Raw genomic sequence first — 66,134 nt, forward strand, 5'->3', positions numbered from 1 at the left:
CGAAAAGAAAAGCCAAGTGTGCAGGCCAAGACTACTCTTGAGGGCATACTATCACAGCTTGTTAGCCCCTCCTTCCCAGCCAGGGGCATGGTGGGGGACCCAGGATAGTAGGGTTGGGGGTGGAGGAGGCCTCTGCCCCATGAGGTCATTTCTACTTTCTAGCCCTTGGCTGTTTAAGTGAAAATGATGAGCTGAGAAACCACATGCAATAAACAAGAAGGAGCAGCCAACAAAATCTCTTAAAATCTCAGAAATGTTCAATAAACATTTGCAGAACGAGAAAATAAATAACAACGAAAAGGAGCCAGCAGCTCTCTTTTTCCCCTCATGTTAGTCAGGTTCAGGGTGTGTGTGTCTCCAGACAAGTCACATGTCTTGAAGGCAGGCCAGTCCCAGCAGCTGTGCACTTCACCCTCCCCCAACGAGTCCCCCACACCCTCACTGGACAGCTCCTGCCCTCAGAGAGCCCTTCAGGCCTCAATCACTTCTCAATCCTGGCTCCCTTCCCAGACCAGCTGCCCAGAGTCCTGGTTCCTCTCCTCAGCTCACAGGAGCCGCTTCACCAGCTGGCCAGAGCATCCACACCAGCCATGCCATCGAGCGCCAACAGCTGGGAACTTGGGCTCATCCCCAGAAAGGTCTGGTGGGCTTGGTGGCCAACAGGAAAACCCAGGGCTTCCAGGGGCTTTTGGCGGAGGTGGCTCGATCCCAGCCCTGGCTGCCAGACAGACAATGCCAGCCTGTCCACTCGACAGAAAAACACACGCTGGCTGCCTGCCCTGGGGTGTTTCCAGAAGAGAAATTTAATCTAATTTACATACTTCTAGGTACATCGATAACCAAAATGTGGCCACTGAAAAAAGTTAAAAGGTCAATCAGCTCCCGGTTTCTAGCTGGCCCAGGACTGCAAAATAAAAAGATCCACGTTCCTTATTCTCTACACAAAATGCGGTTTTAAAAAAGTGGAAAGGTCTAGGGAGCTATACATAGAAAGCAACAGTGAAAAGAGGGAGGGGAGTGAGGGTGGGGAAGGAGAGTCCCACCCCCACCCCCTCCCAGGCCCTGGAGCCCCCAAGGCTCTGGGGGCCTTGACATGGCAGGAGGCAGCTGTCAGCTCTGAGCTCTTCCCAGCTGGGAAGGCCCCTCTTGTGGGGGTGGCCAACAAGGATTTCCGTGGCATTGTGGGCTCAGTGGGGGGGCTCCCAGGCCCCAGCAGCGGGCCACAGAGGGAGTGTGGCTTCCCCTGAGCAAGCACCGTGGCATGATGTGGTTGTCGTTCGACCCGGGAACTGGAGGGCTGGGGCAGATTCCCGGGTCTCACGAGGTACGTTGAGTGCGTGCGTGCGTGCGTGCGTGCGTGTGTGAGAGGATATTCATAGGGGCAAGACGGAACCAGGACAGGGGTCCTTGGGGTCTTTGCAAGTGGCCACGGATGGCAAACATAGCCTGCCTGGCTGTTAGACGTGGGAGAACGCTGGCCTTCCTTCCTTGTGAACAGAATGGCTGCCACCAGAGACCTGGCCGCTGCCCCTGCTGAACTGGGTGGGCAGGTGGGTGTGGGCTGAAGGAAGATGCCCTGTGTGTGGCCCCAGAGTCCTCAGGCTGGGGGAAGCATGGCTAGCTGGCTTCCAGTGCCCCGGATGTAGTGTGCCCGGCTCCTGAAAGGTGCCGGTTTGAGGTTTTGGCTTGCTCCTTTGGAAACGGAAAAGAAAGAGGGAGGAGAGGGAGGAGGAGACTGCGGAGGAAGAGGAGATAGAGGTGGCACGAGAGGGGATCTGGAATGCTTTTGTGTTAGGGCGCCTCTGCTGCCGCTGTCTGTGCCTGTGGGGCCTGGGGCTCCTCGGGCGGAGGGTCCGCTTTGGAGAAATTCATCTCCAGGATGTGCCGCTGTAAGTGCCGCACCCACTCCTCCTGGATGGAGAGGGGCCCCTGGAATTCCACTTCACAGAACCTGTAGGGGGGGAACAGAGAGAAGGAGAAGTGGCCACTGCAGTGAGGAGAGGTGGAAGCATAGCCCTGGCCACACCCTGAGCATCAGGCACACCTACTGCTACTCAGAGTCAACAAAGTAAGCCCAGGATTTGACAGAAGGGGGACCCAGAAGCTAGATGTTCTCCCATGTACAGCTACCTCTACCCATCATGGGGTCACGGTAGGGTCCCCTGGAGACCCCTGTCTCTATGCTCAGGGCAGTCTGCTGGCTCAGGGACTGGGTATGGGCCATCCAGCTTCCCAAGCACCTTTGCCAGCTGACTGAAGCATGTGCTCTGAAATGGGAGAGGACATAGAGAAGCAGATCCGACCCCACCAGGCCCCAGGAGAGAATGATGGGAGCCAGGGAAAGGGGGTTGGGCACTAACTCCTACCCATCCAACTCACTAGCTCCTCATCCTCTCGGCCCCAAGGGAGGCCTCACAGCATAGGGGCCCAGAACCCAAGCTCATGGCTCCGAGACTTAGGTTCCAATCCTACCTCTGACTTGGCCTGTGTGGCCTGAGGCAGGCACATCACATCTCAGACTCTGTTTCCTGGCCTCTGATGTACACATGGACTTTGGTAAGAATGAACTGAGACCTATTTTTTTCTTAATCCGGCAAATACTTGCCAAGTGCTTACCATGCGCCAGGCACAGTTCGAATGCTTTATACTCAACTCTTTTAATCCTCATAACAAATCTATTAGGTAGGTCTGTTATCAACCCCATTTTATAGGTGGGAATATTGAGGCACGCAGCAGGAAATCCTTGCTCACGGTCACTAAGCTGGGGTCAGAGCTGGCAACTGAACTCAGGTCTTGTTGACTATAAAGCTCAGGGTCTCAGCCTGATGCTCTGTGGTGCTGCTGTCTGTGAGGAGCCCTTAACCTGGGTCCAGCCACAGCCCAGGGCAGTCCTTGAGGCTACATCTCCTGCCTCCACCAGCCCAAGTCCTGTTCAGAGGCTCTGGAAGGCCAAGCCCCGGGCGGGTAGTCTCTCTCCCTCCCTCCCCTGCGGGCTGCATACCTGCACTTGAGGGTGTAGATGTTGCCAACGAACTTGACGAGTGATGTCTGGGGGGGCCGGGGCACCAGGGAGGGGACTGGCCGGACCCGGGGCGGAGGCTGCCGCACCTCCTCCAGCTTCTGGTGCAGGTCATTGGCCTCCTCACCACCCCGGGCCGCAGAGGAATCTGGAGGGCGGGCTTGTCGGCGCTCAAATTCTGAGTCGGGGAAAGGTGGGGAGAGGGACAGGAGATGAGCCAGAGGGCAAGTCCCCTGAGGAAGTTCCTGCCTTCAGCGAGCAAGGGGCAAATGCTGTGGGGAATTTTAAGTCAGGACAACAGATGACTGGACACCTCCTGGACCTCGGGACAGGTGGGATGAAGGATGGATGACTGAACGGGAGGGCAAACTGGGAAAGCGACTTAAGGGCAGATGCACAGCAGAGAACCCAAGGGGCATCCAGGGGAACCCCAGTAGGTGGCAGCACATGACCCTCCTCCACCAGCACTCACTGTTGATGTTCTGCCGTTGGTGCTCCTCAGCCTTCATAGTGCCTGGCGGGCTGGCTGCCAGAGGCCGCTCACCACTGTCAGCTGCCCGGCCAGCCTCGAGCCCTGGCTCACACCCGGCACTGCGGCCCACCACGGCCAGGCCCCCGGGTGCCAGCCCCAGGGGCGGCCGCTTGTCGCCATCGCGGCCATGGCCGGCACTGCGAAACTTCTTGGTGAAGGGACGGCCGCCCTGGATGTAGCTGCGGTAGGCGCCCACCTTCTGGGGCCGGTGCTTGATCCACTCACTCAGTGTCTCGATGGGTGAGCCGTTCACACACCACTCGGTCACGCCGAACTGCCGCAGGTGCGCCCGTGCATGACTGGCCAGGGCCTTGCGGTTTTCGAAGTAAAGGCCACACAGCTCGCAGCAGGCCTCAGTGGCTGCAGGCAGAGGGGGTGCTGCTGAGCCCCAGCCCAAAGGGAGCAAGGGTACCCAGAAGGCGCTGCCCAGGTCGGGAGCCAGTCCCGCCTCCCACTGGGGCCTTGACCCCCACTGGGGATAAGTGTGTGCACGGCATTGCCCAGCCCTACAGGCCCTGGCAGATGCCCTCCCAGGACCCTGCCAACCACTGCTTACAGGAGTGGGAGGTCTTCTCATGGAGGGTCTTTGCCTTGAAGGGCAGTTCAGTCTGGATGTAGGTCTTGGCCTTAACCTCTGCTGGGAGGAGGCGGTCCTCCTGCAGGGGCCGCTTGGCTGCCACTGAGCCCAGGTAGCTGGTGGCTGAAGGCTTGGCACCAGTGATGGGTGCCAGGCTGAGCTCGCGGGGAACCTGGGCTGGCCCAGCTCCTGGTTTGCCTGGCCGGCCAGCCATTGGCGCCAGCGGCAAAGGGGCCTGCATGGGCCCAGGGGCCACCGTGAGGGGCCCGTCCTCAGCCAAGGCAGGGGCCAGGTCTCCGGCCGGCGGCTCCTTCTTGATGAGGCATGGTTTGGATTTCTTCTTGAGGATCTCCCGCAGCGTGTCGATGGGTGAGCCGTTGACAGACCACTCGGTCACACCCATCTGCCGCAGGTGCGAGCGTGCATGGCTCGACAGGCCCTTTCGGTTCTCGAAGAACTCGCCACAGAACTCACAGCGGATGTCACGTACTGGCTCTGCCCGGGACGCTGCAGGGGGTCGGGGCAGGGGGAGGAGAAGGAGGTGGTGGCTGTTGGCAGGAAGCCTCCAAGCTCAAGGTCAGTGTTAAGTGCCCTGCTGTCCCATCCATGCAGCCCCAGACCTGAATGACCCGCTCCTTCATCTGCCTCCAGAGGCCCTTGTGTACATCATCCAGCCCTTCTGCTTGTTCTGTAACCTCAAATTCTAGCTGCCTTCATGATGACTCCCTATGACATTGTGAAGTATCAAGGAACGAGCACTCCCTGGATCCTGGGCTCAGACGCAAGCTTGGCTGTGACCCCCTGTGCGATGCTGGGCAAGCCACTTGCCCTGAGTCTCAGTTTCCTCCTCTGCAAAATGGAGATGGAAACCACCTCCCTGTGTTACTGGGGCGGTGGGACCCTAAAGCGGGAGCAATTCAAAGCACGTGGTATAAAGCAGACGTGAAATGCATGTGAGCACTAAGGCAGAGGCCTGGGCCATCCTCACCTGCTCGGCACACAGCAGCTAAGTGACAGTTTGAGGGAAGTGCACTTGCTTGTTATAATAGGGATGTTACAGCTACTGCATACAGAGCTTTAAGCGTTAAAGCTAAGTGCTTTACACCACTTAAAAAAACCCTGTTACAGAGTTGGGACCATGCTGATCTCCATCTTCCAAAAGAGGCAACTGCCCAAGGTCATATACTGCTAGACTCTGGAGCAGCCGAGACCTTAACTTGAACTCCAAATGTCAAGCACTTAGTGACCAGGAATATGAGAAAGACACCCATTTCCAATACTCATATACTCTTGCCCATGGCAGACATCACCAATTGATCCCTAGGAATCTGGATGGTAGCCACTACCAATGGATTAAAGATGGTACAGAGATAAAATCTTTTTGCCATTGCCTAATGACACAATTCTGCCGCCCTCACAGGAATGAAGAATAATCAAGAAGCAGCTCAGTTGGGGGTCTGCATAGCAGGAACACACAGCTAGCCCCTTGTCCTTTGGACCTGCGTACTTCCCTTCCATTGCAACCTTGGGTGTTCTGGGTATCCCCGAGGGAAGTGTGGGGGAAGACTGTTCTCCCTGTCCTGCCCCAGGGTCACACTTACACAGGTTCAAGGGGGTCATGTCTTCCCGAGGTGCCACCCAGGGACCCTCGGATGGGTGCGGCTCCCCATGAAGGGCCCCCGGCAGCATCTCCCGCTTGATCTCCACCCGCATTTGTTCAGGCTTCAGCTTCTTGGGCAGGGAGGGTGAGGAGAGGCCTGGGAACATCTTCCGGGCCGTGGGAGGAGAAGAGGCAGTCGGTGAGTGGCCCAGGGGGCTGCCTGGTGGCGGTGGCAACTTCTTGGCCAGGGGTGAGAGATGAAGGTCCGCGGGGCTGCGGGCTTCCAGTGAGCTGCCAGGACCTCCGCTGCCCACCACCTTGGCCAGGGCTTTTGGGCTAGGCCCTGACGGGTTGGGGTGTCCACCAGGCCGGGACTGGGTCCGTCTCTTGAGGATCTCCCGCAGCGTGTCGATGGGTGAGCCGTTGACGTACCACTCGGTCACGCCCATCTGCCGCAGGTGCGAGCGTGCATGGCTCGACAGGCCCTTTCGGTTCTCGAAGAACTCGCCACAGAACTCGCAGCGGATGTCACGTGCCGGCTCTGGGCCTGAAGCTGCAGCAGGAGAAAGGGGCAGTTAGCACCGTGGGCACTGTTAGCACAGTCACCTGTGGGTCTCCTGGTCGGCTGGGCGTGGACAGCAGCACGTCCAGGGGCTGGGGTGGTGGTGGAGGGCAAGTGCAAGTGAGGGAACTGAGGAGCAGGGCGGGGGGGCCAGACACCCGGCAGGAGCACAGGGAGGCTCTAGAGAGCGCATGGGCCCTTGGTCCTGGCAGAAAAGGACAGAACCAAGACTCGACGGCTCTGCGGGTCCTAACGAGGATGGGGGCAGGAAGTGGTAGCCCTGCCATCCAGACCAGGGGCAACCATGGACACCTTCCACACCAAAAGGCAGCACCCCACCCTTGGCCTTCATTCTCAGGGAAAGTCTCAGTCATGGAGGTCAAAGGCCAAGAGAGAAGGCCTAGCAGCCGACTGCCGACAAGATCTCTGGGCAGAACCGGTCCACTGCTAAGGGCCCCTGTCCACTCCCTGCCCCAGCGGGGAGGGAGTAGGGATGGGGCTGTGACCCCCACCCTGGGAGGGGCTCCAGGGCCCGCAGGGAGGAGGGGGCGGCTGAAGCGAGAACCTACAGAGGTTGAGAGGAGACGGCTCCACATCAGAGGCCCAGAAAATGCCAGCGGCTGCGGCGGCTGAGAGGTCCTGCTTCCCCCAGGGGCTGGCCATACCCTCGGCCTTCAGCTTGGCCTTCGTGGCCGGCGGTGGGGGGGGGAGCAAGGAGAGGGCCGCAGAGGCGGGAGGAGGCCGCCCCAGCAGGGCCAGGGTGCCACGCCCGGGTGGGAGGCGGATCTGGACGCCGTCCCTCCTGATGAGCCCGTGGAGCACGTCTATGGGGGATCCCTTGGCGTCCGGGTCGCTGACGCCCAGGTGGCGCAGGTGGGCGCGGGCGTGGCTGGACAGGCCCTTGCGGGTCTCAAACCAGGCACCGCACAGCTGGCAGTCCAGCTCTCTGCCCCCGTCACTATCTAAAGCTGCGGAGACAAAACACAGGGGGGTTCACGGCCGCCACCTTGGCCGGCCCTGGGGGACTGAGGCGGGAGGGCCTGGTGTGATTCTCGGCTGCCCAGGCTGCTGGAGGTCCAAGACTCGTGCCACAGATTTAAGAGGTTTTGGGAAGCAGAAAGTCCTGTTCTGTGCCTAGCCCTCTGGCATCAAGGTGAGTGTAGAGAGCGTAAGGATGTGCAGTACAGAGGCAGTGGCCAAATTCCAATGGCACAGTCTGATGTTTCCAAGCCTTCTTCCCAGGGACCTCAGCTATGGAGCTGTGCAGGGTGTGGGGCGGGTCCAAAGCAGGGGCCCACAGGCTGCTGGGCATCATACAGCCAAGGGCACACCTGCTCAGAACGCTGCTCCTGGAAGCACAGCAGACAGTGGAAGCAGCTTCATCGGAATGTGAGGTGCAACTGGGGTGCCCTGTTGGGCAGGGTGCCAGACCCTAGGCTCACCCCCAGACTCTAATGACCACAAATGTGTGGGAAGGCCTAACTTCCTAAGGGATGCCCTTGTTAAACCTGCTCACGCCTGGGAGTTTCTTTGCCATGCCCACAGGCAGCCCAGGAGGCACAGCTCCATCCCTGGGCACAGAGGTACCTCTGCAAAGCACACCAGGAGCAGGAGGATGTGAAGGCAGGGCCAACCATGGGACCTCCTGTCAGGTGGACCACTTGTCTACCTGCAGGACCCAAGGTGCCCCACGGGAGCCCTGGTTACCTTCACTGCCCCAACCCTCAGGCCCAGAGAAAGCCAAAAGCTGCCCCTAAGTGGTGAGGATGACCCTGGCAGACTCAGTAGCCACAGCCAGGCTTCCAGGGGTTAGAAAATCGAAGTGAAATGGGAGACAGATAATATGCAGCATGGCTGGCCCAACAGGAGACGCAGCACCTTGATTAACACACTCTGGCCCAGTCGACTCAGGACACAGGCGCTGCAGTCCCCATTGCCCCCACCCTAAGCCCTGCAGCCCAACCTGAGGCCCTGCCCCTCCCAGCGCCAGGACCTCCCTCGGCTCCCAGGACCCGCACTCACTGAGGTTCAGGGGCCCCTCGTCCTCAGACTGGGGCCACTGTGCCTTTGGGGAGGCCGGCCGGGGGCTCAGGGACAGCTGGGGGCTCTTGTCCTCAGGATTCTTGGGGGTAGGGGAGCCCGCCAGGGCCAGTGATGCCTTCTTGAGCAGTGGGGAGCTGGGCGGGTGGGCCAGGCCCTTGGCCGAGAAGCCGGGAGGTGACTTGATGGCCTTGTTGACAGCAGGGGCATCGAGGGGCTTGGCCAGGGCGAGCAGGCCGGGTCGTGGGGCTCCAGCAACCATTTCCTTCGGCGAGCTGGACTTCTTAGTCAGGCCCGGGGGCAGCCCAAGGGGTGTGTCGGGCAGGCCCTTCTGCTTCACGAGCTCGTAGAGGAGGTCGATGGGGGCACCGCTGCTCTCCGACTCAGCCACCCCAAGCTGCCGCAGGTGGGAGCGCGCGTGGCTGGACAGGCCCTTGCGTGTCTCAAAGCAGGCACCACAGACCTCGCAGGTGGTCAGGCTCTGGGCTGGAAGGTGAGATGGAGGCCAGGAGAGCTAGCTGTGAGGCTGCACAATCTCTGTTCTCCCACTTCTCCTCCCCTTGGGGCCCCACTCACCCAGGCTCTTGCAAGTGTTTTGCTTCTGTCAACACCTCCCACCCTTAAAATGACCCTAATGAGGCAGGAATTAGCCTGTTCAGTTTGCAAATAAGGAAACTGAGTCTCAGAGAGGGGAAGAGTTGTGCCCAAAGGCACACAGCAGGAGCTGAGCGCTTCTGTGGTTCAGCCAGTGGAACGCCTTTCGGATCTCTAACGTACCAGGGTGCCCTGGCAGCAGGTTTTCACACAGATGCTGACCTGCCAGACGAAAGCTAAGGCCTAGCCACCATCTGCAGCTTAATTCATGCCCCAAACGCTAGGCTGGAGGCCTCAGCCGTGGTCTCTGTGGTGCCCTGCCTGCACCCTCTTCTGCAGAGCCCTTATCTCTGCCTATCTGCTTCTCTGCCTCCCTGCTCCCCAACTTCAGTGACTCCCAAGGACAAGAGCCAGGTCTGTTTTGCATCTCTCACATCCCTAGGGTCCAGCACAGTGCCTGTCATTACTCAATAATGACCTGAGAATCAATGGACAAACAAGGCAGTTTCATGCAGAAAATCACATAGCTATCAGCAATCAAAGTCAGCAAACGAACTGGGTCTGGGTGTGAGCTCTGGATGAACATGCCCACTGCTTCTCCGGATGCCCCTCCCTTGACCAGGGCTCAAGGCCATGCATGCCTGTGACAGCAAAAGCTCAAGAGAGAAGATAGCTGGGTGTCTCCTTGGTGCCATGAGAGGCCAGAGAGAAAGCTGTGGCCAACCTGGGGCCCCACATTAACTACCAGGCCCAAGAGCTCCCTGTGAGTGTGACCAGCCTGGCCGGCACCCTTGCCTCCTGCGCCACTCACCCTTAAGGTCTGGCAGCTCCTGCTTACTGCCATGAGGAACCTCTGCAGCCACTTTGCTGCTCAGCCGATTGGCCACCTGCTCCAGGGGCCCAGGGACAGGCAGGCTCTTCTTGGGGAGCAGGGGGGAGCCCAAGTCCATGGCCACCACTGCGTTTTCCTCAGAACCCAAGCCTGTGAGGTTGGGAAGACAGGCTCAGCCCAGGCAAGGTGTGGGCTGTCTACCCCTGTAAGGACTGAGGGCCAGGGGTACATTGGTGGTGGTGGTGGGAGCCTTCTTCCTCATCTTTGGTGCCTGCTCTCACTTTGGAATGCAGCTCACCCCATGAAAGCTGAGGCTCCGTCCATAACCCCGAGCACCAATATGACGCAGGGATGTCAAGGCTGCCAACTGACAGCAGAGACTAGGAATGGCTTCCACCTACCAGAACACGGACAGGTCAGGGGACGCAGTGCTAGTCTGAGCCAAGACTCCCACCTTAGCAGATCTCAGAGAAAATATCTCTCTGGGCAGAGAGATCTCTCTGGGCTCCTCTCTGTGGAGGGAAGCATCTATCAGTCTTGGGGGCGGGTAGGTGGCAGTCAGAAGGGGAATTCAGTAAGACAAGGCCAGGGTCAGAGGCCAGAGAGGCAATGCAGAGGCAGGGAGCTCAGGACATGAAGAAGGCTCCAGGGAACTTGTGGGGAATCTCCACCAGACAAGACAGCTGGGGCTGGGGTTGCAGAGACAACTGGGGATCCTGGGGTGGTCTTATCACAAGCTAAGCCCTAGGTGGGGTAAGGTAAGAACTAGGATCCTGGACCAGCAGGGGACCTTACTGGGGACAGAGAGAATAGGAATCACAGAACTTTATAGGAAGTCTCTGAGGCATCCATCAGGCCAGGAAGCTTCTCCGGGTGAGGCGTATAGGAGGACAGACAGTCAAAGGTGAGTTTTCAGGGTCTAATTTTGCAGAAAAAGGGACTTGAGAAGCCTCCTGAGCCCCGGGTTTAGCATTCAGAGCATGGAGAGAGCGCTGAGAATGAAGGAACTGTGTGTCAGACGGGACCCTGAAGGTGCTCAGTGTTGTTAATAGGAGGGCAGGCAGGCAGGTCCCTGACTCAGTTTGACTCCTACAGAGGCAAGGAGACGTAGGTGGTCGGGGGATGCACCGGGGCACGGGACGCCGAGGACTTTGTCAAAGCCTCCGGGTGGAGTGGGCGCGTCTGTCAGATGGGGCAGGGCCCTTGTCAAGGCTGAAGTGACTTGGAGTGGGTTTCCGCGCGGGAGGTACAGGGACTGTGTTAAGAGACGATCCAGAGGCTCCAAAGGGTTCAGGGGGCATCTGTCAGATGGGGTGAGGGTTCCGCGAAGTGACGGCAGAGAGTGTTTCTGAAGCCCGGGACCCTGCGAGCCGCGACGGGAGGCCCGGGGTCCCCGCGACTGGAGGGCCTGGGGGGAGGGGAAGTCCCGGAGACTGGATGGCGGGCGTCGGGGCGGCGGCGGCGGCGGCAGGGGGCGAGCGGGGCGCCAACTCTGCCCTCCCCGCACCCTCCCCGGCGCGGGCTCTTACCCGGCGCGGGCGCGGGCCCGGGCCCCGGCTCCGGCTCGGCCTTGGGCCCGTCCCGCGGCGGCAGCGGCGGCGGCGGGGGTGGGGGCGGCGGCGGCGGCGGCGCGGGGAGAGCCGCGGGGCCCGGGCTCTGGGGGCCCAGCGGGGGCGCCCCCGCGGGCGCGCGCTCCCGGGCGCCCCCCGCGCGCGGCCCCGCCGCCGCCTTGCTCTCCGCTTTTGTCACTCGGCACTGGGCGGTGGAGGCGGCCATCTTGGCTCCGGCGCACGCGGAGCGGCCGCCCCAGGCGGGAGCAGCCGAGCGCCGAGCGCCGCCGCCGCAGAGTCCGCTCCGCTCCGCCCCGTCCCTAGGGGCGCGCCCAGGGCGGCCGGCCGAGCGTCGAGCACAGCGAACGAAACCCTTGTCCCCGCCAGGCTGGAGGGGAGCTTGCGGACACACGCACGCATTGCTACGAGCGGCTGCCAACTGCTGCCCCAGCCCAGGTCTCGGCGGACCGGGACACTCTTTCCCCACCCCGGACATCCCTAAAACTACTATAGGAATCCTCCGGCCACACGCATCCTCCTGAACAGCATCCAGGCTCCTAGAGCCCGACGGGCGGAGCTAGGACCTGCCCCGGGACCCTGTTCTATTCCCTTCCTTGCAAGTCTCCCCTCTGGCTCGGGAATCCTGGAAGACACCTGATCCCCAACTAGGAGGATCCCCCCGACACCATCCTGGTGTCCAACTGTCTCCCGACGGCGCTGTCCGGCAATCCTGCGGAACTCCCCACAAGAACGGCACCACATTTCAAGCACAACCCGCTTCTCCCTCCCTAAAACTAAACGGATTGCCCCCAGCTCTTATTTGACAGCTGGGTGGAGCCAGCATCTGACCGTTGCCCCGCCCCCAAACTGGCAATGGCTCCCTACCGCCAGCTTAGGGAGGCATGGGAGAGGCTTCTAAGGATAGCCACTTTGCAGGGTCGGTGCCCAGACCGAGCCCTAATCCTGGACATCTTTCCTCAGGCAAGGTTTCCGGGATCTTCTCAACCACTCCTTAATGCCCTCACCCCCAGCGTGTTCACTGAAAGACTGATCATAGCTTCCCCCCATGTACAGGGCCAGTGCAGTACCAGGCTGACTCCTACGTCTTACTGACTTGGCCAGTTCCCTCAGCACTAACTAGGGGCTGGTACATTGGTCTTCTGGTGGAAACAGCTTAGCCAGAGCTGAACCTGGCTGCTGGATGCAGGCTGCCATTCTTGGGGTGCCTGGCCCAGGTGCCGGGTAAAGGGCGTAAGCTTGACATTCAGGCCTCTGCTGGAGTGACAGAGAAAGAAGGGGGCAGTGCTGGAGACTACAGACTGCTTCCTGTGCTCCCCAGCCATCTTCAGAGCAAGCTGCACCTCCTAGCCACTACTGAAACACCACAAACCTAGCCAGGTATGTGAGCTGAATGCCTAGGGGATAGCCTTCACAAAGGCAAGAAGCCTGAGGTCACATCCCCACTCTGCCTCTCCCCGAAGTGTGACCTCAACCAACAACTATCCTCTCTCTGTCCACTATCCACCATCAAATCTCCTCCTTCTCCACAGAGGAGAGGGGGCTTTGATAGCCCCCCTCTTCCCTTTGCAGACCCTCAAGTGCCCTTCACTGGTAAGGAGGCTTGTGGATGGGTCCAGCAAAGCCCAGAGTACAGAACTAGGTAGGACCCTGGAAACTCCAGGTAGGAGAAACAGAGATGAAAGCCTCAGCCCCAGGCAGCCCCTGGACAATTCCCTTGTTCAGGCACCTTCTCCATTCCTCAGAGCCCACCGTCTCTTCACTGCTGAGTTTTCTGCTTTGAGGTTCAATAAAGTCTCCCACAAAGTCAGGCTTTGTAAGGCTGGGTCCTTCACCTTTCCACTGCCTCCACGGTGTCCAGCCCCAGGCTCCTTCACCAAAATATTACTTCTGGATTTCCCAAGCCATCCTACACTGGAGAGACCACCGAACATGGTGTGCATAAGTCTAGCTCTGCTGCTTTGTGGCTGTGGCAAAGCAGAGGACCCCCAGTTTCCTCATTCATAAAACAGGAATACAACAATCCTCAGCTCCACAGAATTGTTTTCAGGTGTGAGATGAAACCCTGATACACAGCAAGCACTCATTTACGGGAGGGGTTATCAATGCTGCTGGACACAGTAGGCACCATTGAAAATCTAGAATGTAGACTCCTGATCCGCACTGTCCAACTGGATCACCATTAACCTTGTACTAGCTGCATTTCAAGTGCTCAGAAGCCATATGTGGCCACTGGTGACCCTGTAGGACAGTACCGTTGTCTAGAGAGATTTCCATCATCTCAGAAAGTTCCACCAGACAGTGCCGTGCTAGATAAAAGATATCATTAACAGAAAGGATTCTGGAGCCTACACTTCCTGGGCTTTCAAATCCCAGCTCCACATGCTTTCAGCTGTATGACCTCAGGCATGTTAATTAAACTCTCTGGGCCTCAGTTTCCAAATCTGTAAAATGGGGATAATAACACCTGCCTTTAAAGGATTGTTGTGAGGATGTAAATGAGTCCATATTTGTGAAGTGCTTAGGACAGGATCTGGCTCCTAGTAAAGAGCTCAATAAGCCTATGTTAAAATCACTGTCAGGCAGGGCAGGCAGGAACTGGATCTAGAAGGAGCCCTGGCCCAGCCCCTGAGTAAAACAGCAATGACCCCTAAGTGGCAGGACAGTTGTTGACCTACTTTGTAAAGTGACTTGAAACACTTCCAGGAAAGCAGAGTGGCTGCCCCCTCCCACTCCTCCATCCCTCCGGGCCCCTGGGAAGGGTCAGGGCTCTGGCCCTACCTGCCCCTTCTCCCCTTACCATCTCCGTAGGCTGGCCCAGGGTCCTCAGCCCAGGTGGGTGGGACGGGCACTGTAAGAGGTAAGCGGGGCCGGCGGGAGGTCAGGAAGCCACTAGGCGGCACCCCACGTTCACGACACAGGGGGCTGGGGGGCCGCTCAGCAGCTGAGGTGGCCAGCAGCTCTTGCAGGATGTTGATGGGTGAGACAGTGAGCTCCCAGTTGGTGATACCAAAGTCACGCAGGTGGGCCCGGGCGTGGCTGGAGAGGCCGGCACGAGTGTCAAAGCCGGCCCCGCAGAAGTCACAGCGCATCAGGCTGAAGGTGCTTGGGTCGAAGTTAGCCACTGCAGAGAGAGAGAGGACATGGACTGCCTGGCTGGGGGTGGGGGTGGGGACAGCCCCAGCTTTCCCCGTTCCCGGGGCTGCTCATCCTCAGCGGATCACACAGTGCCGTTCCTCACCCTGGATGCCTCCCTCGTCCTTTGCTGTTCATGCTCCTGCCTGTACAGCTCACTCCAAGAAGTCTTCTCTTCTTGACCTTCCATTTTCTCCCCTTGCATAGCTCAAAGCATCAGGGACCCCACCTTCAGAAATACTTCTCCAGGGTGGATTTGCAATCATTTGGCTGAGTTTGGGTATTTGATTAATACCCTCTTTCGTCTAGAGCTCATATCTATACACCCCAGTGTTATAAATTACATCTTTGCTGAATGAAGAAATGGACAAATGGATGGGACACCTTCCTCTGGGAGTCTGCTTGGAACCCCCAGGCAGAGTCAGGGAGCTTCTCTTGGCTTCCCCAAACTCCTGGTTCCCCGAGCTTCCCCCATCACAGCCCTGGTCACTTAACATTGTAACTGCCTGGTTTTGTGGCTGTCTGTCCCCTGCCTCTTCCCCACAGTGCCCATACACACACACTCTCAAACACCATACCAGCACCTCCCCACGTAGGCTCCATGTCTGCCAGCATCAGAACCACCCAGGGCACTGGTGTTGGAGACAGACCCCCGAAATCAGAACCTTGGTGCCTGGGAATCTGCATACACCACAGGCAGCCCAAGGGGTTCTAAAGTCAGCCAGGGTCCCACCACTCCTGTTACTGGGCTGTGCACTCCAGGAGGGCAGGGACTGCTGTTCCGTTCACTGTTGTGTTCCCAAGTGCCCAGAACAGAGGGGACCTAACTCAATAAATATTTGTTGAATGAAGGAATCAATGAAATTCCATGCCTGGGGCTGACTTCCCTGCCCATACTCCTTCTTCCAGCTGTTGGAAGGGCCAGGGCATTGGGGTGTCCCCGCACCTCCTCCAATGTGGTGACCTTTGCCTCAGCTCCCAGGTCTTCTGAGAGGGGAGGCCCTGACTTCACCCTGCTTGGCACTACGGGAGGATTTAGAGTGAGGGTTGGTTGGTTCAGAACTCAGCTGCCCAGCTGTGCATCTCCCAGGTGTTGGAGGGAGGTGGGTGCCGGAGTGAAGCTGCCCTACCTTTTTTCTTCTTCTTCTGGAAGGAGAACCTGCGCTCGATAGCCTTCACCTCCTCGGCGGAGATGAAATGCCGCACGTTGTAGCTGACGCCCACGCGGTTCAGGTGGCCCCGAACGTGGTTGGCCAAGCCGATGCCATTGTGGAAGCGATCTGGGCAGTAGGGGCATTTCCGCTCCTCATGCTTCAGTGCCTCTGCTGGGTCCCCATCCAGGAATGTGTCCAGCCCCAGAGGGCCACCCAGTGGTGTGTCCAGGAGCAGGAAGTCCAGGGGGTGGCCACCCCCCAGCCCCAGCTCCTCAGGCTGCAGCCTCGGGGGGGCCCTGGCTGCCGCAGCCATGACTTGCGGCCCGAGCTTCGCCACCAGAACGACCGGCACCATCCCACAGAGTTGCTGCTGCTGTGCCCCTGAGGCTTCAGCTGTCTGCAGGGCTTCTCGGAATGTCCGCTTGAGCTCCAGGGCTGACTGCGGGATGAGGCCGGGGGTGGCTGACAATGCAAAGACCCCATTTTCGGGGGAAAAGTCCATTTCCGAGGCCAGCAGTATGTCCTCCTCCTCGTCCTCTTCACTCCAAGGGTGCCTCTGGTCCCCCAGTTGGGCTGAGAGCCCCTGTGGGTGGACAGCACTCTTGCTTCTACTGGCCTGTAAGGAGTAGGGGGCAGATGCTAGTGACGAGGGAAAGGCTGGCCTTCCCTGAGGCCTCTGGCTCGAGCCATGTGGGAGTGGCTTTAACAGTGGGCAATCCCTCATGCCCAGCTGCTGGCAGCCAGGGCCAAAGGACAGGCTGGGGTCATATCCAGCAGGGTTCCCCTGCCACATAGGGGCCAAGAGCGGCTCAGCTTTGCCAAAGTAGTCAGTGGCATCAGAGAATCGGGCATAAGCATCCTGGCTGGTGCCGGGCCGGCTGGCAGGGTCCTCCTCAAAAGCCTCACCATCCTCCTCCCAGTTGGCATGCACAAGCCTCACGTGCTCCCTGAGCAGGCTCTCGCTGGGCGCGGGGAAGCCACAGAAAACGCAGGCACTGAGGCCCAAGGAATCTCCATAGGGTTGATAGGTGAGGGAGGTGGCAACGGGGCTTGGGCTGCCAGCCCTGCTGCCGCCCCCGAAGGGCTCCTTTGCAGCCTGGCCTTGTGGCTCACGCATGTGCAGCTTGGCATGCTGCACAAAGGCCTTGGAGGAATTGGTGCCAAAGACGCACTTGGGGCACTGCAGCCGTGCCTCCCGGCCCTCGTCGCCTGGGACCTGCTTCAGCTTCTGGATCTCCTCGATAATCTTCTCCCGGGAGGCCTGGTGCAGCTGCCGGTGCTGCTCAAGGGCGCCAGGGTCAGCGAAGGCCCAGCCACACTCGCCACAGGCCAGGGGGGCCAACTCGGCGGGGGGCTCTTGGCCCGGGGCTCGGCGGTGCTGGCTCATGTGCTCCAGAAGGTGCTCCTTCTGCTTGAAGTAGATGCTGCACTCGATGCACGGGAACACGGCTGGCTCGTCGTCCTCATCCTCGTCTGGGCTGGCCACCCCCTCGGCCACTTCCTCCAGCAGTTCACACAGATAGGGCCTCGTCCGGACGGGGGCGAGCAGTGGCTGCAGCCGCTCCACAGATGCCTCTGAGTTCACCGTCCAGGTCTGTGTGGCCACCTCTGAGGCCGACCTGGGCAGGCTCCACTCGGACGGCTGGGCCAGGCCCTCCAGGTCTGCCAGGTGTTCTCCGGTGCCCACCACTGGCACATCCAACGTCTTAGTGGTATCTTCTACCGGCACGAGCACCGTCCGGAAGGAGGTGAGGGGTGGCAGCTGGGGCGGCAGGTCCAGGTGCAGCGCTGCATCCTGGAGTGGGGCCTGTTCTTCTGGGTCTTGGAGCCAGTCGAACCTGGGGCGGCCCCGGGGGACCTTCTCCAAGAGCTTTGATTCACCCTGATGGTACAAGAACCTTCTAGAGCCCTCGAGCTCAGCGTGGGGCTTCACGGTTCTTATAATGACCGAGTCCTCGAACCTCCGCTCAGATGGGATGCCCTCCCCGGCCTCCTGAACCATGGGGTGCTCCCAGGGCCCCCGGCCATCGGGGGGGCCAGGGAAGTGGCCCAGGGGATGGGGTGGTGGGGAGCCCGGCTGGAAGTCCAGGCTGCCTCCATCCCAGCAGCTGCAAGGAAGTGCCAATGGGGACAGGTTAGCTGTGGGCCTCAGTTTCCCTTCCTTGGGCAGGGGAGGGGGTCCCAGGCAGTCTGAGACAGGCTCCAGAGACCCAGCCTGAGGGCTGCCTCAGAGGGGCTTGCGTGTTGGGGTGCGGGTCGGGAGGTAGAGGGAGTACATGTGGACCCTTCCAGGGCCGTTGGGTCAAACGCTGGATTTAGCTCCCAGGGAACACCTGTGTATGTAGCCCAGCCCCGCTGCATGTGGTGGTGGGGGGAGTGTGCAGAGACCACAGCGGGGATCACAAGTAGTGTCCCCAAGTCTGGTGGCACAGTCAACTCTCATCCGTCCCCTGGGAGGGTCCAAGGCTCCGACCTATGCTTCAGGCTGCTTTTTTGTCTTGGTCCTCCCCAAATTGGGGTGATCTAGTTTGTTTAGCCTCATCTGTCCAGCAAATTTGGTGAAACTCTGCAGCATAAACAACTCAAGCAAATTTACCTTCCTCCCTGCATCTCCCCTCCTAGAAGGGCAGAGTCAGGAGAGGTGCAAAGTCCCTGCTCAGCCTGTGGCCCCAGTGACCCTGACCTCCTTTGGAGGAGAGGGGAGGTAAGGCAACCTCACTGAGCCTCAGTTTTCCAATCCTAAAAATGGGGATGAGTCCCAAGAACCAGGAGCTTCTGTGCCCTTATGCAACAACTAAGGGAGCCTTCTCATATCCATAATCAAAGACAACCTAACACACTGCAGGTGCTTATTCAAATGGGGACCTTGACCCCATGAAGTGTAGGGTGAGGATGACACAACTCAAGGCTGGGAAACGCTTCACTTGGCCTGCTGCCTGATTCCCAGTAAGCCCATGACCACTGTGGGTTCTTATTATGACTGTTCCTGATCAATCCCCCTCATTTTCAAGATCTTGCCTCCACAAGGGGCTGTGGATCACACCCACGGAACAGATGCGGAAACAGGTTCCACTGAGAGGCTGAGCGGAAATCACAGGGTTACCTCTCTAAGCCCCATCAGTGACATGCAATGTTAATGGGACCATTCCCCCCAGGGTTATGGCAAAGACTCAGTGGGGTAAACCTGCGCTGAGGGCCTAGTACGCAGCAAGCGCTAAATAACTGAGAGCTATTATTAATCCCAATATGGATGTTATTACATATTAGCACCCCCAAGCCATTTAATAAAAGGCTGCTGCCATCAGCATTGCTGTCAATTCCTGCTCCTACCCAACGTCCCTTGGGTCCTCGAGGTGAGGTTGTGAGATGTATCTTAGGGACTCCATTTACCGATGAGGAAACTGAGACTCAGAGAAGCCGAACATTATTCTAAGGATCACCTGGCAGAGACAGGACTCCAAGGGTCCAACCTCCAGGCTCCTGGCCCACTGGCCCTGCTCTTGGCAGGGATAATGAGAGTTGACTGTCTGTGTTAATCCCAATCCTCCCTCCACCCCCTACAAATGCCCAGGGGCTTGCCTGCAGGGAGCCACCTCCTCCTGCCTGGCCTCCAGATTCCCTCCTATCCCCTTCTCACTCTTGGGGGCTTCTCTCAGGCCTAGGCATGTCCTGCTTGCCCCCCTGCCCTCCCTGAGGTCAGGGCCAGCGTGGCACTCACCAGCTGCTGATCCGATGGGTGGCGGAGGTGGCACGGGGGAGGGCTTCGCTGAGGCCAGGATGGGGCTGCCCGTCTGCAACAGAGAGGGGAGACCCTGAGGGGCTGGGGTCCCCCTGGCTGGGGCCCTTCACAGCACCCCAGCTCTGGAAGCCCTGCCGGGCACCTCGGAAGGGCCCGACCGGCTCCCCACTCCTCTCCCCTGAGAGGCCTTTGGCCTCTGTACTCCTGAGCCTTGAAAGGGGTTTCTTTGGAGGAGTCCCCTTTGCTTTCCTAGGGGACCACCAGGGCTTGCTGCCTTCAACCCTTCTCTCTTTGCCCCCATCTGGCAGCCAGGGTGATTTTTGTTTAAGTCACACCCTGGTAAAATCTCACCTGGCTTCTCATCATACCTACAATAAAAGCCAGATTCCCGACCACCACCTACAAGGCCCCGTGAGGTCGGACCTCTGCAGGTCTTTCCAGCCTCACCTCCCTCTCCTCCTTACCCCTCACTCACTCTGCCCAGACTCCTCGTGAAGCCTCAAACCCACCTAACTCTTTCTGACCTCAGGGCCTTTGTACCAGCTATTCCCTCTGCCTGGAGAGCCCTTCCCTGGCCACCTGCTAAACTGAGCCCCTACGATTTTCTCTCTCATTACCTGTTTTTTTTTTTTTTTTCTTAGCACTCTCTGAAATTGCCTGTGTCCCCTGCTAGCACATAAGCTGCCCCACCCCCACCCCAGGGCCTCATTCACTGCAGCACCTCAGTGCCCGGCACACGGCAGGTGCTCAACCAATACTCGCCAGATGAAGAGTGAGGAGCCCTCTAGTCTGAGCTGCAGAGGGCCCGTCCCTGCCTCCTGCCTCCCAGAACCCCTTCCAGGCCTACATGGTAGAATCACATGCCCTCCTAGGAACCCTCACACAGATAGAGCCAACTCTCCATTATCCGCCTGTGGAGCCAATGCCTGGAGCGACCACAGGAATCCTGGCCTGTGCCTCCTCTGCCTGCCGCACCCGCCTGCCGCAGGCGAGCATGCCAATCGGGGCACAGGCCAATTGCGTGGGCCAAGGTTAACACACTGGGGGAACTTGTGCCCCATCCAGAGCCCAACAGATGCGATTGCTGGATTAGCTTCAATTTGAGGATGGTCCAGAAAGAGGGCTAGTGCCGGGGTTTGTACTTTTTCAAATCCCCTACTGTCCAATTTGCCCGGGAAATTGAGAGCTGACTGTCAGAGGCCAAAAAATTAAGAGCTGTTGAGGGTAGAGGGTAGGGGTCAGCAAGTTGTGATACTGCCAGGGGTCTTTCTGCTGAGTCTGAGAGAAGGGTTGTGACTGTCATGTGGCCTCTGGAAGGTGAAGGTGGTGATGGGGATACAGAAATTTGCATCATCTAGAACAGTTTCTCAACCTTGGTGCTACTCACATTTGGGGCCAAATCATTCTCTGTGGTGGGGGGCACGCTGTGTATTGTAGGATGTTCAGTAGCATCCCTGGCCTCACCCCCAGATGCCAGTAGCCACCCCCCGCCCTGACCCTTGGCCCTGCAGTCATGACAACCAAAAATGTCCTCAGACATTGCCAAAGTGTCCCTTGGGGCAGAATCGCCTCCATTTGAGAAGCTCTGGGGTAGACTGATGGGGAGCAGGGCCAGGTCGGAGTATGCTCGGATGAAAGGGCTGGTGTCAGGGTGGGAGGATGGAGTGGGTGGAGCGTTGCAGAGGGTGGGAGGATTGGGAAATCAAGGCCTGGACCAGCTAAGGGAGTGAGACCCCAAGAAATGGGTCTCTTGAGAACACAAGAATCACAGACATGAGTTCTCAGGAGAGGGCAACCATTTCACAGGCAACGAGCCCCAGCACAGGCTAGAGGTGCAAATCTGAGGGTCCGGGTGTCCTGATTCTGAGATTCTGGGACCCCAAGCTCCTGAGATTCCGAGTGTCCCAGATTCGATGATTCTGCGATTGCCGTTGTCTAAGAATTCCACGAGCCAGGGGGCCGTATTGGCCTCTTTGTTTGAGCGGCTCCAGTGAAGCTCCTATTTTTAGTGGCAGCAACTTTGGAGGAAGCAGACCCAGCAGGGCCCCGTGTCCGAGACACTTGGGGGCTGGGGGCTCATCCAGAGGCCTCCACAGCCGGTGGGGGTCCAGACAAGGCACCTTGGATGCAGCCCCCGGCAGTGGCCATGCCGAGGGGCCCTCATTGGCTCCTGCCATTTGGGGTCCCCGAGGGGCTTTGAAAATGAGAGACTGAGAATGAAGAGCGTGTCCGTGAGCAGCTTGAACCCCAAGCCAGGCAGCTTGGCAGAGTGGCCAAGAATCTAGACATTGGAGTCAGACAGATCCAGTTCCAGCCCAAGAGGGAACCTGAAGGGCATGCCTTTCCCGCTCCAAGCCTGTTTCCTCCTCAATATAATGGGAACAGCTACGGCCCCAGTCTCGAAGGGCCAGTGACCGATGCCAAGGAAGATCACAGAGTAAATGCTCGATCCAGAGAGTCGGCGGTGGAGGGAAGGAAGGGAGATGGGTGTGCCCGGGGCGGGGTTCAGGGCTGGCTGAGACATGTCCCAGGTTGGAAGCTGGAGGCTTGACCGGGAGCCTCAGGCCCACTCACTCCATGCTCTGATTTCCTCCTCAGCCTGGGGCCCCACGAGGGCAGAAATGACGCGTTGTTCATCCCCTAGCCCCCTGGTCCCAATGCCAGGCATGCGCCAGACTCTTCAGCAATCCATGCGGACCATCTCAGCCCCACAAGCTTTGGGTGCACCCAGGAGGCCAACCAGAGAGGCCAGACTGTGGGTGAGGGGCTGCAGGGAGGCTGTAGGAGCTCCAGGCCAACAGCCATAACGGAGGACAGAGAAGGCAGGGGATTCATCCGTGTCTAGGTGGAGTTTGGAGGTAGCCACTCCAGGGGTGCTCTTGAGGGGCTCCAAGGACTAGGTGGGCATGAGGGAGGGCCCAGGCTTCTGCATGGAACAGCAGCCCCAGAGGCTGTTCCTATTTATAGGCATCACAAGACTCCTAGGGCAGGTGCCTGCTTCAGGGAAGGCGGGGTGGAACGGGCTGAGAGGGCAGCGGGGGGAGACACTGTGTCCGACGCCCAGGCCCTCCTCCAGCTTCCAGGCCGCGACCCTACTCCAAGTCAAGCCACCCTTGCCCCATGACCCATGTGCTCAGGGACACCGGTAAGGGTGGACCTCACCCCCCTCAGCAGCCACATTCCCCTCCTCCCCAGGCACATGCACTGGACCCTGGATGATTCCCCAGGGGGAGTGAGGACATACCTACCCACCTACCTACCTTCTTCTCTCCAGACCTGGGACCTCTGCCAGGTACAGCAGAGCGCCCAGTTTCTCAGAACCAGACTCAGAGAGGGCCCCAGGACCCAGAGCCTGTTCCGCAGGGCTCCCACAAAGTCAAAGTCCTGGGCCTGTCTTGGCCAGCCGCATGACCTGGGACACGGTCCTGCCTCTCTTTGGGCCTGAGTTACTAATGGTTTGGAGGAGGGGATTGCTAAGGTTCTCTGAGCAGGGGTCTCACCCCCCTCATCCCCTTCAGGTGCCACCAGTCACCTCCACGCCATTGCATGTGTGGAGCCCCCTGCCTAGATGTCTCCTGCCTCTTTGTCTGACTCAATGTTCCTCATCCAGGACTCCTGGGTGTCCCCCAGCTTGGGCTTCGCCCATTGCAACCTCAGTGACTGTGTCCTAGCACCTGGTGGCTGCTCTGTCTGTCTGACCCCAGATGGCAGGGTCCAGTGGGGGCGGGGATGGTGTGTACACTTGGTCGCTGTGCACCAGTGACCCTTAGGAGGTGCTCTGTAAATATCTGAGTGTCATGAGCATTGCCAAGGTGAACTGGGGCAGGTCAAGGATGCCCTGACACAGGGTGGTGGTTAAGGACGAGGGCTGTCAGGTTACTGCCTAGCTGTGGGCCCTTGGGCAACTTACTTGACACCTCAGATGGGGTCTGAGTTTCTCCATCTCTAACATGGGATAATAATAACCGAGGCTACCCCAAAGGGTTTTTTTGAGAATGACATGAGATGATCACATAAAGGGCTTGGTGTGTAGGAAACCCCTGACAGAGTGCTTGGAGATTCCTGGAAACCAAGGCCTTTAGAGCAGGCCAAGGAGATGAAGGGAGGCATGTAGTACATCAGCCTGTACTGCACTCACCACTCTTCACCTAGACCAGGCTCCTGCCTGGCCCTTGAACATGCCAGGCTCCTCCTCACCACAGGGCCTTTGCACCTGCTGTTCCCTCTCCCTGGCTTGCCCTTCCCACCATTCATTCCATGCTCCACTCAAATTCTACCCCTTCAGGGAGGCTTTCCCAGGTTCCCCAGGCATGATCCTGGCACTCTGTTTAATACCTTCACAGCACCTGTCACTACCTGCCCGTATGTTATTTTTATAGTTGCTTGTTGTCTGTCTCCCCTACTAGAATGGCAGGTCCCTGAGGGCAGAAACTTTTGCCACTTTTGTTTACAGCTGTATCTCCAGCACCTAGAACAGAGCCTGGCACATAGTAGTTGCTGAGTATTCAATGAAGGAATAACAAATCTTGAGGTGGGAACAGTGTGAGATTCCCTTTTGCTGGGAAACCGAGGCATAAAGGGGTGGCTGTCATCCCTGACTACCCAGTCTCTCCCTAACCACTAGAGGGCATAAACTGTTTGGGACCAATGGCTCAGGAGCAGGACTCACCAAGACAGTGCAGCAAGAGGGAACTGGGATAGACTGATGGGAATGGGGTATGCCCATAGGGAACAAGTGGGCTCAGGGAGGGGAGCTAGGGGTGCTAAGCTGGGCACCTGGACCCAATTAGTACGCTCAGAGAAGGAAGCCAGGCAGACCTGAGTCAAGTCCCAGCTCCTTGTCACCCACTGGGGGGCCTTGGTCAGGTCATTAGCTCCCAGGACCTCTGTTTTCACAACTGTAAAATGGGAAACTAAGCATAATGCAGAGGCTCTGAACCCAGGCAGAATCAGAATTTCAACTCCGCCCCTGCCGGGCTGGGTGACTTGGCCCTCCCGGAGCCTCGGGGACCTGGCTGGATGCTCCCCCAGGGCCACAGGGCCCACCCTCTTACCAGAAATGCCACCTCTGCCATCCAGAATGTCTCGAGGGCCTTCCTTGGTGACAGGCAAGTAATGGGTGGACCGGAAGATGCAACCTTCCCCCTCAGCAACCTCAGCCCCACCTTCGATGTCCTCCCTCGGCGCTGGGCCAGGCAGTCTCTCGGGGCCTCGAGGACGATCCGGGGCGGCCAGGCCGCCTGCCGGGGGCCCATCCATAGATGCTCTCTGCTTGGCTCCACTCAGCTGCCCGCCTGGCTCAGTGAGGCATTGTAGGTCTGGGGGCAGAGAGACAGGTGCTTAGGGGAGGTAGGAAAGGCACGCAGTCTACCTCAGTTTCTCCTTCCTTGAAGCCCTAGTCCTCACCCTTGCAGCTCAGTGCCTCAGTTTACCTCCCAGCACAGGTGAGCAAGTACATGGTACTGAGGCCCTATCCTCACACATTGTATCCCAAAGGTCCCTAACCTCAGCATGCCTCAGTCTCCCCATCCATGACTCCTCTCTTTACACAGATCCTGCACTGCCTCAGTTTACCCCTTTTTACAACATGCACACTCAGCCACCTTGTTTTCTTGCAGCATTAATCCTATCACTTCTAGATGGCTCCCTTCATTCATACACTGCTGCACTTTCCCCAATTGTGCCCTCACTTCCATGCACGTGCATATCCTGTGCGCATGCCTCAGCTCGAATCCCGAATCCCGGCCACTTCTACACTCTGATCCTATACACTGTCTCAAGTCCCCCCCCATCATTACCCCTGCACTTTTCTTGCTTCTGTTGCCTGTATCAGTTACCCCTGCACTTTTCCCACACTCCAATCCTCCTTCCACACACAACCTTAGGATTCTCCAGCATTAACCCCTTCACCCTCACACTCAGCCTCAAGTGACCCCAGCATTAAACCCCCTCGCTTTACCCCAACATTACCCCTCATGCATACCCAGCCTGGGTTCCTTCATCCCACCCTCCCAAGATCTCTTTAGTCTGAGGGCAAAAGGGAAGGATGGGGCTCCTGGTCCAGAAATGAGGACCCTGGGGAGGCTGTGGGGGTGGGGGCTGTCTTCTCCACCTATAAATACCTTCAAGGTAACGGCGGAAAGTGAAGGGCAGGAATGAGGCGCCCTCCCCAGGGAGATGGTGGGAGGCCGAGCCCAGGCAACCGGGGCGGGGCCGGGGCTCCAGGCCTGGCTGCAGGCGCTGCCCTCGGGGGCCTGGAGGCTCCCAGGGGGCCCGTCCGTGGACTGGCCGTTGTGGTGGGGGGTCCCTGCCCAGGCCCCAAGGAAGCACTTGCGGGTGCCCACCGGGTGGGCACTGCTCGCGGGGAACGGGCGGGACCGCAACTTCGGAGCACTTTGGCAGCGTGGGGAGGAGGGCTCCCTCCTGGACACCCCCGGGGGTCGCAGGGGTGGTGGCGGCGCCGCGCCAGCGCACCCCTCGGGGCGCCAGGGTCCGGGAGATGCGCCCTCCGCCCGTGCACCTCGGGGCGGGAGACCCCGCGGGACGCGCCGAGGTAGGGGGGACACCTGCCCCAAGACCCCCCGCTCCTCCCCACAACCTGTGCGGCCCCGCCCCCGACAAGGCCCCGCCCCTGCAGGCCCCGCCCCCACCCCCCGCCCCGGGGGGTCCCGCCTGGCCCTGCCCGGCCCGGGCCTCCCCCTCCCCGTGCCGGCTCCGCCCCGCCCGCGGGCTCCCCAGGCCGGGCCGGGCCTCACCGGGGAGGCGGCGCCGCCGGCTGGGCGCCGGGGCTCGGAGCTCCCTTCTTTGGTGCGGCCGTCGCTGCCGCTACGGTCCTCGCCGCTCCCGGTGCCGGTGTCGCGGCCTCCGCAGCCGCCGCCGCCTCCACCGCTCGGGGGACATTGTCCCTTTAAATCGCTCCCCCCGCCGCCCCGCCCCCCCGGCGCGCCGCCGTGACCTCAGTGCGACAGCCCCGCCGCGCCGCCATGATGGGGAGGTCCGGGGGCACTCCCTCCCCCCCACCCCCGCCTAATCCACCTCGGTGGGGGGGCAGCTAGCAGCCGCGCCGCCATGTTGGGAGTGGCCAGTCGGGTGGCCCTTAAAGGGCCCGCGCGGCCTGAGAGTCCAGGGAGAGGCTCTGTTACCATGACAACATTCTTGTCCTCCTGCCCTCAATGGCACTTCATCACCCCACTGGTTCTTCCAATGCTAGGACTGCTAATAGCACCAGAAGAGTGGGGAGGGGGCAGGGAAGTTCCCCCGTGGGTCATTCATAGGTCATTATTGAGGACTCCACATGGTGAATCCTTAGCCTTCAGTCCCCTGCTCCCAATCAGCTACGTTCCAACCACAAGCTCATTCCCTACTTCCTCATTATGCACAGTGAACTTCAGTACCTCCATGCCCCTAGAGCTGCCCTAGGTCCCCAGTGTAAGACCCCCTTCTCCACCCAACCCCCAGGTTCACAGTCACTAGGACTACCCTATAATGCGCACATAATAGGACTGCTGCTTTGCCCACCCACCACCCATCCACATGTCCAACCACCCAGCCATCTCCCCACCCATTCATCCACACATTCAGTGGATCAACCACTCATCTACCCAACCAGTCAACTAACCAACCACCTATCCACCCACTCCTCCAACCACCTGTCAATCCATCCATCCCTCCATCCAAATACCCACTCAAACCAACCATTAACCTCCCATCTACATACTCATCCATCCACTACCCAAGTAAATACCTACTTATCCAAACAACCAAGCAAGCATCCACCCATCTCTACACATAATCCTTTCACCCAGTCACCCAGTCACCCATTCACCCAACCATCAATTGCATGTTTGTTTGTCTTCTCCAGTAGAGGGTAAGTTCCGTGAGAACAGGAGTCTGTCTATCTCGTATATTATTGTTTCCCCACTGCTCAACTCAAGAGTCTCAGGAGACCTCAACAAGTGTACATGCAATACATATAACCACTTAATTATTTCAAATGTTTATTTCCTATTACCATCCAGACCTTTTCTAGGCAGACATACCCATCCCAGCTAACCACGTACTCAACTAATCACCTACCAGGGCAAACATCCAGCAAATGCTAACCTATTCATCTGCCTTTTGTCCTACCCACCCTATCCCTCACCCATCCACCCACCCATTATTCAAATGTCCACTCATTTTTCCCAGTGACCACTCGCAGAGCTTAACCATCTCCACACCTACCCACCCCTTCCTTCATTTGCCTCCCAGACCCACGCCCTCACTGCATGAGGGAGCTGGTGTGGGATTTGGGGTCCTAGGGAGATGCTCTCGTCTGGGATCTGGGAATTAGTAGAGGTGGGATCTGGGCTTCACTGAGAAGCAAGTGCTGCCCCTAACAATGACAAATACCTTTTTCTGAACACTTTAAACTATGGGTCTTCTACTGTGTAAGGGACTTTAGATCCATTTTACAAATGAGGAAATCAAGGCTCTGAGAGAGTGAGGGCCTAAGGTCACACAGCTGGTGAGACTCTCCCTATATCACCCCCCTCCCCTGAGACCTCCAGTTAGGGGAGAGTTTGGGAGAGCTGAATGGGGGGGGGGTTGCTTTCTGATTGGCAACACTTAGGCGCAAAAAAACCCCATCAATTTTTACTGAAATCAAGATTTTACTGGGCAACCTGATAGTGCCAGACTGGTTGGCACCTACAGCTCCACTCCATACTGCAGGCCACGTGGGTTTGAGGCAGGGGTTGGAAAGGCCCCTAAGACCGCTTTCTCTCTGCTCCCAGAACACGTAGGGCCGAGTGGGCAGCTCAAGTGGTGTCTCCGTTGATGCAGGGTGCTTTGAGGGGCAGGGGCTGGCTCTGGGACCCCGATGTCCTGGGAAGAAGCTGCAGGCTCTGAATGGTCTCCCTCAGCTGGGCCTGAGTACTCTCTATCTCGGCCAGGCGGCACTCCTGGGGAGGCAGCGGCAGTGGACTCAGAGCCGGGGGAGGGTTGCGCCCAACTCTTGTTCCCTTACCCAGCCCAGATAGGCCCCAGGGCTCGGGCAGGGGTCTCACCAGACTTTTCAGCCTGTGGTCCTCATTGGTTGGAGGATCGCGCTCTGGATCCAACTTCGCGGTCCTGTGGGGATCAGGGGCAAAGGGAAAGAGTCAGAGGCTGAGGAACATCCCTCCAGCTCTTGGTAGGAGAGTCAGGGGCTCGGGGGCGAAGCTTGGAATGGAGGCGGGGTTTATCCAGGCTGGGGGGGTGGGGCCTAGATCAGTCTGAAGAAGGGGCTGCTGAATTAGAGCCTGGACCGTAATGGGATGAAAGGACAAACCAACCAACCGTTGGAGGCGGGTCTTGGCTAGTCCTGAGCTGGGTCATGAGAGGGATGAGGGAATGCCCAGACTAAGAGATAGTGGGTCTGTCCCAATCTGTGTGGGAGAGGCTGACTGAGGGACTGGACGAGAGGCCCTCCCAGGGACTTGGGGCTGGTGGAGCTCAAGAGGTGGGTCTTAGGTGTGTTGGGGCGGGTCTTGCAGAGGGGGCGTGGCCGTGACAGGCATGATTTGGGAGGGACTGACTGGGAGGCGGGGCCTGAGCCGATCTCTTTAATAGAAAGCCCACCTGGGGGCGGAGCTAGTGGGAAGGGCGGGGCTTACCCTTCTTGGAGCCTGGTAGCCAGGTTCTGAAGCTGGCTCCGAAGCTGCTCCTGCTGCTCGCTCAAGGCCCGGATGTGGGTGCCGAGTGACTCCACGAGGCCGGACAGCGCCTTCTGATCCTGGCGCAGGGCGGCCACCTCGCACTGCAGCTCCGTCATCTGTGGGGAGGGAGCAGCTGTAACCTGAGCCATCGTCCCGCCCCTTCTCCCCAAGGACCCTGACCTCCCTGTACCCTGTGCTCTGCCTCCTCACCGCCCTGCCTATTGGGGAACGATGCCCTAATTGTACAGAAGAGGAAACTGAGGCTCAGAGAGGGTTGGGTTATGCCTGGGTCACACAGCACAGCACGCTCGGTATTTGAACCGAGACCTGCCCATCTTTCAGTCTTTTTCCAATCCTGTCTCCCCACTCTGTGTGCGGGCGGACCTGGGCTGTACCTCACCTTGCCCATGGGTCGGTGGGTGCCCAGCGTTTGGTCTCTGTCCCGTGGCTGGTCCAGCTGGCGCTGCCAGGGAACCGACGGCTTCCGAGGCAGCGATGCTGAGGTTCCGGTCCAGGGCCGGCCGCGGGGCACGGGTCCCGTGCGTAGGGAGCCTTTGGGTCGCGGCCGCGGCCCTGCAGACGGGCGGTGGCGAGCGGGGCGGCCAGCCGGGACGCTCTGCGTGCGCTGCACCGGCCGAGGCAGCCGCGGGGGCTGCTCCTCGTCCGGCCGTGGCCGGGCCCAACTACCTGCGCCGTGAACGCTGCGCAGGGACTGGCTCTTGGAGATGAGAGGGGTATGCTTGGGGAGGTCTCGGGGGGCCAGAAAGCCAGGCTTCTCTCCTGCAGAGATGCTGGGGGTGGGATGGGGGAGCTCAGACGCTCCACCGGTTCCTGAGCGGACTGCATCTCTACCTCTGACCAGAAATAACCCCGCCCCTGATCTTTTACTTCTATGTGACCCTATTGCTGAAGGGATCACATTTTGACTTCTGATCCTGTCCTGGACTTCTGACAATACTCTCCCTTCTATGACCTTTGACACAACGTCAATCTAACCTCTGATTTCTTTCTAGCCTTGTCCCTGAACTCTGACACAGTGTTACCCTTGGCTTGAGCCTCTCTGTAACCTCTGCTTCCAGTTTGCCTGAGCTTGGCCTCTGCTCACAACTGTACCCTCTTCCTTCCCAATCTGACTCCATCTTGTTCCCAACCTCTGACCTTAAACTCACCCTGTCTCAGCCTCCTGAAAGAACATAGTCCCCGACTTCTGACCTCCAAAATGACTCTGCCCATAACCCTTGACCCCATCTGACCCTGGGCCTGACCTGTTTGCAATATGAACCTGTCCCTGACCCTTGATGATGTGTCTCAACATCCATCTGACCCACTCTGACCCCTGATTTGACCCTATCCACAACCTCTCACTGAAACCTGCCCCTCATTGCTGACCACAATGTCACTTTCTCTCTGACCCCAGATGTGACCTCTCCCTGATCTCTGCAATGCTTAATCCCCACCTCAGATTCCAATCTGACCCTGTGCCCGCCCTCTGACTGTACTGTGAGCCTCTCCCTGACCCCTGAGATGATCCTGTCTCCAGCCTCTGACCTCCATCCTACACTGCTTCTGACACTGACCCCAACATGACCCTGTTGTCTCTGACCCCTGACATGATCCTGTCTTCATCTCTGACCACAGTTTGACCCTGTGATGCCTTTGGCCCTTCCCCTGCTCCTACCCATCAGAACTGGATCAGACTTGAGGCAGGTAGGTTACCTGGAATGGACCTGGGCCGGAGGTGGTGCAAGACGCATTGGCACAGACACAGGTACAGGTCGGCCCTCCTCGATGGCACTCAGGATGGTGGGCAGTGGTTCCAGGCTGTCACGGGTTGCCTGGTAAAGCAATGCAGGGAGGATGCTGAGCAAGATCTCCAGGACCAGAGGCTCCCTACTCTCTTGCCTCCCTACCTCATATTCTGGGCTTTGGGCTCAGGCCACACCTGGTCAAGTTCAGCAAAGATGGTACAAAGCTGGGCATGCAGGACTGCCAGCTGGAGGGCCAGGTCACTGCTGCCCTGGTAACCACTGGGTGCTGTGTGCACATCCACCATGGCCACCTGGTCCAGGAAGCGTTGCATGGCAGGTCCATGATCCTCCAGGAAGCTATTCATGAAGCTCATGTAGGCCTCCTTCTCACCAAACCTAGATCGAGGCCCAACTGGGTGGGTCAGGTCAGGCATCTGCTACCCCCACGGCCCCAGCATGGCCTCCCAGCCTCCCAGGACTTACGGAGCATGGTTGGCGAGGTTCTGGATGACCTTGGCGATCAGCGTGAGGGTGCGGGCTGGGCCAGGTGCCGGGTGCTCTGCCGCTAGGCCAAAGAGGCTGGGTGAAAGAATGGCAGGACACAGGAGCCGCAGGAAGAGAGAGGCACACACTAGTCGGTACCCCAGTGCCTCAGAGCCACGTGCCTTGCATGCTTCTCGCCAGCCTGAGAACACAGTGCCCAGCTCTGCTGGGAACCAGCTGGGGCAGAAAAGACAATGGTCAGAGTGGGAGGATATGGGCATAAAGTTCATGGATGATCAAAGTGCTACGGTCAGGTGTCAGGAGACACCGGCATTCTGGGTCAGGATTGAAGACATTGGGGATAATGATGCTTGGGGTTATAGGTCCATTTAGGGTCAGGGTTTGTTTGTGGTGTAGTTATCATGGTGACTTCTGGAGTCAGTAATCTTAGATTTGGGGGTACAGGTTCACATGAGGATGGAGGCCATGAGCTTGGGATGTAGCTATGACTGGACATGAAATTGGGGTGCCAGACATGACATGAAATAGGATGGGATTGGGGTTACAGGGTCACCTAGGTTCAGAAATCATGAGATCGATATCCTAGATGGCATGGGATTAGGCATACAGGTTAACCTAGGGTCAGAGGTCAAGGAATTAGAATCCTAGGAATCCCAGTTATATGGGATTTGGGACACAGTGTTACTTAAGGTCAGGGATCATGGAATTGGGGGTATGCCATTACTGGAAGCAGAGGTCATAGGAGTGAGATCCTATGTTAATTGGGGTCAGGTGGCATGGAATTAGGGTATGGGGTCACCTGTAGTTTAGAAGACAAAGAATTTGGTCCCAGGTTACTTGGGGTTAGGTAGCATGATATTGGGAATGGGTTGCCAAATTTAGCAAATAAAATTTTAGGATAAACAGTTAAACCTGAATTTCAGATTTTAAAAATGAACACTTTTTTTAGTGTAAGCATGTCCCAAATATGGTATCACATTTAACTGGGCATCCTGTATTTTATCTGGAAACCCTAATTGGGAGTCAGGGTTAGCACAGTGGCTAAGAGGCAGGGTTAGGCTCGGGTTCTGGGGCCCTGATTCTCACTCGTAAGAGTGGATGATGCTCTCAAAGACCTCCTTGCAGCTGTTTCGCAGTCTGATCTGGTGCTGGGGCAGCTCTGAGGCCGGGCACTTGCTGGGGTTCACCTCACAGTCCTCAGTGGAGGCACAGAGACGCCGCACGACCTGTCCTGCAGTCCAGCACAGCCAGAGAGGGGCCAGCCCATGACCACCACAACCCACAGCACCCAGCCTCCAATTCTATCTCCAAATTACTCTGGAGGCACCTAAAATCTTGGGGAACCCCTGATTCCTTCTAGGATCTGAGCATCCCCAGGGCACCACCCACTACCAGAATCCAAGTTACTCAAGGATTCTCAGATCTCCCCTGGGGTGTCCTAGTCGGCTCAGCTAGGCCTCTGACCCCTGCCCCACTCTGCTTACCCAGTGTCTTTTGGAGGTAATCCTGTGCTACCAGCTTCATGTACTCATCGATGGCCTTGGTGGCCAGTGTGTTTTCCCGGAACAGAAGAGCCTCACGGCCTCCACTGCGTGCCAGCTCCGCGGTGCCCAGGTCTGTCACCAGTGCCTGGGCATAGTGGGGTTACGATGCGTTGGGCGCAGACTGAGTCAGGGGGAATCCCTGCCCTTGGCGGGTCCCTCACCCCTGGGGCACAGGCCCACTCCTCATAGCCGCTGCCAGGCCCAGCCCTCGCTGCTGGGGCTCTTAACAGGCCGGAACCTCCACCCCTCCAAGCGCAAACTTGGGCCTCGCAGTGCAGAGGCTCAGCTCAGACCCCGCCCCTCAAGCTGCCCAGCCCCTCGAAAGTGCCACTCTGGTATTGTCCCCACCAACTCCCCCCTGGAGCGCGCGATCGGTCAGCCCCTGGTCACCCGGGTTCGTCCCGTCGCAGCGCCGCACCTGAGCCCGGCCGGTGGCCCGCAGCACGCGCACCATGGCAGCCGCCAGCTCTTCTTTGGCCTGAGCGGACAGCGCGAGCTCGAGCGCCCCGCAGAGGCGCGCGTAGTGGAAAGTGAGGAACTCAGCCAGCTCCTTGTAGCGTTCAGAGGGCAGCACGCGCAGGCGCCGCGCCCGGATTCGTGCCCGCAGCGCCGCGCCCGCTGGCGCCCCGAGAAGCGGGAACCAGCGCTCCAGGCCCGCGGCGGGCGCGCGGGGGACACCTAACTCTTCCAGCGCCAAGGCCACGCGGCCCAGCACCGCGTCCCCCGGGCCCGCTCCGCGTAGCCGCAACGACAGGCGACGCGCGGGCGGCAGCGCCTCAAAGTGGAAGCGTTCCGCCCAGAAGAGCTGGCCCGGGCCAGCCCTCGGAGTTGTGCGAGCCAGCAGTGCGCCGTCCAGCCACAGCTCCGCGCGCACTCCCGGCGCCCCCGCCGCCGCCCGGGGCAGCCCCTTCACTTCGTGCACCCACACGCTCAGCCACGTCTCTTCCCGCTCAATGTTGTCCTGCGGACCGGAGTAGGGGCGGAGGCGTGGCGTCTGTGCTCCACATCGGGCACCAGAGGTGAAGAACGGGGCCCGTGCTCCCAGGGGGTCGCTGGGCCCCTGGGGGAGGACAGTGAGGCCACGGAGGTGCCCAAGATGGCTATGCGGAAACCCTCTAGCTTTTCTGGGCTCTCCCGGAGACATCAGGGCTCTAGGGCATGGAGGAGTAGCCGCGGGGTGGGGACTTGGAGACTGCCTGGGGTGCAAATAGGGCTCGGATTGAATACAATCCGAGCTGTGCAAGGGGCTGGTAATAGATGCAAGTGGCGGGGAGGATCTCGGAGTGGCTGCAAAAGTGTAGGGGGGCAGGTGTGTCCAAGGGGCAAGGTTTTGGGGCGAGTGGGATTTGGGGTGGGTGGAAGGGGCGGGGCCCGGGCTGTGGGAGGGGTCTCCAGGGCCGACCTTGCGCACTACCGACCTGACTAGGCTGGAAGTGGCGACGAATGTCCTCTATCCAGCGGTCTCTCTCAGCAGCCGAGCGACAGGAGAAGCAGCGGCTCCCGCCCGCCCACGTTACCTGTTGAGGAGGGGCATCCAGCGTGCGGTTGAGACCAAGGGTGGAGCCAAAGGGTCAGGCGAGGCGGAGAGTTGCCTGCACGTACCTGGAAGCAGTGGGGCTCCTCCAGGAGGCTGGGGTGCAGTGGCCAGACCCGCACGTCCCGCTCGGCGCCCAGGTCCAGTTCCGAAAGCTTGGCCAGCGATTCCCGAGAGCCCAGAGCACTGGGGGGTCTGGTGAAGGCGCACATGAACAAGCTGTCATTCCTACCCACTACCCCTCCCCCACCCCAACTACCCCTTACAGCCTGAAGGGTGGAAGCCAGGAGGGACTTGAACCTAAATTGGACTTGAATCCTCCTTTTGACACTTAATTCGCTGTCTGAACTCCAGTCACACTGGCCTTGTTTTTGTCACTTCATCCGTCCTCTTGACTTTTGCACTTGCTGTTCCCTCTGCCTGGAATGCTTTTCCTGACACTTTCGGCCTAGTTAACTTCCATCTATCCTTCAGATCTCAGCTCAAGTGTCCCTTCCCTGACACACTCCCAGACCAAGGTGTTGACTCAGCTGCAGTTTTAGAGTTATTGTGTCAGACTCTGCCCCCACCATTCAACAGAGGGCTGGCTCAATGCTAAGGGTCTTTCAGTGGCCCCAGCATTGCCCAACGTGGGGCAGGACACAGAGGGCCACAGGGGATATTTGGTGAAAGTCAGAATTATAGGCAGGAGGAGGGGGAGGGGCAATGTTGACTCCCAGCCCCTCCAGCTCCTCAGAGACCCTTACCCATCCTGGGAAGCATTGGCTCCTAGCTCCGATTTGGCCTTTTTCTTCTCTTTCAGCCGCTTGAGCAGCCCCTGTGGGGAGGGGGATGTCAGCTGGGCAGAACCCTGTGTTCCCTCCTCAGCTCCCTTCCCCCCAGGGTGTCCTGGAAGATCTGTTGGTCTCGAGGGATCACAACCTCAGGCTATATTAGCAGGAATATTAAAGGCAATCAACAGCTCCCATTTCGAAAGCACCAATCACATGCTTTCCTACATTCTCTATGGACTTTTCATAAACAGCCCCAAGCAGGAGCTTCTCTTTCTGGCTCCATTTGACAGATATGGACACTATGATCCTGAGAGGGTCAGTGACCTGCCTAAGATCACCCAGGAAGAGTCCCCCTTTCACCTCTGAAGGTCGGAAAGTCTTTGCTCTCCCCTCCACCCCCCCACTTACCCGAATGTTGTGGACCTCGTTGGGGCCAGCGGCCTCTGGCTCGGTCTTTCCAGAGATCCGATCTGTGGGTGGTCAGGGGTGGAAGGTTGGGGGGTGGGATCATCGTGGATTCTGCCCCACCTTGAGAGGCTCCCAAATCCCTAGCCCCCCTCTCTCAAGCTTACCTGGATCCCTGAGGTTCCCCAAGGCCACCTGGATGCTGCCCTCGGAACTAGCGCTCCCCACCCGGGGCCTGCAAGGACGCTGTCCCCCAAAAAGGGTGGGTGGTCAGAAAGGAGAGGCAGGCAGACAGACAGAGGGAGAGGCAGACGCCTTTCTGTTATGCCCCCTCATCCCCCGCCGTTACCACTGTTCTGTCTCTCTTCCTTCCTCTCCTTCCCTCCCCTTGCCCAGGTGTCCCCTCTTACCTCCTCCTCATCCCCAAGCAGCACCAGCCTCCCATCAAATAGGGTGAAGGCCCCGATGTTCCAGATGGGCACGTCGGGTGGGGGGGCCTCTGGGATCTGTGGGGCAGGGGGCTCCAGCTCCGGCTCAGGCTCTGGGTAGAGGAGAAGGTGCTGGGGACGTGGGAGTCCTTTCTTCTCCCTCAGAACAACCTCTCCACTCACCAAGGGTCATCAAGAGTTCCCTCCTAAGTGCCCCCTCTTCCCAACCCACCCAGCAGCCATGTCAGGTGTTGGACAAGCCTCCACCCCTCTCCGGGCCTTGTCCCCACTAACCATGGGTGGTGATGGGTGATGGACACAGCCCCACCGACTATGTGCCCTGCGTACTGTGTTTACTGCTTCACACACCTCTCATTTAATCCTCCAAAAGCCATTCGATGGGCTATTATAACACCCATTTTACCAAGGAGGAAACTGAAAACACATAGAAATTGAGTGACTTGCCCAGGGTCACACAGCTTGTGAGTCACTGAGCTGGGCTTCGGATACAAGCATTCTTCTCTCTCTCTCTTTTTTAATTGACTTAGTACCATCTTTACACAAATCGAACATACACACAAACACATCAACAACTATGGAACTGTATCCATTAAACTTTGATAAGACAACACAAAAGAACTAACAAATAGCTAAGATGTTGCTGAATTGAAAGCATTTCCAATGAAATTTTAATTTTAAGAGGTCCATATTTACATAGTATGTTAAATGCTTCTGCATCTCATTTTAAATGCATGATAAATAAAGAACAAAGATAAAGGTCGCAACAGATCTTCCGAGAGGGTTCAGCCTTGTGGTGGTCTGATCTCACTGCGAGAAATGCACTGAAAATGGAAATAACGTTACTTGCTAATTTTCCTTCTTTCCTTTTCATAGTTTCCTTCAAGGAAACTAAGCCTTTGTTCCAGGGCCTGGCTGGGACTAACAGAGCCCATACTCAAGGGTCGTGTACATACAAGCATTCTTCTCTTAAGCAAGACAGTGGGCAGGTCCAAGAGGTTAAAAAACAGGACAGCAGCCTTGGTTCCTTACATAAATAACAAGTCTAAAGGGAAAAGTATTCAAAGTTTGAGAAAGGAACAGAAGAAGGGCAGGGTTGGGAGAGGTGCAGTAGGAAGGCCTCCCAGAAAGAGTAAGTTTACAATGGGTCTTTTTTTTTTTTTTCTCTAATTTTTTGGCCATGCTGCGTGGCATGTGGGATCTCAGTTCCCCAACTAGGGATAGAACCTGAGCCCCCTGCAGTGGAAGCGTGGAGTCTTAACCACTGGACCACCAGGGAAGTCCCCTGCAATGGGTCCTGAATAACAGATTGGGTTTTGACAAAGATGGAGGAGATCGTGGCATGAATGGCTTGAGCAAAGTCTGGGAGGTGGCACATGGCCTGGCCCAGGGAAATAAAGGGAGGGGTGAGAAGGGCTTGGAGGGCTTGGAGACTGGAGGGGAAGGTTCAGGAAGAGATTAGTGTGGGGCTTTGGGTGTCAGTTAGAAGAGCTGGGGTTTTATCCTCGAGGTATGAGGAGCCATGGGAGGTGTTTGAGTAGGGGAGGAGCCGGTCTGCTTGTTAGAGAGCTCTCACTGGATCCTATGGCGTGGGCAATACCTGACACCGTGGACGGGGCTGAAGGGATGCCTCTGCAAAGTGGGAATATGAATGATGAGAATCAGATGAGCTTCCGGGTTAGGAGAGCTGGATCAGGCCGCCCAGGTTACCTGTCTGTCCCATTGTTTTACCACCAGGGGAATAAATGATGACCCCCACTTGTTAACGGATCACATAAAATGTGCTGAGTCCTAGACCAGCGTTACATTCATGAGCTCCAGTCCTCATGATATCCTTTACTCTTCTAGATCCCTCTGTGTGACACTTAGCCCCATCTGTCATTTTCTTGTTTGTTTGCTGTCTGTCACGCCCACTACACTATGAGCTCCACAGGGCAGGCAGTTTCGTCTGTTTTGTTCACTGCTGTGTCCTTAGTGTCTAAATCAGGGCAGGCCTAGAACGTAGTAAATGCTCACAGACCTCTGTTTGAATGAATGAATGAACGAATGAAATAATATATCCTTCAAGGTAGGAATCATGATTCCCATTTAACTTATGGGGAAGCTGAGGCTCAAGGAAGTGAAGAAACTAAGACATGGAGGCTGGAGGGCAGGAGAGCAGGAGGCAGCAGAGATGGGTATCCAGGCAGGAGAGAATAAGCCTGGGCCATTGAATGTGAGGAGAGACCTACTGGGGCCAAGAGTCATTTGGCATCTGGACCGTGCTACCATCAGTCTATTCCCTGTCCCTTCCCAGGGCTGGACCCCCAGCTCACAGGTCCCTAGCCACTCCCACCATGCCCAGGCCCTGGGTAAGGGGGAGAGAGAGAAGAGGGCAGCCAGCCGGGCCCCAGCCACTTCCTGTCGGGCTTTTGCACTCCCCACAACTTCCTGTCTCTGTAAGGCTGATGCTCCGGAGGCAGACAAAACCCAAGCATCTGGGCCTCCCAGCCTGGGTGGGGGAGCCATGTACCTGAGGTCTCTGGCTCTGGTTCTGACTCCAGCGGTGGGCTCTTGTGCCTTCCCCAGAGGGTCTTGGATATTCGGAGGCGGCTCGAGCGCGACTCCTTGTGGGGCGCAGAGAGGACACGACGAAACAGCGAGCGAGGGGCCGGCTGGCTGCTGACTCTGGGCTCCTGGTGGCTCAGCGCCCTCCCCCATCCTGCAAGGCGGCCCCAGCGGAACCCTCCAGCCCCCTTCTCCCCACAACCTCCTGAGTGCCAATGGTAGGAGGTTAGCGGCGATGGGGCTGCTGGCTGGGTCTGGGAGGCCAGGCTCGGCGAAGGTGGGTCCATGGCAGAGATTCTCCTGGGGGATGATAGGGTGACAATTCTGCCCAGTGTCTGCCCACACGTTGTCTTCATCTTGGCCCCCTCCCTACTCTCAGCTCTGCCCCCAGGGAACCCCCTTGGGGGCCATATGCACTCCCTCTCTTACCTTGATTTCCTGACCAGCCCCAGAATCAGCAGCCGTCTGCACCCTGCCTGGCTTCCTCCCGCTGAAAGCAACTCCACGTGACCCTGTCTGTCCCACCCCACCCCACAGCCAAGCTGGGAGGGCACAGTGAGGGCAGGATGCAAGAGGAGAGGAGGTGACAGAGCAGGACTCAGAATCTCTCACTGACCAGGAGGCAGCACATGCCCCTCTCTGAGCCTCAGTGACCTCCTCTGCAAAATGGGCACATGCTGACTAAATGCTGGAACTCTCATCCACTGCTGGTCAGAGTGTAGACTGATTCATCCAAGTTGGAAAACTGTTGTGACCTATGAACATTGACCACACCCTTCTCCTCTGACCCAGCAGTTCCACTGCTAGGTATACACCCAACAGACATGCCCACCAGCGCTATTCATGATAGCGCCAAACGGAAAACAACCCAAGTGTGCATCTACTGTAGAATGAATAAATTGTGGTCTCTTTACACAGTGGGATATTATGTATCAATAAGAAGGATTGAACTCAGATGAATCACAATGTTGAGCAAAAAAACCCAAACAATGAAGAGTAAACGCTGTGTGCTTCCGTTTATATGAAGTTCCAAAGCAGGCAAAACTCTGTTTAACAATTCAGGATATTGGTTTCCTTTGGAAGGGCTAGAGACTGGGGAGGTGGGGAAGCATAACGGAGGCTTCTGGTAGCTGATCATGGTGGGGTTTTTTTTTTTTAAATTGAGGTGAAATTCACATAATATAAATTTAACCTGTTCTATTTCTTGAGCTGGGTGTTGATGACATGGGTATGTTCTGTTGTGAAAATTCATTAACCACACATTTTGGTGCCCTTTCTTATATCTCTATTATACCACAATAAGTATTTACTTGAAAAAAGAGGTGGCCACATGCTGTTCTGAGTAATAAGTGAGATAACTTGAGAGTCAGTAGAATCCTGGCCCACTGGCCCCAGAGTGGGTTTGAGTGCCAGCTGGTCCTTCTCTCACTGTGTGACCTCAGGCAAGTCATTTCCTCTCTCAGAGCCTTGGTTTCCTGATTTGTACAAGATGATAACATCAGTTTCAGAAGGTTTATAATGGGACACTTTGTTTATTCAGCAAATGTTTCCTGAATGCCTACTATGTGCTGGGTACTGGAAAAGCTACAAGGAACAAAATAAACTTGGTTCCTGCCTTCCTGGAGCTCACAGTACAGCAAGAGAGACAAATCTTGAACATGAAGGCAGGACATTTCTAGCTGGTGAAGACTTGGAAGCAAATAGACAGAGTAGAGGCTGAGCAGAAGTGATGCACTTTGAGCTGGAAAAATCCAGGAGGGCTGAGCATGAGGAGGAGCTGGTCATGGGAAGAACACGCCAGGTAGAAGGAACGGCTTGTGCAAAGGCAAGCGTGACCGGAATTCACAGGGTGGGATGGGTAGGACTGCCTTCACGAGCATGTGACCTGTGCAGTCACCGGGCTCAGAAGGGCTCTGCATTGCGCTTGATTTAACTTTTTGGACAGGGCCTGCATTTTTCATTTCGCACTGGGTCTTGAACATTCTATAAACTGTCCTGAGGAAGAGGGTCTTCAGCGAGGGTCAAAAATCCTTTTCCTGGTGCTGGACATGTTCTTGCGGGTGCACATACCTTAGCTATGCCCACCTCATTCTTACCACACTCAGTCCACTCACTGCACATACAGGTAGAGTCTCCCTGTGTTCCACCATATCTCTGAGCCTGTACCACTTCACTGCATACGGGCCCCACTCCCAACTCCCTGCATTTTTGCTGGAGGACTTTCTCTGACAGGTGGAGTCCACACTGCCCGTGCAACAAGCAGTCCCAAAGTGCCAACACATTAACACTGCCCTGGGAGCAGCCCTCAGCCAATGACTATGGAAGTTGGAGGATCAGTACTCCAGCTGCCTTGCCCTTTGAGTGGGATGACTCTGCAGTGTGTGACCTACACTATCCCCCAAAGGTCCCTGGTGGGATTGAGCTCCACGTGCCTCCCATACCCACATGCCTGATAAAGCACCCTTTCCCAGCTGCCTTCCCTTCCCTGTGTCACTTCCTTATTCCCCAGCTGACATGTCCTGGGATCACTGCTCAGACGACTACTTATCGACAAGGATTCTTGTCCCAGGGTCTGCTTCTGGGCAACCCTAAACTAAGACAGAATGTGCAAACGCAGATGATGCATGGACACAGGCTTTCTTCCCATGGTCTCTTTATTGGAGGTCTGTGGCTAGCAGGATCGTTGGAGGTGGCCTCCTACTGGATCACCTAGAGGCCCTCCTGGATCTCCTAGAGGCCCTCCTGGCAGTTCTTGGTTTCACGTTCTAAAAAAGACAAGGGAGTGTGAGGTTTGGCGGTGGGGTGGGTGAGGGGTCGTGGGGTGGGTCTGCCTTCCTCATGGTGGCACCCTAGATGGTAAGAGGACAGGGGCCCAAAGTGAGGGGGCAGGTACAATGCCAACGGCAGGCCAGCCAAATGAAACGGAGTGGTAGCTTGAAGGTACAGCTAGATAGCACAGGGATGTTATAGAGGTGTTTTTGTGATCATGATCAGAGGTTGGGGTGCAGTCATCAGGCTGAGGTTGTGCTGACTGGGCCTGGATTGCTCCAGCGTAAGAGTTGTCGTCAAGGGTCAGGAAGGCTGGGGCTAGCAAGCATCCTCAGGATTGTCTCTCTGAGACTCTGAGATTGTCTGAGCAGAGGATTGCAATACTAGGTTAGGGGCTGGACAGAAGCTGTGCAGGTAAAAGGGTTTTCTGTAGAGGGTCACAGTCTGGGTCAGTGTTGTGTGGATGGGTGGGGGCGGGGCTTTGGGTGGGGGCAAGGATGAGGGCAAGTTTGGGTGGCTGGGATGAGGTTGTGCAGACAGAGTGGCAGAGTGGGTAGGCTATATTGCAAGCAGAATGACTGGAGTCTGAGTCTAGATTGCCTGAACAGACGAGCTGCAAGGGGGTTCAGGGTCCTGACTGAGGCTGTGTGGGCACAGGGTTACAGGAAGGAGTGAGGGGCCTGCTGAGGTTAGGCAAGCAGGCAGGGATCAGGGGCCGTGCTGAGCTTGTGTGGACAGATGGGCCTCAGGCCGAGGTAGTGCAGGCGTCGGGGACTCACCTTGTCGAAGTGCGGCCAGGTGCGCAGCTGGTTGAAGAGCCCGTCGCCCGGGCAGTCAGTGCGCACGAGCTGGCGGTGGCCGAGCAGCGCGTAGTCTGGCCGCAGGAAGCCGGCGCGCACAGCGCAGCGCGGGAGCTCGTCGCGCACCGCACGCAGCGCGGCCTCTGCGGGCCGCTCCGCAGTGTAGTTGCCTATCAAGGCCACGCCGAAGCCGCGGGAGTTGTGGCCGAGTGTGTGCGCACCCACCCAGTGCCAGCCGCGGCCCTCGTACACGTAGCCGTCTGAGCCCACCACGAAACTGCGAGGAGAGAAGGAAGCATGCACCACTTGGCGTGAGGCCCCGTCTCTCATCTGGCCGTCTACCCCAGTTTCCGCACCTGTGCCAAGGGCCGCCGCCACCCCAAGTCCCGCCCGGTCGCGCTGACTCTACCCCGTCCAGCCGTGTCCCACTCCCCGACCTAATGCCACCCCAGAAACCGTCCCGTTTCTCTGGATCTACCCCCAACATTGGCCTCATCTCTTTCTACCCAGCTCCCTCCCCATTGTCTCAAGTCCAACTCCTGCCCAATTCAGAGCCCTTTTCTGTCTTAGGTCATATCCCATCACTGCCCCGTCCCAGACTCAGCCGCTACCACAGGTCCTGCTCCTCTCCCAAGTCCGGACTCCTTTCCTAGTTCCCACCCCAAACTCAGGAATCCACTGTTGAGCTATTTCTGCTCCATGTTAAGGCCCGGATCCTAGTCTAGGCCGCTCCCCTCTCCACACTGGCTCCACCCACCCTAAACTCCTTGCCAGCTTGGCTCAGGTCCAAACCCCGCCCCCCTCAGTCAGGCTCTGCGCCCCCAGGCTCTACACTGCACCACCACTTGGTCCGCCCTGCCAGCGACTTGCAGGTTGCCGCCCACCTGTAGCCTATGTCGTCCCAGCCGCGAGTATACTGGTGGAAGCGCTGCATAGAGCGCATGTCGGCGGCGCAGCGCTCAAAGTCCGTGCAGGGTGACGCGGGCACGTATGTGTGGTGTACATACAAGAACCCGAGCGGCAGCTGCAGTGGCTTCGGGCGGCCCTGGTACGGGGCCGCGACCCAGCGGCAACGTGGGTGGATGGCTGGACACCCTGAGAGGAAGAGAGTCCAGCACGGCAGTAAGCAAGCGTTTCTCTGCCTGCCGCCTCCTCCCACACTAAGAGCGCATATAAGGATCATCCCTTCAGTCTCTTCCCAGATTTGGGGACAGTTCAGTCTCACACTACACTGGCCCCCATTGGGATCTAACTTAACTAAATCTAACAGCATCCTAGTCCTGTTGGCCTCCCAGCCAAAGCCCTTATTTCCCCCTCTGGAATCCCCCAGTCCTAGATCCTCCTGACCTGTGGGGCACTGAGAATGTCTGTATATATGAGAAGGAGCATTACAGGGGGTGGGGGCCCTTCTCACCTAGGAAGGCCTCAGTGAACTCCTTGGTAGCATGGGTGGCCACCTGTGCCAGCTGTTCTTGGCTCATACCCTGAAGTTGAGGGTGTGCTGGCTCCAGCCTCTGCAGCAGGATGAGGGCCCCCCATACCTGCTGGGTCAGAATGGGAGTTGGAGTCAGAGCAGCTCCGTTCTGCCGTCGGAAGTTGCTGCGAAATCCTGGGTCTCCTGCTACCCCGGCTCCGTAGTACTGGCTCAGCAGGTGGCTGAGGGGTGGCCGGGGCTCAGGGGACCGGCTCAGGTAGTCTCCAAGGAGGGCCCCATCCAGGGCACCATTGAGGAAGGCCGTGGTGAGGGTTGATGCTTCAGGGTCCAGGAGCGTGAAGGTCCGGGGAAGAGAGAGCTGGTCCCAGCAACCCTCAGTTCCCAGTGAATGGCTCCAGGTCTGAGGGCCCTGGAGGAAGTTCAGGCCCAGGTCTCTGGCCAGGGTGACCACTAGGAGGCTGTCCACAGTGGTTGGGAACTTGGCTTTGGTATCTGCTGAGGAGGCTTGGACATCTGGAGAGGTGACTTGGACATCTAGATCTGTGGCTCTAACGTTTGGAGACACAGCTCCGACATCTGCCCAGGTGACATCTGAAGAGGTATCCCTGAGTCCTGGGGAGGTGGCTGTTACATCAGGAACCGTGGCTCCAAAGTCAGGAAAGGTGACGCCAGCGTCCGGAGGGGTGCCCGTGCTGTCTAAGGGCAGGTTTACGACCCTGTTCCCCTGCAGCCCTGCCTCCAGCCCTGCCAGAAGAGGCTCCACAGCCACGGTTGAGCCATCGGGGGCCAGCACCACCCCGCATTCCTTCCCGTCCCACACACCATGTCTCGCCACCTCCATGGTCAGGCCTTGAAGCTCTGGGCTCAGTGAAGGAGGATCCAGCATGGTGGTCTTGAGACTCTGCTCCTCCAGCAAGAAGTGTTGGAGAGGGTTGTGGGCACAAGAGTCCTGGGCTGACAGCAGCCATGAAGAGGCAGTGTGGCCAGCCTCGGTGGCTGGTGCCTTCTGCTCGAGCTCAGCCAGTGCCTGGATGACAGAGTCCATGAGCAGGGGCAGGGTCGCTGAAGGAGGAGGGATGGTATTAGCCCAGCAGCCCAGCACCACCTGTTACTGAGCCTCCCCCTGCCGTTTCTACATCTTCTCAATGCCCCCTGCCTTCGTTGGACAGTCTTATGATGTCTGACATTGTCCTTGTGTAGGTGAGGAAACTGAGGCACAGACAACAAGTTAAGGAGCTTAGACTATCAGCGAGCACTGGGGAGCCATGGCAGGTTCATGAGCAGGGGAGATACATGGCCAGGTTGGAATTCTGATTGCTCCTTTGAGTGCTGTGTGGAGAATAGATTTTGGGGGGACCAGAGTAGAGAAGGGGAGAGAGTTTGGAGGTACGCAATGAAGGTGGCTGAAGCCAGGATGGTGACGCTGTGATGGACAAGAGTGGGCAGAGTCTCCAGATATTTTGAGGGAAAGATGGACCGTTTTTCATGATGGATTGGAGTTTGGGGAATTTTAGAGGGAAAGGTGTCTCAAAGGATGTCCAGGGGAGGGTGGGCCTGTGCCTTGTGGGAGAAATGTCTATGGCTGAACTTGGAACTTAGAAGTCTGGGACTCAGAGCTGGGGTGGGTTGTTGAATAATTAAACCTTTACTATGTGCCAGGCACCATTCTAGGTGACTTATATAACAACCCAGTTAATCTTCACAAGGACCCTATGAACGTGGAGAGGTTAAATTATCTACCTAAGATCACATAGCTAAGAAGTGGCAGAGGCAGGATTTGAACACAGGAAGTCTTAATCCTTACACTCTGCTGACTGCTGGAATTCAGGTTCTTCTCCAGACAGTTCACTCAGTGATTCCTCTCTAGCTTTGTTCTTCTTTCTGCCTAAAATGTCCTTTCCTGCTTCACCACCAAGTAAAATTCTTCTTCCTGTCCTAGATCTATGTCCCCTCCTGCAGGAAGCCTTCCTGATTTTTGCTCTTTTGGCCCCAGTTTCTTCCCCCAGCCCTTGCCCTGATCCTATGGGGCTGGGAGCATCTGTGTTCCCAGACTGGAGGTTCCTTGAGACTGGGGCCTCCTGGATCTAGCTTCACCCTGTACAGGGCTGGACACAGAGGGGCAGCAGTATACTTCTGCTGAAATAAGAGTCCTGGCCTCAGGCCTCTGCCTTTTGACCTACCTGTGCCTGGCTCCGGCTGCAGCAGCAATCCGTACAGGATCCATAGGATAGCCTGGACCACCATTGTGGGCTTCCAGTTTCCAGGGGAAGTATCCAGTTTACCTCAGTGGAGACTTTGGCAGAGCTGGAAGGAGACAAGCATGGAGAACTGAGAGTGCCTTTGGCTACTGTCAAAGTCCAGCGGTGAATGACACGGCTGCCACTTGCAGAGCTGTGGGCGGGAGGCAGTGGTGGCGTGGGTACAGAGTGCCCTGGCTCAACGTCATCTGGGTCTCAGGGGCTTCCCCCATCCTATCCTGTTCCTCCCAGGGTGAGGTCAATGGTCAGTAAGCCAAGCGCATTGCAGGAGTGGCCTGGAAACTAGGTAGCTCAGATTCCAGCAAACTCTGCCCATTCCCCAGGAGTGGTAAACTGAGGCTAATGCAGCAATCCACCCTTCCTATGGTGATCGTTCTGTAGCTGCTTCTGGCCACCAGAGGGGACTCTCAGGTGCCTGCCCGACTGGTAAGACTGGCTGTGATGAGGGTGAGGAGAGAAGGAGAGGCCTGAACTCGGCGCTGCCTCTGCTTTCTTTGATGCCAGCACTTTAGCCTCAGGCAGAGGATGAGTGCAGGGGCCGAGGATTGTTTTTGTTGAAGTAGCGTAGGGGGACCTGAAGATGTCATCTCTCATCTCATTCCAGCTCCGGATCCCAAGCTACCAGAGGTAGCTGAGAGCAGGAATTGGGCTGGGGTGTTTGGGACCCTGGCTTTGTCCCCGGAGCGGACTTCTGGGCTCACCTGGGTTGGCAGTGAGGGGTCCTCCCTCTTCCTCTGGTGCCTGTGGCCAAGTCCTGCTGAAGAGAGCCCTCCTCCTCTTTATCCAGCATCGGGTGGGATGGGCTCATCATGGCTGGGGCTGCCGTGTAAATTACTTCACTGTTGGCCTCCCATCTCGAAACCAGCCTGGGGAATTTCCAGGAGACCCACCGGGCTGGGCACTCAGCACAGGGCGGGCCTTGGGCGGGCCTGGGAGTGCCCAGACTAAGCCAGGCCTGGGATTCCCCAGGGGACCTACTTAGATATTGAGTGTCCTCTTTCTGGGCACTCAGCATGGCCTAGCACAAAGCTGGACACACAGTAGGGGCTCACAGAGTTAGATGCTAAGAGAGGAGGATGAATAGAGGCTGCTCCCCAGGAGATTCTGAGGAAATCTCCTCCTCCATGTCCCAGTTTCTGAGGATTTGGGGTCAGGGGCTCTGCCTGATAGAACCACGTGGAAGATGTGGGCTGTGTGTCCATCCGGTGCAGGACTAACGTGAGGAGAGTGAGGGTGTAAACTTTAAGGTGGTGCCGAAAATCTCAGCATCAAGATAAATAATATTCGAGCACAATGCTTTAAAAGACGAAAAGAAATGCAGAAAAAACCATGATGAACCAAATATCAACATTTTAATAAAGACAGGGTCAGGGGCAGTGCTGTGCTTAGACATCTTGGAGCCAGAAGTGAAAGGAAAAATCAGGAATTCTGATCCTGTCTTTGTGCCTCCCTTGCCTTAACTTCATCCAGGCCCTACATCCACCAGGGGGTAGCCCCCAGGATGTTGCGGGGTAACTGTCACGTGAGATCCTCACCTGATGTCTGCTTGGTCTGGGAATGACCTTGATGTGGCATCATGGACCTTGGGTTTGTCCCTCTGATTCTCCCACTGATTGTGGCTGTGGAGAGACCCTTACCATTTTATTTAACTGCCAATTTATGCTCATTCTACCCAGCAGGAGGGTGAGCTCAGAGATGTTAAGTAACTTGTGCAAGGTCACATAGCTAGAACCTGGGGAAGGCTCCAAGCCCAGTGCATGTTTTCACTATCCTGTGGCTAGGTCAGGGTCAGAGTAATTATGACTCTTCATGCTGGGCAAGTGTTTGCAGACTGGCTACAGAGCAACTTCACACCCAGTAATTCTTGGGCCAGCCAGATGGGCAGCCTTGATACCCATTTAAAGCCTGAAGTTTGTGGTAGGAGCTGGGTTGTATTGGCGTCAGGGACATGTCATGGCCAGCCAACATTTCCCTCAGGGTCTATCTGGGATTTGTGACCTTCTTGGGTAGGACCCTTCCTTCAGGAAGGCTCCTTGATTACCCCTGGCTCCCCACTTCTCCCATTCTGGCTCCCTAGCCCAGGATTCCTACCTTTGACCCAGACCTGTCCATACAAGGTCTAGAGTTTCTCTGTCTGGTTCCATCTCCCCCAGACTAGGAGATGTTGAATTCTCTTGGGATGTCCAGAAATGCCCACCACAGGTCAGGGACCAGATGGGTAGCAGGGAGTGACTGTTGAGTACACCATAGACCTGATTGAGGATGTGGGGTCAATTTGAGGTTAGGCTCTGAAACACACACATGCAGACACCCACACACCAGCGCACCTGGTCTTGGCTGGGCCTGGGAGGCAGCACAAAGGCTGGGATTCCCATGATGAGTCATTCCCCGCCCCTGCTTCCCTCCCACTTCATGAGGCCCACTGCCAGGATATGCCAAGGCCCCTCCAGGCTGCAGACAGACCAGGGGTCTCATAAGAGTACCCAGGGCCTGGGGTCATCTCTAATGGAGGTAGCATTGGCACAGAGAGACAGAACCCTGGGCTTTGGATCTGAAGTGAACCTGGGATCGAGGCCAGAGGCCAGAGGAAAAGGAACTTGGGGCGGGGCAGGGCTGGGCTTGGGGCCAAGATCAGAGTTAATAACATTCATTTTGGTAACAGTAATGATAATAATAATGAAGACCCTGATAATAATAATAAAAACTTGTGTGCAGGTCTCTGAGATAAGATTTTATATGCCTACATTTTTTTTAAAATTTAATTTTTTAAATTGAAATATAGTTGATTTATAATGTCGTGCCAATCTCTGCTGTACAGCAAAGTGACTCAGTTATACACATAGAGACATTCTTTTTTTTTTCTGGACCACACCTTATGGCATGTGGGATCCTATTTCCCTGACCAGGGATTGAACCTGTGCACCCTGCAGTGGTAGTGCGGAGTCTTAACCACTGGAACGCCAGGGAAGTCCTGAGACGTTCTTTTTTAAAATATTCTTTTCCATTATGATTTATCACAGGATACTGAATATAGTTCCCAGTGCTATACAGTAGGACCTTGTTTATTCATCCTATATATAACAGTTTACATTTGCTAATCTCAAACTCCCAGTCCTTCCCTCCCCCACCCCCATCCCCCTTGGCAACCATAAGTCTGTTCCCTATGTCTGTGAGTCTGTTTCTGTTTTGTAGATAGGTTATTTGTGCCATATTTTAGATTCCACATATAAGTGATATCATATGGTATTTGTCTGTCTCTGACTTACTTCGCTTAGTATGATAATCTCTAGTCATATCCATGTTGCTGCAAATGGATTATTTCATTCCTTTTTATGACTGGGTAGTATTCCATTGTATATATGTACCCCTTCTTCTTTATCAATTCATCTGTCGATGGACATTTAGGTTGTTTCCATGCTTTGTATATGCCTACATTTTAAAATTCAGCTCTGGGTTTTGTGAAGAGATGTAATATTCCATTGTATATATGTGCCACATTGAAGAGATGTTTTAAAGCAGGACGGGGCAAACCACAGCCTATGGATTGACTATCTGTTTTGTAAACAATATTTTTTGTTTTTTTTTCAAGGTGAAATTCACCTAACATAAAGTGATGTTTTTATTATTTTTTAATTTTTTCACACCTTTATTGGAGTATAATTGCTTTACAATGTTGTGTTAGTTTCTGCTGTACAATGAAATGAATCAGCTATATGTATACATATATCCCCATATCCCCTCCCTCTTGAGCCTCCCTCCCACCCTCCCTATCCCACCCCTCTAGGTGGTCACAAAGCACCGAGCTGATCTCCCTGTGCTATGCAGCAGCTTCCCACTAGCTAACTATTTTACATTTGGTAGTGTATATATGTCAATGCTACCCTCTCACTTCCTCCCAGCTTCCCCTTCCCACACTGTGTCCTCAAGTCCATTCTCTACATCTGCGTCTTTATTCCTGCCCTATCACTAGGTTCACCAGTACCGCTTTTTTAAATTCCATATATATGCGTTAGCATACGGTATTTGTTTTTCTCTTTCTGACTTATTTCACTCTGTATGACAGATTCTAGGTCCATCCACCTCACTACAAATAACTCAGTTTCATTCTTTTTTTTTTTTGCAGCACGCAGGCCTCTCACTGCTGTGGCCTCTCCTGTTGCAGAGCACAGGCTCCAGACGCGCAGGCTCAGCGGCCATGGCTCACAGACCCAGCTGCTCCGTGACATGTGGGATCTTCCCGGACCGGGGCACGAATCCATGTCCCCTGCATTGGCAGGCGGACTCTCAACCACTACGCCACCAGGGAAGCCCAGTTTCATTCTTTTTTATGGCTGAGTAATATTCCATTGTATATATGTGCCACATAGAAGAGATGTTTTAAAGCAAGACCGGGCAAACCACAGCCTATGGATTGACTATCTGTTTTGTAAACAATTTTTTTTTGTTTTTTGTTTTTTTTTTCAAGGTGAAATCCGCCTAACATAAAGTGAACCATTTAAAAGTGTACAATTCTGTGGCATTTAGTACATTTACAATTTTGTACAACCATCACCTATATCTAATCTAGTTCCAAAATTTTCATCACCCCAAAATAAAACCTTGTACCCATTAAGCAGTTACTTTCTGTCATCTACCAGCCCCTGGCAATTGCCAGTCTGCTTTTTGTCTCTGTGGATTTACCTATTCTGGTCATTTCATATAAATGGAATCAAACAATATGTGACTTTCTGTGTCTGGCTTTTTTTTCATTGAGCATAAAGTTTTCAAGTTTCATTCATATTGTAGCATGAATCAATGCATTTTATTATGAATCATTCCTTTATATGGCTGAATAATATTCCATTCTATGGATGTAGCACAGTTTGTTTATGTAAAATGAAAGTTTATCGGAACACATCCTCTCCCATTTGTTTACATATTGTCTATGATTATTTTCATGCTCTAATGGCAGAGTTGAGTCATTGTGATGGAGACCATTTGTCCTGAAAAGTTGAAAATACTTTGTGCATCCCCCACCTCCAGCTTTATTGAGATATAATTGACATATAACATTGTATAAGTTTAAGGTGTGCAACGTGATGATTTGTTATATGAATGTATTGCAAAATGATTACCACAAAAAGGGTGGTTAACACATCCATCGCCTTACTTCACATATTTATTTTTTGTGTGTCTGTGGTGAGAACTTTAAGGTGTACTCCCTTAGCAACTTTGAAGTATACAAAATTGTTGACTATAGTCACCATGCTGTATGATAGGTTCTCAGAACTTATTTATCTTATAACTAGAAGTCTGTACCCTTTGACCAACATCTCCCCATTTCCCCCATCCCCAGCCCTTGGCAACCACCATTCTACTCTCTTTCTATATGTTTATTTTTTTTCTTTTTAAAATTCCACATGTAAGCGAGACCATACAGTATTTGTCTTTCTTTGCCTGACTTATTTTACATAGCATAATGCCATCAACTTCCATTCAGGTTGTTGCGAATGGCAGGACTTCCTTATTTTTTAATGGCTGAATTGTATATTTATTTATATTTATATCTATCTATCTATCTATGCATATCACCTTTTCTTTATCCATTGAGAGGCACTTAGGTTGTTTCCCTGTCTTGGCTATTGTAAATAATGCATCAATGAACATGGGGTGCAGATACCTTTCTGGGTAGTGGTTTCATTTCATTTGGATTCATGTGGCCTTTAAATAAAGTTTGCTGACCCCTGCTGAGCCATCCCACTCAGATTCCTATTCTCACACTGTTTCTTACTAGCTAGAGAAAGAGCCTTAGTCTTGAGCCCTCATTTTGTCCATCTCTGAAATGGGATAATAGTACCAAACTCATAGGGTTTTTGTGAGAGTTAAACAAGGAGATACATGCAAAATGTTTAGGACCATGCCAGTGTGTGGAAAGCATTCAATAAGTAGAGTCATTTCTGCTCATCCACCTGACTGCCCCAGCCTCCCCAGCAGAGGGTCAGCCCACAGGATAATCTATTATGGCCAGACTCCATGTCCTGGATGAGTCCAGACTCACAGTCATTTATTATTTCTGCATCTAGGGTACTAGTCCAAGTCAGGTCTTCCCTACTGGCCCCAGTCCCCCACAATACACACATATCATCTCAGAATAACATAACAACAGTACCTTAAACAATGTGATTGTTGAAAATCCATTTAAGACGTTTTTTTCTGTTTTTTTTTTTGTCTTTTGGGTATATCCCATTGGGAACGCGCCATCAAATTATTGTCCCATAAATGTCTCTTGAAATAGTTTCATTTTGTAGTTTTGCCCCTAACCTGAAGCTTTTGATTTTTAGGAAATTTCTTTTGGAGGACAGAAAGTTTTTATTTTTTTTAAAACCGTAACAACAATAAAAACAACACCTCATGATAAGATTGTGCATTATAATTATGTGACTAGAAAAAATGTGGGATTAGAAAACATCTCAAATAACAGGATTTATATTATTATAATAACTGTTATTATTATTGAAAAATTCACCTCACTATTCCACCACCCCCATTAAAAAATATCTCTGAATATTGTACTATAACAAATGCAACTTAGACTAACTGGGTCATTCAAATAAGGTAATGCCACTTTACCTTTTTTTATTGGGGTTAAATATACATAACATAGATTTTACAGTTTTAACCATTTTTAAGTGTACAGTTCAGTGGCATTAAGTACATTCACATTGTTGTACAACCATCACCACCACATCTATCTCCAGAAATTTTTCATCTTCCCCAACTGAAATTCTGTCCTCATTAAACACTAACTCCCCATTCCAGTTTCCCCCAGCCCTTGGCACTCACCATTCTATTTTCTTTCCCTATGAATTTGACTGCTCTAGGGACCTCATATAAGTGGAATCACATAATATTTGTCTTTTGTGACGGGCTTATTTCACTTAGCAAAGTGTCTTTAAGGTTCATCACTGTTGTAGCATGTGCCACCATTTCCTTCCATTTTAAGGCTGAATAATATTCCATTGTATGGATACACTACACTTGGTTTATCCATTCATCTGTTGATGGACATTTGGGTTGTTTCCACTTATGACTATTGTGAATAGTTCTGCTATGAACATGGGTGTACAAATATCTATTTAAGTTCCTGCTTTCACTTCTTTTGAGTATACACCTAGAAGTGGAATTGCTGGGTGATGTGGTAATTGTATGTTTACTTTTTTGAGGAACTCCCATACTGTTTTCCATAGTGGCTGCACCATTTTACATTCTACCAACAGTGCACAGGGTTCCAAGTTCTCCACATCCTCACCAACATTTGTTCATTTCTTTTTTTTTTTGCGTAAGCGGGCCTCTCACTGCTGTGACCTCTCCTGTTGCAGAGCACAGGCTCTGGACGCGCAGGCTCAGCGGCCATGGCTCACGGGCCCAGCCGCTCCACGGCATGTGGGATCTTCCCAGACCGGGGCACGAAACCGTGTCTCCTGCATCGGCAGGTGGACTCTCAACCACTGCGCCACCAGGGAAGCCCTGTTATTTTCTTTTTTTATATTAGCTATCTTAATGGGTGTGAAGTGAGGAAATTATTTATTAAGTCTAATATTATTTTAGAATTATGTAAATACTTAAATGGTTCCAAAGTCAAATCTACAGAATAAGATATATAGAGAGACATCTAGCTTCTATTCCAGTACCCTCCATCATGTTCTTTCCCTTCCTCTCAGATAGCAATTTACAATTTTTTTCATGGTTTACTCTCTCTCTCCCTCTCTCTCTCTCCATATATATATACATATATATACACACACATATATATGTGTATATATATATATACAGATAGATAGATTCCATTTTGCTGTTTTTCCATTTAACACTGTTTCCTGGAGATCTTTCCACACTGATATACGGAGCTCTTCCTCATTCCTTTTTACAGCTACATAGTACTCCATCATGTGGCTGTGCCACAATTTGTTTATTCGACCATGCCCTACTGTTAGACATATGGACATTTCCAGTCTTTTGACAGTTTAAATGGTGCTGCTATGAATAACCTTGTTCATTCATCTTTTCTTATTTTTGCAAGAAAACCATTGGGATATATTCCTCTAAGTGGATAAATACCTATATAATTTTGCCAGATATTTACTAATTTCCCCTCTCCAGGGCTCATATCACTTTGCATTTTCCTTAGTAAAGTCTGTGAATGTGTAAAGTACAAACTTTTTCATTCAACCCAGTGGACTCCTATACATACTTCAAAACCCATCCCCAGTATCCAGGAAGACTTCCCTTCTCCTCAGGCTTTCTCTTCTTGCCTTTCCCAGCTCCAGAGTCCTTTCTCTGGTTCAGCCCTGACACCAAGAGTCTGTGAGTATCTATGTCAAACTCCATACTCTCCAGACTAGGAGCTCCCTGAGTGCTGGCTCTGGGGATGAGTCTTCTTGGGGCATTCAGCCCAGGACTGGGAACAGAGAAGTGACAATAACAAAGGTTTTCTGCCTGGACAAAGGACAGCCCCTTAGCTCTGGGTCTCCCTGGCTTGGTTCTCCTGGGCCAGAGGAAAAGAACCAGGTCAAGCTAGCCAATATCCTGTGTTCTTCTGTTTGCCTTCTTGCTGAGTCACCTGTGCTTCCAGGGTCATGATCTCACTGTGGGTATCTATCACCTGCATGGCTCCCAGGCAGAGGAGTGGAAACTGCTTGAGGTCAGAGAGACCCCAGGTCCAATTCAGACTTGCCCACTCCCTGGGTGGAGCACCTCCTCTCTCTGTGCCTTGATTTTTCTATCTCTAAAATGAGAATAATAATGTATCTATCTTATGCTTGTAGCAAATATATGGGTGATATGAAATCACATCAACCTGCTTCCCACCATTTATATCTAATTTATTTATTATTGAGGTGAAATTCATGTACCATAATATTAATCATTTCAAAGTGAACAATTCAGTGGCATTTAGTACATTCACAATCTTGTATAACTATCATCTCTCTCTAGTTCCAAAACGTTTTCATCACCCCAGACGGAAACCTCATACTGATTAAGTAATCACTCCCCGTTTCCTCTTCCTCGCTCCTCCCCAGCCTCTGGCAACCACCAATCTGCTTCCTGTCTCTAAGAATTACCTACTCTGGACATTTTTTTTTTAACATCTTTATTGGAGTATAATTACTTTACAATGGTATGTTAGCTTCAGCTTCACAACAAAATGAATCAGTTATATACATACATATATTCCCATATCTCTTCCCGCTTGCGTCTCCCTCCCTCCCACCCTCCCTATCCCACCCCTCCAGGCGGTCACAAAGCACCGAGCTGATCTCCCTGTGCTATGCGGCTGCTTCCCACTAGCTATTTACCTTACGTTTGGTAGTGTATATATGTCCATGCCTCTTTATCGCTTTGTCACCGTTTACCCTTCCCCCTCCCCATAACCTCAAGTCCATTCTCTAGTAAGTCTGTGTCTTTATTCCTGTTTCACCCCTAGGTTTTTCATGACATTTTTTTTTTAAATTCCATATATATGTGTTAGCGTACGGTATTTGTCTCTCTCTTTCTGACTTACTTCACTCTGTATGACAGACTACCTACTCTGGACATTTTATATAAATGGAATCATACATTATGTGACCTTTTGTGTCTGGCTTCTTTCACTCAGCGTAATGCCTTTTGAGTTTCATCCACGTTGTAGCGTGTGTCAGGGCTTCATTCCTTTTTATGGCTGAATAATATTCTAATCTATAGATATTTGATATTTTGTTTATCCAGTCATCATTTGATGGGCATTTTGGTTGTTTCCACTTTTGTCTACTGTGAATAGTGCTGTTAGGAACATGCCTGCACATGCACTTGTTTGAGTACAGTTTTCAATTCTTTTGGGTCTATATCTAGGAGTGGAATTGCTGGGTCATGGGGTAACTCTACGTTTAACTTTTTGAGAAATCACCAAACTCCACCATTTATTTTTACACATTTGATATCTCTAATGCCTCCCAAAGCCAGTGAAGAGAGAATTCTAAGTCCCCATTTTGCAGCCAAGGAAACTGAGGCTGGGAGAGGTGGTGTCACACCATCCTGAGGTTAATAACCATAGAATAGTTCCCATCTGCTTAGTGGCCACTGGGAGCCAGACACTTCCTAAGGAGGGTCTTTGGTTTGGACCCCCATAGCCTCACCATCCCTGGAATCTGACAGATCTAGTTTAACTCCTAACTTGGGCAACTTATACTCTGAGCCTCCAACTCTCTTTATAATCTGAGTCCCAACCTTAATGTGAAAAATGAGTGTGGTAATGTAGGCAGACAATGGAGCATGTATGAAGCCTTTGATTTACAGATGAGTCACACAAAAAAGTGGTCGACTCAGGCTCAAAGGGGTGAAGTAACTTGCCAAAAGTCACATAGCAATTGGTGGCTAGATCCAGCCTGCAAGCATTTATGAGGTTTCCTGAAGTTTAACCCCTTTGGAAGCTAGTGAGGTGAGGTCCATAAGGCAGGTCCTCTTGTGGGGAGGCGTTTGCTGCTGTGTTGCTTTGTTCTTTGGGGAGCTGACCTTTGACAACACAGAATCTTGCTGAATCAGCCTAGGGTGGCCTGTGGTCAAGAACAACAACAGATTCCCTGGCAGAGGTCAACTTTGCCGCAAACTGTTCACTCCCTTCCTGCTCTACAGTTTATATCAGCACAGCTGAAGGCAGGGTGACTTCTGGGGCCCCAAACAGGCATGGACCAGGCACCTCCTTGCCTCTAGGCATTGGCTCCTGCAGGTCCCTCTGCCTTGAGGCACCCACCCCGCTTCCCTCTCATTTCTGCCTTGCATACACTAGAATCTTCACAATTGACTTCTTCCCCCACCTCTGGTCTCCTCTCCTAGTGCGTTTCCTGCTCCAGCCCACTGGCCTCTTGCTCCGTGAGGATGCCACCCTCACTCAGTCCCAGGGCATTTGCACTTGCTGTTCACTTTGCTTGGAACAGTCTTCTTCATATCTTCCTATCATTCAGGGATCTTTCAAACATAACTTCCTCCTAGAGGCCTAGCTCTGACCACCTTATCTAAACTAGGTTCCCAGTCCTTCCCTGCAAGAACATCCTATTTACTAAGATCCTTACCAGACATTATCTTATTCATTTGTTTAATTACTGCTGCCTTCCCCACTTGGATGGAAACTCCAGGAGAGCAGGGACCTGTCCTGCTCAGTGCTGCATCCTCAGGGCTGAGACCAGTGCCTGGCACACAGCATTCAGGTGTTCAATAAACATCTGTCAACTGAGTGACCACTTGGCTCTTCAGTATAAATATGAATTTTCTTTCCTCCTAAATTGGATGATGAGTGTGAAGGCTTTTTTCACACTGGGCATCCAAGTCCCAGAACTCTCAGATGGGTCACAGGAATTAATATCCTGACTCTGTTTTTACCACCAGGCAGTGTTACCTTGGGCAAGTCACTGGTCCTCTGTGGGGCTCCAATTTGTAAAATAAAGTCCTTAATCCCCCTTTTTTTTCAAAATCTGGTGAAAGCTGTTGCTCTCAGTCTCCACTGAAAAAATGAATTCATGATTTGGTACTTGATATTAAGGGATTTAATGATTTCCCCCAAAGTCCAATTCTGGGTTTCCTCTCCAGATAATCAGTATTAAAATTGATTTGTTCATGGACTCAGTTGGTCAGCAGTTATTCAAATGGCAGCAGTAGTCTGTGCCCAGTCTCATGCTGGGAGATTCTGTGGTCCCAAAAGACCTAATCCCAGGCTAGCTGGGAGGGTCCACAGTGGGAGCTTGAGTACAGCATGGGAGAGGAGCACACAAAGGCTCCTGGAGGAGGGGCTGCTGCAGCTGGGTTTTGAAGGATGAATAGGAGTTTGTCTGGCAGGAAAGGGTATTCTAGTAGAGGCAACAGCTTTTGGGGATTTGAGGGAGAGAGAAGAAATACTAACACACATGTATACAACATATAAGGGAGAATCCACTTTTCAGGTTGGAGTCTCGGGACCACCCCAACAGGGAAGGAGACGACTGCCCTCGTTTTACAGTAGAGAAGAATGAGACACAGAGATGCTAAGAAGAGCACTCCAGTCCACAGAGCTGGCAACTGGCAGAGCCAGGCCTACTGTGGGCTTCACCTAAAGGGGCATTCTTATTGATTGAGGGACAAGAAGGTTGTTTCTGACAGGCTGAGGTGGGGAGGGGGAGGGCTGAGCCAGATTAGCTGAGGGACAGGAAGGTGGAAGTAATTGGTTAGGTGGAGAGACAGGAAGAGTCTAATTGGCTGAGAAGTAGGATGTGGGAGTCTGACTGGTTGAGGATTAGGTGAGTAGTTTAATTAGCCAAGGGGCAGGAAGGTGGAGTCTGGTTGTCTGAGAAGCAGGAGAGTGTCTGATTGGCTGAAGAGAGGGAGGGCAGAGTCTGACTGGCTGAGGGCTAGGAGTGAGGGGGGAAGGGGGCGGAGTCTAATTGGATGAGAAGCAGGAGATAGGAGTTTGTTCAGCTGAGGGATAGGAGAGCATTTAATTGTCTAAGGTGTGGGAGGAGAGAGTCTGATTGGCTTAAGGGAGGTAGAATGAAGTATCCGCGGATGTAAGTGGTATCGTTTACCCTCTATTTCACATATACTGTGTCCCTGGGCCCTGATGCAGGGAGGTGGAAATTAATCCTCCCGGAACTATGGGGAAATGGAGACAGGTGTTTGCAGAGGAAGGGTGGGGGCTGGGTCACACTAGACAAAGGCCAGAAAGGACACTTCGTTCTTTACTGCTCATTTCGCCTTCTCCACAGTAACTAGGTCACTAAGATTCTGCCCAGATGGGAGATGAGTCACCCCTGAGAGGGAACAGAATTCTGGGCAGAAGGAACAGCAGTGCAAAGGCTTTGAGTTGGGAGAGATGACCTTGGCTGGTTTGGAAAAAATGGTCTCAAGTGGCTGGCTACTGTGAATAATGCTGGTATAAGCATCTGTGTTCATGTATGTGTTTGAGTCCCTGTTTTCAGGTTTTTTGGGTATATACTTAGGAGTGGAAATTACAGAGTTCATATGGTAATTCTATTCCTCAAAAAAGGAACCACCATTGGGATTGACATATATACACTAATATGTAAAAAATGGATAACTAATGAGAACCTGCTGTACAAAAAAAAGAAAAAAAAAAAGGAACCACCACACTGTTTTTCCATGGTGGCTGTACCATTTTACATCCCCATCAAGAGTATATGAGGGGATTTCTCTTCTTTTCATCTCTGCCCCTTAAAGTCTGCTGTGAGTACCAGACGGCTTCACAGGCGAATTCTATCAAAATTTAGAGAAGAGCTAACTCTTCCAAAACTCTTCTCAAACTCTTCCAAAATATAGCAGAGGGAGGAACACTCCCAAACTCATTCTACGAGGCCACCATCAACCTGATACCAAAACCAGACAAAGATGTCACAAAAAAAGAAAACTACAGGCCAATATCACTGATGAACATAGATGCAAAATCCTCCACAAAATACTAGCAAACAGAATCCAACAGCACATTAAAAGGATCATACACCATGATCAAGTGGGATTTATTCCATGAATGCAAGGATTCTTCAATATACGCAAATCAATCAACGTGCTACACCATATTAATAAATTGAAGGAGAAAAACCATATGATCATCTCAATAGATGCAGAGAAAGCTTTTGACAAAATTCAACACTCATTTATGATAAAAACCCTCTAGAAAGTAGGCATAGAGGGAACTTTCCTCAAAATAATAAAGGCCATATATCACTAACCCACAGCCAACATCGTCCTCAATGGTGAAAAACTGAAAGCATTTCCGCTAAGATCAGGAACAAGACAAGGTTGCCCACTCTCACCACTCTTATTCAACATAGTTTTGGAAGTTTTAGCCACAGCAATCAGAGAAGAAAAAGAAATAAAAGGAATCCAAACCGGAAAAGAAGTAGTAAAGCTGTCACTGTTTGCAGATGACATGATACTATACATAGAGAATCCTAAAGATGCTACCAGAAAACTACTAGAGCTAATCAATGAATTTGGTAAAGTAGCAGGATACAAAATTAATGCACAGAAATCTCTTGAATTCCTATACACTAATGACGAAAAATCTGAAAGAGAAATTAAGGAAACACTCCCATTTACCATTGCAACAAAACGAATAAAATACCTAGGAATAAACCTACCTAAGGAGATGAAAGACCGGTATGCAGAAAACTATGACACTGATGAAAGAAATTAAAGATGATATGAACAGATGGAGAGATACACAATGTTCTTGGATTGGAAGAATCAACATTGTGAAAATGACTATACTACCCAAAGCAATCTACAGATTCAATGCAATCCCTATCAAACTACCAAAAGCATTTTTCACAGAACTACAACAAAATATTTCACAATTTGTATGGAAACACAAAAGACCCTGAATAGCCAAAGCAATCTTGAGAAAGAAAAACGGAGCTGGAGGAATCAGGCTCCTGGACTTCCGACAATACTATAAAGCTACAGTAATCAAGACAGTATGGTACTGGCACAAAAACAGAAATATAGATCAATGGAACAGGATAGAAAGCCCAGAGATAAACCCACGCACATATGGTCACCTTATCTTTGATAAAGGAAGCAAGAATATACAATGGAGAAAAGACAGCCTCTTCAATAAGTGGTGCTGGGAAAACTGGATGGCTACATGTAAAAGAATGAGATTAGAACACTCCCTAACACCATACACAAAAATAAATTCAGAATGGATTAAAGACCTAAATGTAAGGCCAGACACTATCAAACTCTTAGAGGAAAACATAGGCAGAACACTCTATGACATAAATCACAGCAAGATCCTTTTTGACCCACCTCCTAGAGAAATGGAAATAAAAACAAAAATAAACAAATGGGACCTAATGAAACTTCAAAGCTTTTGCACAGCAAAGGAAACCATAAACAAGACCAAAAGACAACCCTCAGAATGGGAGAAAATATTTGCAAATAAAGCAACTGACAAAGGATTCATCTCTACAATATACAAGCAGCTCATGCAGTTCAATATCAAAAAAACAAACAACTCAATCCAAAAATGGGCAGAAGACCTAAACAGACATTTCTCCAAAGAAGATGTACAGATGGCCAAGAAACACATGAAAAGCTGCTCAACATTACTAATATTAGAGAAATGCAAATCAAAACTACAGTGAGGTGTCACCTCACACCAGTTAGAATGGCCATCACCAGAAAATCTACAAACAACAAATGCTGGAGAGGGTGTGGAGAAAAGGGAACCCTCTTGCACTGTTGGTTGGAATGTAAATTGATACAGCGACCATGGAGAAGAGTATGGAGGTTCCTTAAAAAACTAAAAATAGGACTACCATACGACCCAGCACTCCCACTATATACCCTGAGAAAACCATAATTCAAAAAGAGTCATATACCACATTGTTCATTGCAGCTCTATTTACAATTGGCAGGACATGGAAGCAACCTAAGTGTCCATCGACAGATGAATGGATAAAGAAGATGTGGCACATATATACAATGGAATATTACTCAGCCACAAAAAGAAATGAAATTGAGTTATTTATAGTGAGGTGGATGGACATAGAGTCTGTCAATACAGAGTGAAGTAAGTCAGAAGGAGAAAAACAAATATCGTATGCTAACACATATATATGGAATCCAAAAAAAAAAAAAGGTTCTGAAGAACCTAGGGGTAGGACAGGAATAAAGACGCAGATGTAGAGAATGGACTTGAGGACATGGGGAGGGGAGGGGTAAGCTGGGATGAAGTAAGAGAGTGGCATGGACATATATACACTACCAAATGTAAAACAGATAGCTAGTGGGAAGCAGCCGCAGAGCACAGGGAGATCAGCTCAGTGCTTTGTGACCACCTAGAGGGGTGGGATAGGGAGGATGACCCTCTCCACGACCATGCAAGTGGGAGGAGATATAGGGATATATGTACATGTATAGCTGATTCAGTTTGTTATACAGCAGAAGCTAGCATGCCATTGTAAAGCAATTATACTCCAATAAAGATGTTAAAAAAAAAAAGTCTTATGTGAGCTTCTAGAGCCCCAGGAAAAGCCCTTCCCAGCACCCATGCCATGCTCCACCTTTACCCACTTCCAGATGTCTTTTTGGTACCATCTCCCTGGTCTGGCCACTGCCTCCATTTCCTCCCCTCCCACTCTGACCTTAGTCTATTGAGCCAGGCTAAAGACTCTGGTGAATTGGTAACCACACAGTTCTGTCTCTTGCTACGGCCTGAGCTCCATGACCTCTGGCACAGCTGATGGAACTTATTACCATGCTTCCTCAGCCCCCCAGATGTGACCCATCTCCACCTCCAGACCCATGCCTCTGCCTGTCCTCTTTCTAAGTGCAGTTGTGATCAACACTTCTGCTTTCCCATCCTCTTCTCAGTCCAACTCCTGGAATAACATCACTGACTCACTCTGCTGGCATCCACTGTCTTCCCAGTACAGGTGACTCACAGATGCACTTCTTCTGATGGGCCTAGCTGCCTCTTGGGTGTCTCCCTGAATGGCCCACAGGCCTTTTAGACTCAAGGTAACCCAGAGTTTCTCAACTGTGGCACTGCTGACATTTGTGGCTGGATCATTCTCTGTGGTGGAGGCTGTCCTGTGCATTGTAGGATGTTGAGCAACATTCCTGGCCTCCACCCAAAAGACCCCTGTAGCATCTCTCACTCCACAGGGTGACAACAAAAGTATCTTGAGACATTGCCAAATGTCCTCTGAAGGGACAGTCTGCCCCAGCTGAGAACTGCTGGGAGAGCCCAAATCAAACCACAAACTTGAAGTGTTGTCGTTTGTCCAGCCCATGCTCTGCGCCAAGCATGGGGCTGAGCGCACTGCAAACACCATCTCATCTTGTGGTCATCTCCCCCATTTTATCTGTCAGGAATGGAGGCCTACAGGGGTCACATGACTTGCCCAAGGTCGCGTGGCCAGGAAGTGTTTCCCCTTCCCCGGGCCCCTCAACTTGCTCCTCCTTCCTTTTCTCCATCTCTCTAAAGGCAAAGAAGCTGGGCTGACACCCTCTCTTCTCCTCCTCGGTTCTCTCGAAACACACATCCAGCTAGTCACCCATGTGGACATCCTCCACAACCCTAAAAACTAAATAAGCTCCAATGTGCTTTAAAACAACCAACCGGGAATTCCCTGGTGGTCCAGTGGTGAGGACTCCGCGCTCTCACTGCTGAGGGCCCGGGTTCAATCCCTGGTCGGGGAAGTAAAATTCCACAAGCCAAAAAACAAGTCAACCAACAGGGGTCTTCTTCCCCGCTCAAGCACTGTCCATGGCTCCCCACTGCTCCCCAGGTCAACCCTCAGCCACTGGGATTGGCCTTCAAGGTCCTGCACCCCTCCAGCCTCTTTGTCTCTCACATCCCGAGGCCAGAGAAAGCCACCCGCCCAGCCACGCCCTCTGGTTTCTCTGTGCTCGAGCCCTACTCCCTTTCCTGCACCTGTTGAAATCCAACCTCTCCCTGCCGTCCCAGCTCAGATGTCACATCCCTCATGTTGCCTTTCTTGGCCTCCCTTCTCCCTCCTCCAAAGCAGCAAAGTTTCAATTATTTGTATCTCCTCTTCTTCACCTTGAAACACTGTCCCCTCCCACCCTCACCGCCTAGTGAGAACTTCATGAAAATGAAGGATGAAGAAATCATCCAAGTCTACCACCTGCTGGGGCAAAGCGGGGCATCTTACACTTGTTCTAGAATTCCCTGCTTCAAGTTTTGAGCCCTCTGCTTCTTGTTTTCTGGAATTTGTATTTTTCCAAAACTCAAATTCAGAGATCTTCAGCCTCCTCCTCTGTTTTTATCTTAATCCAGACTGATCGTTTTTGATTCTGAAATTTCAGCCATTCACAATTACCTGTCACCACTTTTTGCCCTATGTACTTATTACCTTTCTATTACTTAATGAATCGTTTTCTCTTGGGGCTCTTCCTTTTAAGCCTTATTATTTTAAGCAAAATTTATAATGCTATTATTATATCCATGAGACTGTAGATTTGATGTTCAGGCCAAATATATATTTTTCTTCTACATATCCAAACGAATCTCTCATTTAATATAACTACATAAACCAGAAAATGAATAGAAAATGTTCCTCCACGTGCCATATACAATTACTGGGCTTGAGTTTGGGTTTTTTGTAGCAGAAGCCACCGGCTTTCCTTACTTGGCCCTGCAAAACACCTTTCTCTGCTCTAAAATGAAATGAAATGAAGTAAAATAACCAGGCTTAATAGCTAAGGGTACTTGTATCAGCCTCTGGGAACCAGCCAGAGCATTTTCTGTAAGGTTCAGACTTGTAAAAATTCATTCAAAATTTATTCTTTTCTGTCTTTATTTAGGTATAATTGACAAATAAAAATTGTGTATATTCAAGATGTACAACATGATTCAACATTTATTCTTGTTATTCAGGTTTTAGCCAGTGACCTGATACCCAACCTCATACAGTAGAATCCCTTCTACCTCATGTCAAAACCCTTTGTTATATCCCTTCATTGATGGAAATATCTGTATCTATTTCCCCACTTGAATCTCAGTTCCATGAGGACAGGGATTTGGTCTGTTTTATTCTCTGCCATATTCCCAGCACCTAAAACAATGGTTGGAGCACAGTGGGTGCTCCATTGTTGCACAGACTAATTCTGAGCCAATCACTGCCCAGCTCAGGACCAGCTGATCCTGGGAGGGGGCACCCTCAGGGAGACTGGCTGTGTTGGGTCTTCGTTGCTGCGCACGGGGTCTCTCTAGTTGCAGCGAGCAGGGGCTACTCTTTGTTGTGGTTCGTGGGCTTCTCACTGCGGTGGCTTCTTCTGTTGTGGAGAACAGGCTCTAGGTGTGCAGGCTTCAGTAGCTGTGGTGCGCGGGCTCAGTAGCTGCGGCTTGTGGGCTTAGTTGCTCTGCAGCATGTGGCATCTTCCTGGACCAGGGATCGAACCCGTGTCCCCTGCATTGGCAGGCCGTTTCTTAACCACTGTGCTACCAGGGAAGTCCCTCTTGAACTTCTTTATGGTTTACGGCAGTTCTAACTCTGGAACTCATTGAGAGGGGAGTATTATCTTCTCAGAGCTTCAGGCTTCTCTAATTGACCTGGCCCTTGCCTGAACCTGGACAGTCATATCTCTCCTCAAGCCTGCATCCTGTGCCTCAGTTTTCCTAGATGGATCTGCACTAAAAGCTTGGGCCTCTGCTCTCCAGTGTTTTTCTTCCGCTTTGATGGATATTTTTGGGCATCTGGTATGTGCAAGGTCATTTGCTTGGTCCTGGGGAGACGGTGGGGAGCTGGGGGCCAGCTGTGAGTCCTCCCAACCTGTCTGCCCACTTGCCCAGATCAGCAGCCCACTCACCAAACAGGGAATGGTATCTGCCTCACATTAGGGGGCAGGGCTGACTCTGGGCACATCTGGAGAAGATGGGCTGGCCAAGGAGAACCTGCTAGTTGGAGGGGTCAAGGTGGCTGGCAGGGGATGGGTGGGGTGGGAGGAGCAGAAAAAGTGTCTGTGGTGCATTTTTTTTTTTTTTTTTTGCAGTACGCGGGCCTCTCACTGCTGTGGCCTCTTCCATTGCGGAGCATAGGCTCCGGACACGTAGGCCCAGCGGCCATAACTCACGGGCCCAGCCGCTCCGCGGCATGTGGGACCATTCCTGGACTGGGGCACGAACCCGTGTCTCCTGCATCGGCAGGCGGACTCTCAACCACTGCGCCACCAGGGAAGCCCTGCTTTTTTTAAATATTTGTTTATTTATTTAGGCTGCACTGGGTCTTAGCTGTAGTACACAGGATATTAGTTGCTGCATGAGGGATCTTTAGTTGTGGATGTGGACTTCTTAGTTGTGGCATGCATGTGGGAGCTAGTTCCCCGACCAGGGATCGAACCCAGGCGCCCTGCATTGTGAGCACAGAGTCTTACCCACTGGACCACCAGGGAAGTCCCTGTGGTGCTTGTTGAAGCTGGAGGTCTTCCTGGAGGGAGAGGCTGGCTGCAGAGCTCCAGGCTGGTGCGTTGGACCCAAGATCCAGAGGGAGCAGAACGGCTGGCTCCCAAAGGCTGTGGAGTCTGCAGATTTCTGGCGTCCCAGAGGAGGCCCTGTGGCCCGTGGGGCACCAGGGATGCTGGCTTAGGGACTCCTGTCCCAGCTTGGGAGCAGGCCCTGAACTGGAGGCCCTGAGGGGTGCTGGTGTGGGAGGAGGGTACTAGAGAGTGGTCCAGAGGGGGATTTGGGCGCTAAAGGGAGTCAGGGTGGCAGGAACCCTGATGGTTGGGGCTTCTGGGTATCTTAAGTCTTTGTCTCTTTGCCTGTGTCTTTCTCTGTCTCTGTGTCTTTCTCTCCATCTCTCCACCTGTCA

At 53.7% G+C, this 66,134-nt stretch overlaps 3 protein-coding genes and 1 non-coding gene across 11 annotated transcripts; 1 reads left to right on the plus strand and 3 right to left on the minus strand.

The window, feature by feature from the left end:
* Positions 1-235: 235 nt before the first annotated feature.
* WIZ (WIZ zinc finger) lies at positions 236-26,196 on the minus strand. Of its 7 annotated transcripts, none has more exons than XM_060144586.1 (13): positions 26,108-26,194; positions 24,407-24,670; positions 19,332-19,404; positions 15,590-17,721; positions 14,125-14,448; positions 9,736-9,906; positions 8,313-8,816; positions 6,860-7,258; positions 5,730-6,281; positions 4,108-4,635; positions 3,492-3,911; positions 3,002-3,197; positions 236-1,951 (listed from the first exon to the last, which is right to left on the minus strand). In XM_060144586.1, exons 2-13 carry the CDS (start codon positions 24,609-24,611, stop codon positions 1,792-1,794), a joined length of 5,664 nt encoding a protein of 1,887 aa, XP_060000569.1. In that variant the 5' UTR covers positions 24,612-24,670; positions 26,108-26,194; the 3' UTR covers positions 236-1,791. The 7 variants fall into 7 exon arrangements, with proteins under 7 accessions (XP_060000569.1, XP_060000570.1, XP_060000572.1 ...); XM_060144587.1 differs by lacking the exon at positions 26,108-26,194 and adding an exon at positions 25,475-25,549; XM_060144589.1 differs by lacking the exon at positions 6,860-7,258 and having other exon boundaries at positions 26,108-26,196.
* Positions 26,197-28,014: 1,818 nt separating this feature from the next.
* RASAL3 (RAS protein activator like 3) lies at positions 28,015-39,006 on the minus strand. Of its 2 annotated transcripts, XM_060146618.1 has the most exons (18): positions 38,960-39,006; positions 38,496-38,830; positions 35,948-36,078; positions 35,705-35,783; positions 35,541-35,602; positions 35,106-35,176; positions 34,428-34,554; positions 34,244-34,342; positions 33,244-33,786; positions 32,766-32,910; positions 32,368-32,512; positions 31,261-31,497; positions 30,972-31,173; positions 30,746-30,864; positions 29,430-29,820; positions 28,988-29,145; positions 28,400-28,463; positions 28,015-28,294 (listed from the first exon to the last, which is right to left on the minus strand). In XM_060146618.1, exons 2-18 carry the CDS (start codon positions 38,815-38,817, stop codon positions 28,151-28,153), a joined length of 3,039 nt encoding a protein of 1,012 aa, XP_060002601.1. In that variant the 5' UTR covers positions 38,818-38,830; positions 38,960-39,006; the 3' UTR covers positions 28,015-28,150. The 2 variants fall into 2 exon arrangements, with proteins under 2 accessions (XP_060002601.1, XP_060002600.1); XM_060146617.1 differs by lacking the exon at positions 38,960-39,006 and having other exon boundaries at positions 38,496-38,927.
* Positions 39,007-41,182: 2,176 nt separating this feature from the next.
* PGLYRP2 (peptidoglycan recognition protein 2) lies at positions 41,183-45,796 on the minus strand. Its single transcript, XM_060146619.1, has 5 exons — positions 45,715-45,796; positions 43,514-44,596; positions 42,984-43,194; positions 42,079-42,376; positions 41,183-41,295 (listed from the first exon to the last, which is right to left on the minus strand). The coding sequence occupies exons 1-5, from the start codon at positions 45,776-45,778 to the stop codon at positions 41,236-41,238; spliced, it is 1,716 nt and encodes a 571-aa protein (XP_060002602.1). The 5' UTR covers positions 45,779-45,796; the 3' UTR covers positions 41,183-41,235.
* Positions 45,797-62,927: 17,131 nt separating this feature from the next.
* TRNAE-CUC (transfer RNA glutamic acid (anticodon CUC)) lies at positions 62,928-63,000 on the plus strand. Its single transcript has one exon. It is a non-coding gene; the product is annotated as a tRNA-Glu (tRNA).
* Positions 63,001-66,134: the final 3,134 nt, after the last annotated feature.

Source organism: Lagenorhynchus albirostris, chromosome 3 (assembly GCF_949774975.1).
Source record: "Lagenorhynchus albirostris chromosome 3, mLagAlb1.1, whole genome shotgun sequence".
Taxonomy (NCBI): Eukaryota; Metazoa; Chordata; class Mammalia; order Artiodactyla; family Delphinidae; genus Lagenorhynchus; species Lagenorhynchus albirostris.

What these genes read in the sequence shown, in the direction of transcription:
- WIZ (XM_060144586.1), bottom strand. Translation starts at nt 24,611, where the DNA reads ATGGATGGGCCCCCGGCAGGCGGCCTGGCCGCCCCGGATCGTCCTCGA. An exon ending in TGGGCCAGCCTACGGAGATG is followed by an intron (nt 9,907 to 14,124) that starts GTAAGGGGAGAA and finishes CCAACCTCACAG; the next exon opens with GCTTGGGTTCTGAGGAAAAC. An exon ending in ATCTACACCCTCAAGTGCAG is followed by an intron (nt 1,952 to 3,001) that starts GTATGCAGCCCG and finishes CCCCCCCTACAG; the next exon opens with GTTCTGTGAAGTGGAATTCC.
- PGLYRP2 (XM_060146619.1), bottom strand. Translation starts at nt 45,778, where the DNA reads ATGGTGGTCCAGGCTATCCTATGGATCCTGTACGGATTGCTGCTGCAG. An exon ending in GCAGCCGGAGCCAGGCACAG is followed by an intron (nt 44,597 to 45,714) that starts GTAGGTCAAAAG and finishes CTCCTCCTTCAG; the next exon opens with CGACCCTGCCCCTGCTCATG. An exon ending in TGGGACGACATAGGCTACAG is followed by an intron (nt 42,377 to 42,983) that starts GTGGGCGGCAAC and finishes CTCTCCTCGCAG; the next exon opens with TTTCGTGGTGGGCTCAGACG.
- RASAL3 (XM_060146617.1), bottom strand. Translation starts at nt 38,886, where the DNA reads ATGAAGACAACGTGTGGGCAGACACTGGGCAGAATTGTCACCCTATCA. An exon ending in AGGAGCCCCACTGCTTCCAG is followed by an intron (nt 34,343 to 34,427) that starts GTACGTGCAGGC and finishes CCTCCTCAACAG; the next exon opens with GTAACGTGGGCGGGCGGGAG. An exon ending in GCCACTTCCAGCCTAGTCAG is followed by an intron (nt 33,787 to 34,243) that starts GTCGGTAGTGCG and finishes TCCGGTCCGCAG; the next exon opens with GACAACATTGAGCGGGAAGA.